General features: G+C 31.1%; 2 protein-coding genes across 11 annotated transcripts in view; both read left to right on the plus strand.

The window, feature by feature from the left end:
* The first annotated feature begins 2450 nt into the window (after positions 1 to 2450).
* LOC148229090 (long-chain-fatty-acid--CoA ligase 6) lies at positions 2451 to 53649 on the plus strand. 10 transcript variants are annotated; one of them, XM_088198865.1, is made up of 15 exons: positions 2661 to 2742; positions 6837 to 7077; positions 24946 to 25104; positions 25199 to 25356; positions 47525 to 47648; positions 47718 to 47987; positions 49267 to 49466; positions 49535 to 49735; positions 49799 to 50016; positions 50085 to 50235; positions 50309 to 50419; positions 50493 to 50660; positions 52151 to 52294; positions 52364 to 52537; positions 52614 to 53649. In XM_088198865.1, the coding sequence occupies exons 3-15, from the start codon at positions 25056 to 25058 to the stop codon at positions 52749 to 52751; spliced, it is 2106 nt and encodes a 701-aa protein (XP_088054991.1). In that variant the 5' UTR covers positions 2661 to 2742; positions 6837 to 7077; positions 24946 to 25055; the 3' UTR covers positions 52752 to 53649. The 10 variants fall into 10 exon arrangements, with proteins under 10 accessions (XP_088054997.1, XP_088054991.1, XP_088054996.1 ...); XM_088198871.1 differs by lacking the exons at positions 2661 to 2742; positions 24946 to 25104 and adding an exon at positions 2451 to 2513; XM_088198870.1 differs by lacking the exon at positions 24946 to 25104 and having other exon boundaries at positions 2661 to 3011.
* Positions 53650 to 58554: 4905 nt separating this feature from the next.
* Positions 58555 to 72089, plus strand: part of for (cGMP-dependent protein kinase for) — a 164100-nt gene continuing 150565 nt past the window's right edge. Inside the window, exon 1 of the mRNA XM_088197144.1 lies at positions 58555 to 58742. The gene's annotated coding sequence lies outside the window, so the exon portion shown is untranslated. The remainder of the gene's footprint in view (positions 58743 to 72089) is intronic.

Raw genomic sequence — 72089 nt, forward strand, 5'->3', positions numbered from 1 at the left:
AGACGCTCGGCTTCGTTGTGCGGAGCGCGTATCATTTTAATAATTAATTAGTGATTCGTGTTTTGTACTATACCTTAGTTCGTAGCGTCTTCGAATATGGCTCCATTATCTAGAATCGTACCATGGCGATATACTTCTTGTCGTTATAAAGGTTTCAGAGGAAGAGTATTATTGAATACGCACAATTCAGTGCATTGTCCATGTTGAGTTGTTGAGATCTGGCAGTCAGTGGGAATTGGCGTATCACAGATGTATACATTAAATAGGTAAGGTCAAATTATGCTCTTGTAAGATATTTCCATGGAGATTTATTAACAGTAACAGCGTATTGCCTGTTTCTCGTACACTATGTTCGTAGTCAAGGTGACAAAAGATACAGTGAAAAGTCTTCCTAAGCAAAAGCCAGAAAACTAGACGATGATGGCGCTTCTTATATTCCGGAGTGAAAGGTATTCACTTTAAAGGCAGAAAATTATAAAACTGCCCTGATTTTTTTTTAATTTTCAACCCCTGTTTTTGCATAATTCCTACATACAAACCGTTGGATCTTCAAGTGTTTTTAAAAATAGCCGTTAAATTGCCAATGCATCAGTCTTTATTATGTTAGGCTTTCGTCCAGTGGTGTAGTGATAAAAATATAAGTACCGGAATGCTACACCCCTAAAACTCTTTCATTTGTCATTGAAAGTCAATTAATCTATCGATTAATTGACTTTCAATGACAAATGAATTTTAACGCGCCGTGAAACTGTAGATGCCGAAAGGGCAAGACATGAAAATTGCTGTGTTAAAGAAGGTTCGCCAAAGCCGTCTAAAATTAAAGGTTTTACTAAATTTAATCCCATTCGGTATGCTACTTGACATTTAGCAATTCTGTTCGAAAGAATATATGATAGTTTAATCATATGAGATTCGCTTATATTTAAATTATTCCTAATTGAAATAGTTGTTGCTTAAAGAAATCGGTGTCTTCGTTTGCCAATCCAGGATGAAATGTTAACATGTGTTTTTTTTAAATAATGAAGGTTTCATCAAATTATTTGACGCATTTAGGAAGTAATACTCCATCACATATGATATTGCCAAATCCATCTTAATGTGAATAAAAAACAAATTTTAGCGAATAAAAAGAAAATATTCCAAACAAATATATTATTATAATATAATGTCAAACAAACCTCATTTGGTCAGTTTTCTTTAGTTTAGTTCCAACAAGACTATCACTTTCTAATGATGTAGAAAAAGAAGATTGCTAGTTCATTTTCAATTTTTAAAAAGTCATTATGAAAAATTGTGAGAATAACGAATACAAAGAGAGTTTGCTGTTAACTGATACATTACAAATTCGCATTGAAATAGTGCATCGGCATTCTTTTTGTGAATGCATTGTTTACGTATACAGATGTATGCGAGGGAGAAGCGATACATGCGTTAAGAATATTCGTTGTCTCGCTTGTTCTTGTTGAAGTGGCAATGCTCATTTCAAGGGTTTTCGTCTGGGTTACATCCGGATATAAAAATAAATATTGCGGCCAATTTATAAATAAAAAAATAATAAATGGATGTAATATCACATTAACTGGTTGTTAATCCTAGTATGATTGTGTTAGTTCAGCGTGCGTGTGTTTCGGATAAAAAGTGGAAGCTGTGGCGTACACTATATATGTTCAATATACTTATCATTATCCTGTTTATATTTTAAACAAATTTGTTGATATTAAAATCAATTCTATTTTTTTTGTAAATATTAATCAATCGGAGTAATTAATATATATAGCTTGCTTTTTCTCAATTATGAATATTGATGAAATGGGTAGCTTTAGAACTGAATGTTAATGCAAATAGAATATAGTTAATAATCAACGGAAAATAATAGAACTGGATTTGGAACTTTTACCATATCCGCCTTATTTTTCTGAGATAGCAACGATGGACTCATTTATTTAGGTCTATGGAACATTTGCTTCGAAAAGAAAGTTTCAATTCAACAGATGATGTCCAAAAACATCTAGATTCCTTTTTTAATTTAACACCGCAAGAAATTACATGAATTGTGGAATATCAAAAATATCATAAATGTCAATGGAAATTATCTTTCGGAATAAATATTGTACATTTTTTTCTCACTAAAAAATTTTACACTTTTTTCGCTTTACTAAGGTGACTAAGTTTAAATCAAATTTTTTTGTCCTCCTTTTTTCCATCTCAATTCTATTCAATCAAAAATGTTCGAGGTGACATTTTTTTTAGTGTTTTCAAAATCGGGTAACCTTAACTTTATCAATATATGAAAACGGATAGTTCCCATAGTCGTTTTAAACAGCTCGAGTTTAGGAAATTACGAGCTACCTAAGCTTCGAAGGGCTCGCGCGTCAACGGTTGGAGAGGCGGGGCGAATCGTACGATGGGGTGGCCCCCCTGTTACGTCATAGCGACGTATGCGCCACTATGGATTTTGACGCAATCAGTTGCCCCTCGCGCTCGAGCCGGCGAGCCGCGAGCTCACTGTTCCGGTAATTGAATTTGAAATTGGAAATTAGACCACGTGACTACTCCAAGTCGAAAGTTAGCGATCGTCGCGTTAGCGCTTCGAGAAGCTAACCCCGCCGGTGCAATAGGCAGAGTCGTTGCACCTGCAGCGCATTCGCGAATCCTTCCTCACTCGCGAAAAAATAACGCACCGCTACAGTCGCGCTTCGTCCGCCGGTTTGCGAGGTTCGAATGACTGTACGCGCCACCGCCGTAAGCGACTAATTATCCGATTCTAGAATCGCTCCGAAAATAAATTGCGACCCGGGCTATTTTAGCGCCGCCGCGAGTGAAGTGCGTGCGAATCGATTTTCGCCAAACTGCGCCGTCCCGATCGAAACCGCCGAATATGACTCAAAACAACGTCCTTTGTGCATACGTGTCGCTATCGAGGCGCACTTTTAGCGCTTTCGTCGCAGATGCGCGGCGCCGCCGCCATTGAGGTTATGTTCCGCCGGGGGATCGATACTCGCCGGGGACGGGTTTGGCTTGTTTCAACCTTCGGATAATTCATTTATCGATTGCGCCGTTTAAACGCAGATAAACCCGCTTTGATGCGTTTTCGAGATTTGTGTTCGCAACGCCGGCGCTTGCATGTCAATTTTGACAGCCGTTCGGCGGCGCGCTGCCAACCTAACAAAATTTGGGCATAATATGCTAATCGGCGGCCATTGATCGATTCAAAAATCAATTATATTCAAATACTTGGTACTTGTCAATTTTATCACTGAACACATCAACTTCACCGGAACAACAATATTACACAGATTTTCAGAAATCGCAATTAAAAATTTCTTATTTTTTTTATGCTTTTGGTCCTAATGTTTTAAAATTTAAAACTTTTTCTTGTTCCTCAAACATCGATTAAAAATCGAAATTAACCATTTATCAATGTCGTGGTGTGCTAGTTATTCAGTGTTATCGACGACACTGATGAACGGTTAATTGCGATTTTTACCTATGTCGGGGAATAATAGAAAAAAATTTGAATTTTAAAACCAAATGTTCATGATGACGCCGATAAAATTGACATGTGCCGAGTATTTTTATATGTTTACACTCGAGATCGATTTAAAGATAAACAAAAATAGTAATTTAGAACATTTAACTTGATATTTACTAGTTTTTAAACATTCTGCATTTATCATGTTCTTGCTCATTTAAGTACAATTGACAGAGTCTCTTTATTTTATGTATAGTTTTATTGAAAGAGTATAAATTCTATATACATTTTAATTGATCAGGCTTAAAGTAGTAATAGCATCCTCTCCGACTGTTTTATTTGAGCCCTAATCTCAAACGTTTTTTTCATTTTGCCAAGGACGTCGAAACTAAAATGAGAAGGGAGGGGGGAGTGGGCCATTCTATGGTCGTATTTATATTTCCACTAGATTTACGGGTATAAATCCGTTAAAAATAGGTATAATATATAGTGACCAGATTCCGAAAAAAATAGGGTTAATATATTTACATTGTTAAAATATAAAATGTCTTGGAAAACCCATCTTGGAGATTGAAAGTAAATAAATATTTTTAACTTTATTCTTCCCTTATCATTAGTATTATCTAATAAATATGTCTGATTTCAATAAGATAGCAATAAATATAAACAATTTAGTTCACTCCGTAATAAACGCCTGTCATGTTACAACATAAGCTAAAATAAAATTATTATCGTCACTATTATTTAAAAAAAATTGTTTAATAATATATAATGACTTTCACTTTATTTACTCTAAACAATACCAATTAAAAATATGTCATAAAAATTATTATATTGAGCCAGGACACTGTTTTTTTACACATTTTATTATATTAATCGCGAAACAAAATTTGAACACTTGACGTAAATTCAAAAACACAATTCTAGAAAAAAAAGTTACCAACTCATAAATCACTAATTTAACCTGAAAGCAATTATAAACGAAAGCAAAATCGAAATAAATTAATTTTCGCTTATATGATACGGGTTAAATTAGTATTTTTTGATGAGACATTGGTATTAAAATTTGTATCTATAATATAGGGTTAAATTGATATTTATTCGTAAAAATAAATTTAAAAATAGTTATATTTTTGAAAAAAAAAGAAAATGTTTTATTTTTTTTAACGATGTTGCCATTTTATGAAATACTATTAGCCTAGTAAATTCAGCATTCATTATACGTGACACTGTTTACAAAACATATGTTAAGTTATGCGCTAATAAGATCATCGCGTCGAGATTGGTCGTAAACGTACATATACATACGTATATTTATATATTTTATTTTTTTAATGTTTCATCATAGGTAAATGGTGACATAGATATGCAGTAGGAAGTTCAAAATTTTATCATATTTGACCCATTTTTTTAACGACCAAAGACGCACGGGTGCGTATCCTGCTTCTACATATAAACACGCATATATGCGTCAACCGACTCGAAAGTGCTTTTATTTATTTCATTGCTTATTATTTTTAAAAAATGTGTATATATTTATTTTTACGTAGATTCATATTTGGCAATAAATTTAATTGTCTGTTTTTTAAGAATAAATGATGCTAAGTAATTTTTAAAGTAAATGAAATAGCAATTTTATTTGGATAACCAAAAATTTTGAGTTTCGCTGCTAAATATTTTTTTCCTTGTATATTATGTGAAACGTATTTTGAATTCTAAAACAATAGTGTTAATATTTTTTTCATGACAGGTGCAAATTTATTAAAATATCTTGGTTTTTGTAAACACTATATAAGCCAATATTACTCCATTTTTAACCGAATTTCGTTAAAAATTCCATTGAACCATTTAACTGACATGCTAACTTATAAACGTAGATGTATTAAAAGTTGATTTATGAATTGTAGAAGCATTTAAAAGCTTTCTTAAATTAAAAAAAATATATGTATGTTTTTAAGAATGGCATTTATGTTCTTATATCATAAATACCATAAAACGCCAACAAAATCTTGCCGAATATTATGTTTTACATTCCCATGTAAAACAATATAAACAAACAAACATAAATTTGATATACATATATATTTTCATCATTGATACATATTTTTATTTGTTTACAGAATTAGCTAACATAACCTCAAATGTATTTTTTTTTCATATTACTTCTGTAAAATAAAATTTTTATGAAATATTTTTTAATATAGAAAGACACAAAAACACGGAGAGTCACAAGAGTCAAAACACACTTATGACAAGAACTTGTATCCGTATTTGACATTTGTATGATAAAGCTTGGCAAGTTTAGGGTGGCTAACTTAGCTGTGATATTTACAAGGTCAATTTTCAGAAGTACATAAGTTATATTGTACATACAAATTGTTCAAGACTTGTCTGTTCATTTTATAGACAAAATTTTCATCAGTCTATTTACATACACTTCCTTTTTTATATAATAGTTCCATGTAGAAAATAAAGAAATTACCTTTATATGTATCAGAATTTTGGAATTAATAAGCAATTTACACTAAGGCCATCATAATTACAACTACATTTTTTAACGGAGGGTAGTTTTGGGATCTCTTGGTTATTTTTTTAAAGTTGCGACTTAAAACTTTCTTTATATCAAAATCTGCCTAGAAAGTTTATTTTTAAGTATTGACATTTTGATACCTGAAGTGTCAAGATGTTATTATAAAACCTCTATTTTAATTATTGTAAATTATTATCTTCTATAAGAACAAAATTTCTGTCACTAAAGGATATATATTTTGCGACGCAAATAAACCTCTATCTTTAAAAATATTTCACTGTATATTTTTCAATCATGAATATTCATCTTTGAATTTTTGCTATTTATATATCTATTTTAACTTATGTACCCACCGGCCATTTTGAAGCATTAAAAATGTTTAATGTTGCCAATTGAAATAAAAAGTGTAATACAGTTGTAGAATAATCTTGTGTACTCCGTTTTATTTTATATGTATTTTGCCAGTCAATGCAAAAATGCTACGGTATAAACATAATAAAAAGCGCGCATAAACAATAACACCAATTTAAAAATCGATTAAAGTATAAAGCAGTTCATACACATACACATATATTGTTCCATCTTATATATAATTGGACGTGAATTGCTTTAGTCCATTCGAGATGAGTAATTTTAAATATCGATAATCGTAGTCCGATTTTTTATTTTGCTTTGATGTTAAGAAACAGTTTTAATGTTTTACAACGGTAGACTATAATTGTCCTATACAAACTATTGGTAAAGACTCAAAACACAAAACGGTGTCAATATATATTTTATTTTTGGCCCTGTTTTAAAATTAATAAAAAAAATAATTTCTCCTTTTGTTTTCAGTGATCAAGTGTCAACAGAACGCGAATGAAGTTTATAAATAAAAATATCGTCGCATACAGGAGACTTTGCTCCGTTTTAAAAAATCTTAGATAGTATATAAAGTGATACGCTGTGATATAAATTAATAATAATAATAATAAATAAAAATAACCTAAATAGTCAATTCGTTTTAGTAAATAATTATTTATAACTGTAATGAATTCTTCGTCGATATCTACGTCTACGTTGCTGAGCAGATGCAGTGAGTATTATTTATCTCATATGAATTATTAACGTGTCAACTATTATTTTCGTCCTATGTAGAAATGTCCCCCCTAAAGAGTCGTTAATGGATGATTATAATTGAACATCGCGTGATGTGCTTTTAGCTTAATATTATTGTATTGATTTTATCAATTTGAAACGTCGCATTTGACGGCCATTTTTAATTTCAATACAGAGACATCTCGCGTCCATTGGCAAAATTAAAATGTATTTATTGAACGTATATGATAACTTGGTTCGCAACATCGATAAAAATCAGTATCACGCGTTTCAATCTCGTTTATTTATTATTATTTTTTATTGTTATCTTTTACCGTACAATAGTTTGTTATTGTTTTTTTCGAACGAAAAATTCCATGGTCGGTATCGCGCGTGTTTGATCATCATTACATAAACGACAATAATGTACGTGTGTGTTCCATAGTCGAATCGGCAAATAACTCGTTATCAAAATATAAATATGAGTGGACATTCGCGTGGCTGTTCTGTTTTGTATAAAGCGCGAGGAGCGAATGTGCTCTTTGCTAATTTTTATATTATAAAACTAATTTTTGTGCCTAAAGAACGAGCGTGAAAAACATGGATACGTTTTGGAAATATGGTATGTTTGCACTGAAAATATTTTAAGATATGAATGACATTTATTAAATTAAATTAGTTGTGGATAGCTCTTATTCTTTGTTTAAACTCAATTCAATCAATACATATAATTTATTTATAGGATGATACTTAATAATTCTGACTATAGATCATGTCGTTTCCCCTAAAAGATAAAAAGATAGCGTTCTTAGTATGCATTATTTTTCTTTAAGTAAACAGATTGAGAGTAAATTTTGTGAAAATAACTTTGCACCTTTTTAATACATATGCTTTGAATATGTTTCTCCTTATCTCTCATAAATATTGACATCTTCATTATCATAAAAGCAACAATGAAAACAGGCTAAAAATAGATTCGAGAATATTTCAGAAAATTGTGAACTAATTCAAATTTTGTTAAAAACATTTTAATTTAATCAATGAACTAGGTAATTTAGTTTGCCCAGCAAGAACATTTTATGATTTTCGAACCCAAACATTTTTTTTTTTAAATATTTATTGGGTACACTGTGAAGGTTTATTTATTTTGATGTATAATTAATAACATAATAGTCCTGATTATATTAAACAAGAAAACATATTTTTTCTTATTTAATATTACCTAATTTCTGCACAAATTCATAAAACACATTTTTTATGTATTTGCTATAATATAAAACATAAAATACGCGTGTTCTCCTGTCCCTCACAATAACTCCTCCTAAACGTTGAACAGTAGCGACGTGACATTTGCATATGTCATTCTGGATGCCATTTCTGAGTCAACTTTTAATATTATTGTTCATTTATGGACTACATTTTGTGGGTGTTACATTAGGTGATATTTTCTGTGAGTTTTTCGATGAGTTTAAATCTATCCCGGGCTTCTTCAAGTAAAATATATCAAAGCAATAATACGTTGATAATCACTGTTTTTTCTATAATTTATTATAAATGCAATATAAAATAAAAAAAACAACAGAAATAATTATGTAAAAATACGTAGAATTAACTCACACCTACGTGTGTACTAACAAATGTGTATAAATTAGCTCACTACTATCAAATCGATTTCTTCTTATTTAATGAACAAACGGGTTCAGTTTTTTAGTAGAATTATTTGAAAATTTACCACTTAATGTGGTTTTCTTGTGTTTAAAGCAAACAATTAGAGATAAATTCAAGTCGATCGACTGTATCGAAGTGGAGAAGTAGATTACTGCTATAAATAGTAAATATTCACTACAACAGATGGACGTAAATCAACAAAATCCCAAAAATATGTTTTTGTCTCCCGCTTTTTACCTATAAGCGTTGTAAAGCAAAGATTCACGCCTCGCTTAAAAAGTTTAAAAACTGTATTTTAAATTTTATGGATATGATTATAAAATCTTATTTTAAAATATAAATTAAATGAATAAAATTAAATTTATTAAAAAAACATATAAATATATTCCGTTGAGACCATCATACACGACTCATATTTTTTAGTAGTGATTTTTATTATTTTGTAAATAAAGAAAAACTTATTTTAAATAAAATTATTGTTTGCATATCAATAAAAAAATGTATTTTTTTTAAACACAGTGATGTACTAAATTGTATGTGAATATTTTAAGTATAAAACAATATTGATTTTAAAAAAAAATTATTAAAAAACGTGAATCGTGATCGAATATTTTATGTAAATGCACCTTTCAAATGGACCTAGACAAAAATGAGACAATACAAGTGCCGAAAAAGTCTTTGGATTGTGTCTACCCAAATTACAACCTGTTTAAATTATGACAGCTACGCAAAATAATTCTTATTAGAAAAGTAAAAAATATAGAGAATAACAATAAGTCTGTTTCCCCCCAGATGCATTGCATTGCCCTAAGGTCAAGAGCAGGAAAACGCAACGCACCTCACTTGACGAACATGGCGTACAATAAACAGTTTATTAATTCTGAGTTTTGGGACATTTGTTCAATTGCTTTAATTTTTTTACTTAATTTTAGTAAAATTGATATTTTGGGCTATATGAAAACCATTAAGTGTAAATAACATATGTTTAATTTTATTAGAGCATTGGACATAATGCGTATTGATACAAGTATTTGTATTGTAAACACTTAAATCTAACTCATTTTAAATCAAATATCGACAAAATGCGTTTTGTAGAGACACTTCTTATTGCAAAAAGTTATTTATCATTAATGCAAAAAAATTATGACGTTTTTAAAAGCATATATGTACATCACATTTTTTGTATGGTTTGAATCATGTATCTCATTTTTATAATATTTAAATCGGATCATTAGCTATCTCATCATCTCCATAAATGTTTTTTTTCCACTCACACAAATGAGCAAATAAATGCTCTTTGTGCACATTTAGAACCACTGCCATCGATCATGACAATTGTTTGACAAAAAACGACATAATGATACAATAATAGCTTGAGTTGTAATTATTGGAATCATGTTTTGGGTTCCGATGCAAAAATATAATTGCCTCCATCCGATGGCCGTTTACGTGGGTACTATTTTTCAATGTATTTTTTTAACATTACAGTTTCCTCCGTTGGCAACCGTAAAAAAAACACACTGGTTTCAAAACCGTTACGAGAGTTGGTTCGATTTTTTTTTCATTTTCAAAACGTGACCACTCGCCCGATCGGTGGTGGTTCGTTGAACCCGCAATTGGTGTTTTTTTTTGTTCATGAAGTACTATTTTTTTATTCTTTTCTTTGGTTGTAAACGGAGTATGTTATCCGAGGCTCGATCTCATTTTTGGGAGCGATGGCTAATGAATAAATTTATGGCGCGATCGCTTTACAGTTAGCTTATCTCTCTGGCTGTGTGACGATTTGCACTATCGGTTATCTCAGCTGTTGCTTCGTTGGTCGAGACCTTTGGTACTTGCGATAACATTGTTGTGGGGGCACTTTGCAAATAATCAATTGATAAAACGTTTTTTAATTTAATTTTTTTAATATATATTTTATAAAAATAATTATGTCCAATTTGAAACGAAATGAATCGGACCAGCTCCTCATAGCTACCACAGAACATTCTAGCGTTTTAAAAAGCTGGATGGTGAGTTGGCAAATTCTCTGTAATCCAGTTGGATTGTTCATAGCACTCTTTGGTAATTTGAAAAAATTAAGTTCCTAATAATAAAGGAAATTGCTCAAGTATTAAAAAATACGCAAATCATTGATGAATTATTAAAGTGAAAAACGTTACTTATATCGAAGGAAGGAAGGCAGCATATTCTTTGGCGGACCTCGACGGGAATTTGACGACCGGCGGCGCCTCGTCCGCCGATCACTCACGTCATTATAGCGTGTAATTGAATTGCCACTCGTCACCACCCGTCCGTCAAATAACAAAACTGAACATCTTGATATGTAGATAGAATTTTCACTATCTCATGGTTTTTCATGAAAATATTTCTAGACAGTTCATTTTAATGTTGTCCGTGGGTGAGCAGTGTCTGTCGGTGTCTGACAGGCGGGGCGAATCTGTCGAGCCTCCATTGGAGACCAGCTTAAAGTATTAAGGGTTGCAAAATTCGCTGACGAATCTCAATCATGTAGCGATCATCCAGCCAATCGCTTCTTAGAACAACGAAATATGTATACGACTTTAGAAAGTGACATTTGCTTAATGGACATCTCCGAGGTTGAATTGTGCAACGGGAATGTTGTGGCCTTACGGTGATATATTGTTTCCCGTGACCGTTTCGTAACAAATAAATATTAATTCAATGCCCCGGAGAATCTTTATTGTAAAACCCTTTTTTCCAGTCGTAACGTGGGACTTTGTGTGGTCACATCCTTTACATTATTGTCAAGTTTATCCTTATTGATGAATGATCACTTTTGCTCACAGCCATTAACGCGAGTTTTAAAAATATTATATTAAATATTTATTAAATTAATTGAAGTAGGGAAATATAATACTACTATTATAGATGATTTTTTTATATTATTGTCTAACATATCTTTATAATTATTAAACATACATTATTTTTTAACAATCTTTCTATTATACTTAATTCGTTATTTATGTTATCTTCAACTTCTATGCAATAAATTAAAGTGTCGTCTGCAAACATATGTATTTTACATTTTTCTATTTAATTAAATATATCATGGATTTTAATTATAAATAACAATGGTTGTAATTTGGACCTCTGTGGTACACGTGAGATATTATTTTCTCTTTGGAATTAGCACAATTATCAAACCAATTTAAAACTATTTCACTTACACTTATAATTTATTGTTTCTTTAACACTACTTCTTTCTGTCTATTGTTTCGAAAGCTCTCTTGAAATAAAATATGATTTTTAAAATCAACCATGACCAACACAACACAAAATTTCTTATATATTATGGGTTGCTTTTTAACAGTAATCATTTTAATCGAATACATATACTCATCAGAAGACGTTAAAAATTCGAAGAAATTTACAGTTGTGTGTTCCGTTACTTTTAAAATTTGCCGATATATTGATTCTGTTGAATAAAATCCACTGCGGGTTACCGTTCTTTACTAGATAATCTTGAACTTGCATCTGGTGCATTTGACAAAATGAGTCACGCTCTCCTGTGTCTCGAGTATTATAGAAAGGCGTTATTGAAAAGCTACTTTTATCTGAAGAAACCCGTTGTGAAAGCTCGTCTATAGTGCATTTATATACCTATAACTCGCGCGGTAGAATAATTTGGTTTTCGGATAGGCGATGCCGTTGCATAACCAGGATGACGGCAGTGGACCCAGGAGCCGGTCTTTTCTCTCTCGGAGAGCTGTGACCGTTATTCGGTACGGTTACCTCATTTCTGTTAAGGCCGTTCTCTGCTCTGAACGTATAACCTTTCGGTTTGGTCAAGCGAGCAACATTTCGGCGTGTCGTTAATCCGAGTGCATTGTTAAAAATACAGCGTTGCACTGGAAGACTTTTATTTATTATTAATACCACGAAAACCTTCTTTATTAATAATATGATCTCATGATGCACATGTTTATCGTATATAATATGTTAAGCTGGGACCTTGTCGATTTTATCTGGGACCTCGTTTTCGAATACTTCGATAGTGCGACACCGATCCGCAACAATGGTGCCGCCCTTGGATCGATTGCGTCCCTTCGACGCCACTGGCCTTCGATACTGCATTTCGGTGCAACGAATATGTTTTAAAAATGACGAAATGACGCTTGAAACCTTGCGAAATGCGTTGATGCAAACTGCAAGGCCAGCGTGGCGTGGTTTTGATTTTAATTTATTTTATCTTTACCAACAAAAATCATAGTATTCGGTACGCAAAGGGAAACCGTTTTGTTCTAATCCGCCAATTGGCCAATTATTTATCGCACAAAAAAATTGCGGCCCTCTCGAGATTTTCGTTACATGTCGTTACCGTTACGCATTGCGTCCGAGATAAATCACTCGGTCCGGCCCGGATAATAATAACGACGGATACCGTTTTAGGTAAGGTCCGTTAACGATGACATTGTCTTCCGTGAATATTTTTTAACAAATAAAATGTTGAGAGTCGTAGGAGCGCTGATGAAGATAGTGAATATTTTAAGTTTACTGAGTGGGAATAAATCTATATAACAAAACAGACTGTCGAATAAGCCAAATAGTTTCAAGATATGAACTGTTTTTAATTAACAGTTTTGAAATTCGCCTTGCTATTGACGCATGTAGTAGTGTTCGAAGATTAGGTTGAACTCTTGGTATTACAGTGACGGCTTTGCTGGACCTGGTCTGACGTGGAAGTGAAAAGCGGCTGCTTTCTCATGTTTTAAAGCTCGTCTCGATCGTGACTCTTGGTGTGAGTTAGCTAATTCCTGATTCAAGTGCTTAAAAAAATATTCGGTACGGCTTATTTACTCTACAGATTTGGGGGAACGCTTACAGCTCCCGGTCGTCTGACAATCTATGATTTTGGGTGGAATCAGACTATTTGTTATTGTCTTATAAATATATTGTATGACTATATCTGCGTAAAAGTGATTTAAAAATTTGTACAATTTGCCAACGTTGTCATTCTATGAAATTCGGAAATATTAAACACCTGTTTTAGTGGAATTGTTCCGTGGATTTGAAATGAGTTCAATACGACCGTAGTCGTGTTTATATACCCTTTAAGAATTAAGGGAAAAACAGCGCTATAATAGTGTCTGGCCAATGCGATGATTCGGGGAGGAAACAAAATATTTGTTATTGTCTAATAAATATATTGTTCGAATATATTCACGCAACTGTGATTCAAAATTCTGCAAAATTTAGCAACATTTGTTCGGTGGAGATACAAGTTAATTACTAATAGAAACGAGCTCAATACAGCCGTGGTCGAGCTTATATTCTATTCGAGAATTAAGGGAAGAACAGCGCTGTTCTATTCTTGACAGTCTGGCCAATGTTATAAATCAAGGCAGAAACAGAATATTTGCTATTGTCTGGAAAATATTCAGTTAAACTATCTGCGTAATTAGCAATGATTTAAATTCTATGGAATTCAGGTACTTGTTACCGGAGATATGCAACACATTCCTTTGTATTTGACACTGATCTTTTTGAAAGTTCCTTTGGGTTTTCAGGCCGAATTGGTGTGACTGTGTATTCAAAATAGACGACGGAAACTTGGTAACAGTTTATTCAGTTAAATTGTACAATTTATCTAAATGAAATATTATCGAGTTGTAAATATGTTGTAGATATGATGTACTCTCGTTTTTGCTATATGACAAAGCGTCAGACCTTTTATTTTCTTGATTCGAGACGACTCGGTGAATCACAAAAATGCATAAATCGGTTGACCAATTGCATCGCTTGTATGTTCCACCAGCGAATTTTCTAAAAGAATGACGTTAATGCAAAGGGGTATATCACAATGGTGGTTTTTATGCTTAGAGACGCATTGTCTATTGCATTATTTTGCTTAAAAGGGTGGTTTTTATCGATGGAATTTCTGTTCTGTAGTATTTCATATTGTTTTATTGTTGGTTAGTCCTTTTGTCAAAACAAGTTGTTATTTTTTTTATTATATATTATATTGTGGGGGGCGTATACATACAAACATACATATATATTTTATTTGATATAAAAATTCATAGAAACAAAATTAGATTAAAAAACTAAATATTGTGAATTTTTAATGTTTTGAATATCCATAATTTTAAAACAAAATGGTGGATCAGACTAACTAACAAACATTGCTGAGATATTTACGAAATCTATTTTTAGAATCAGTTTCATGTCGATACGCTTAAAATTACTGCAGTTATATCCTTAAAAATGTTTTTAATGAAGTAATTTTATTTTATTTTTATCCATTTTGAAATTAAGTTTATGTAAAAATGACATAAACTGCGTTTATCTTTCAAAAATTAACTTATATACCATATATAGTGTAATCGATGATACTGCATGGGATTTTTTTTAAGTCATGAGTATCATTTTTAAAAAAAATTCCACTGTGTAACGAATGCTCATATACATTTTCTTAAAAAAATATTTTTAAATTACTCTCGATCGAATAACTCTTAGTGTTTTTATCGATCTATGGGCGTATTGTAATTTATAGATTAGGGATATCTTTAATGTTACACTGTAATTATGCCAAAGCTGTTTTATTCAATATTATATCAATGAAATAGCCCATTAATATTATTTACTATTTTATAGCTGCACAATAAAAGTCATGCCAATAAATAAACCATAAATTAATAATTGAAGTTAAAGGTCCGTCTCGGTTCTTATTCATAAATCTGCTAAATCAATATAAACAGACGTTAATACATAATGAATAATTGCAACTGACCTTTGTATGTTACTACAATGGATAATATAGTGTGATCTTCGAAGACCTCGGTTATTTATTTACCATGCAATCCACACTGGCATCGCGCGACGTCAGTCAAATGTCTTATTGCATATGATATTTTTATTGATTTTGGTTCAATATTTTGCATTGTTTTAGAACCGCTATTTGTGGGTAGAAATCTATTTAGAAACGATGTCGCTGCAGCAAGAGAGATAGAGAAGAAAGCGACCTTTTACTGAGATCATTGTGATATAGTGACGCAATCGCGGAAGCGCAATTATTCGATTATTGTCTTAGGTTATGAAGCGAACGGTATGTGGGTAATACTATACCGCGCGTTTGTGAAAATGTTAGTATTTTGTGCATTGTAAAATGTAGTCCGTTAGTAAAATTTTGGGTTGCGTATTTGGCGCTTGACCGCTCGTTCGAGTCTCCGCGACTTTTTTCACAGAGCATCGGCAACTGCTTCACGCCGACGCAGTGCTTCTAAACATGTTTTTTGTTAATAAAACTATATCATTTATATCGTTTGTTACGCCTGGTATTATGATACGTACAATTTGCATCGTATGACAAGCATGAACTTGGTTTAAAGCAAAACCAAGCGCTCGTTTTAACCGTTACTTAACGTATCATAGAAATGTTCAAGTATCGCGTCTCATAAGTTACGACTAGTAATAATTGCATTAACGCATTGCTGTTCTATAAATAATATAAAAACAAACAACGTGTATGATTGTGTTATTCAATCGATTCAATCGCCATTGTGCAACTTTTCAAATATCTGTTGCTTATATACAATAAAGGTTCGTTAACAGTTGTTTGTACATGATTCAAATAGCTCTTTAGTTCAGGGAACAGAGTCTGGATTTTATTTATGTACATACTTAAAGCCGTTAATTTCGCGTTGGCGAATTTCAATACTGGTACTCCGGCTCTGCTGATGGATTGCGACGCGTGCGAAACCGTATCTGAAGAATGGCACCCAGCAATTAACGAGACCGAACTTGCGGGACACGCTTTATGGTGGTTGTAAGTCGCGAAAACCGAGCAGCAACGTCGCGGGTCGACGACCGCTACAGCTCGCAATACAAGAGCAAATCTGTGTATAAATAAATGCATATTTATTGGTATTGTATGATTCTTGAACCAACGTTGAGTTACTTTAATTTTGTAAGTCTGGTTCAACCCTTTAAACATATTCAAACAAAGTTAAGTTCTCTTTCTGGATAATCTGTATATTTCTGGCTCTATCTCTCATCATAAGTATCAAAAAATGTTTGCACTTAACAAAAAATTATATATAAGTAACAGTAGCGAAGACATTTTAGGTAATAGCTTAGTTTTCTCTAAGCAGAAATGAAGATTTTCTTGGTATTTCAACCCCATGTTTTATTGATGATCTTAAGGATCTGAAAGTCTGACGGTAAGATTTGTTCTTTCGATCATTTCGAAGCATCGCTGGAATAGTGATTTTTTAAGTAAAGCTTTTAAAGTTCGATTTGGGCTGGAGTAATGGAGTGGTGTTGAGAGAAAGAATTAATGCACTCGAATTCTTTCTGGAGGATTAGCAGGAGCATTATCCATAACCAACGAGACTGAGTGTTAAATTCTTTTCCTTAATAAGAATAATTGAATGATAAGAAAGTGACGCAATACGATCTGTTGGTATCGCTCGTTTTAAAGTCACTTTTTTAAGTCCAGCGTTCTGTATCCAATCTCAAATTTTCATGGCGGAAACACTTGTTTTGTCTAACAAATAACTTGTTAAACTGTATCTGAGTAACGGTTAATTTGCCAACCTTGTCGCTCTATAGAATTCTGAATAAATGGCACATGTTTTAGTGCATTTTGGATACTCGGTTTTGAAACTGTTAATGGATACTGTTTAATGAATTTCTATTTTACCCCAATGATAAAACAACTTCGCTATTAAAAAAAATCAAAGGACATAAATTAATCAATTAGTTTTACGATAATTTCTCTATGAATCTAAATATTCGAATAACGAATATATTCGCCAGTTTTACTATTTGTTATTTGCGTATCTGTAGCGGCATATTTAATTTAAAAAAAAATGTCAAAACGGCGTTTTCTTTGGAAAGGAAATAACAGTTTATGCTTAAAATATACCAAAGAACAGTTGAGAATTACTTCTTGTGTCATTGTGTATTACAACAACGTATGTATTTTTTCTTTAAAGTACAGTTTGTGCTCTTTTTTGTTTTGCAACATTAAGCTATTTAAACAGCCATAGTCATATCTACTTTAGCCGATAAATAAATATAATATATTAAAAACGATTTGTAATTGCCGAAATTCCAGAAAATACTCACATTTGCAAGTTAAATATTGTGCAGCTGTGGACATTTTCAATTGCTGGTATTATTTTTTTATGTATTTTAAATCAATACAAATAAGTTTTAAGTCTGTTTATTATGGTAATATTTATTTGGGCATATTAAGTATTTTCCGCAGCAGGTATAATTAATTGCCGAAATTCCAAAAATTACTCACATTTGCAAGCTATTTTTTTTTTTTATATATATATTTATTTTTTTATGTATTTTAAATCATTGCGAATAATTCTTTAGACTGTCTATTATGGTAATATTTATCAGGGCATACCAAATTGTAGTATTTTCCGCTGCAGGTGTTAATAAAAATTAAACTCAAAGTCTCTCTAACCAATTTATTCGAATAGTTGAAAATAATTATTATGTAGAAAATCTTATTCACGATTTCATAAATTATTAACGTTTTATATTTGTGCACTGTAATTAGTCGGTCACCCTGAAGGGTGGTACCAGTATGTGTAAGTACACAGGGCTGTATTATTTTTTTGTTGTTTTCAAACGATTTTTTACTATAAAAATTGCCTTGCTCTACGTGTATTTCATAGTTTTATCAAATGTATAAAAATTAATACTGTTTTATTAATTTAAAAAAAAATATTTCTATCGATTACATAAATTTTGTGTTAATGTATTTATTTTTTGGCACTTATTAAACATCTATAAACAAAGATTTACATTTTCTTAAAAAAATAGAGAGTTATAGTGATTTGTATTTATAATATTCCTGAAAAATAAGATAATTAATTATACAAATATTTAACGACAACATATTCTATTAAGGAATAGCAGTTTTTGATGAAAATATACGAAAACTCACGCTGTACCATTTAATATATAGTCCGTTCAAAAATTACAGCAAAACAGTATTTGATTAATCCGTTTTCGTTTTGCTTTTTCTGATACAAATCACATATATAGAGTTCTTAAAAGTTGCATATTTGATATTGCTGTGTTTAAAACTGTTTCTTGGTTGATTTTTGGCGTAGCTCCGCCTGTAATAGTGTAATTTCTGATATCAGTTCCTGGCGAAAGCGAATTCAATACGCCGTGCTCGAGTTTATATACTCATTGAAGATTGTACTAAGTCTATCGTTCTTCCAGATCTTGACCGTATGGCCAATGCTATGATTCGGGGTGGAAACAGAATATTTGTTATTGTAGTTTGTAATGATACTGGCTATGAATATATATTTTTTAACCGATAAACTGGAAATATATATGTTCATAAGAAGTTATACAAGGTGCATATTTGAATCGTATATTGGTTAGAATATTTTTTTTCAATATTTACATATGAAAATGTGAAGGAATACAGTGAGAATAGCGTCCTTTTTTCCGATTTAGAATCTATTGTTTTACATATGTATATATGCCAAACATTAAATAAAAAAAGATTACTTATTATAATCAATCCATGAATTATGATAACCATATTAATAATATAATGGCACTCTTTCCATATCTGGTTGTATAAAGATAAGTGATAATGAGTATTGTAGTAATTAAACCATTAAAGCCATATATGATCAAGTTTTAAATGGAGGTGAAGCTTCTGCAACTCCATAACTTATTCTTTATAGATCTATGATCCAAGTTTTCTACCAGCGGATAGATCAATGAATAAGGTCGTTGACTCTAGTTTGCGAATTCGCACAGCAGAGATCGTTGATCTCTAAAATTGTTTTGAAATCGAAATTAATATCCGATCTCAGGTTATTGCACCTATAGAAGAACTAACTCTTCTCGCGCTGTTCTAGAACAGTTTTAATATAACTATATAAATGCACAGGTATATAATTGTTATGTCCTATGAATAAATAAATTGCTGTCGTTAAGCAAACTGCTGTTTGAGTGTCAAGAAACGTTCGTTTATGTCTGTAATATAACTCGGTAGTAATAAAATAAATATATTGACAACCTTCTATATTGTTAAAGAAGAGATTTTGTGAGACGTTAAGGCAACGATCTCATGTTCAATGAGGTTTAGTTCACGTTTATATAATTTAGTGATATTTTTAAGATTTTGCATTTATTATTTGGGTCTTTATGAACTACTTTGTAATAAAACTTTGCATAACCAAGATCATTTCGAACGCCTCTGGTCAGTCGTTCCCAATCTTTTCTTTTATCGGTCAACATAGACACGACGCGCTCGAGCTTATAACTGTGATCCGATAATGACCGAGAATCATAAGTAATTGCCTCCGTTGTTGGGTTTTCACGTGGTGGGTGCCCGCACGCCACAGTTTGGAAACCGGCGTGTCCCCCAGGTGTGTATGCCTTCTTCTCGCAGGTTTGGTGGGGCGGTCCGGCAACCTCTCGCTTGTTTCTCTTCTTCATTTCAGTTCGTCCCCTTTCGAGAAACCATCTAGACCTGGTTGGTACCATTCCACTCCACTCCACTCCGCAAGTACCCACTCTCAGTTCTTGGTCACGACCGTAACAATGGGAAAACTGACACACTTAATGGACGCGTGCGCCAAGGTCTAGTTCGCCAATGTGCTTCCCGGTTAGATTATGACTATCTTCGCGAGGAGATAAAGATACTTTGTGATGGAATTGTGATATTAGTGCTAGTGTCATACCTGGAAAAGTTAGCATGGTGCACTATTTAGTGTCGGATATGTTGGGCGGTTGCAAGTTTAGGAGAAAGCCAAAGAAGGAGTGTAGGGATGGGGATAAACGAATCAAGGAGAAGAGGGTATCCAAGCAGAAGAAGATTTGGTGGCAACGTGAGTTTTGAGTTTGATTTTTGAGAAAGAAAGAGCAGCAGCAACACATCTAAATGATCATAAAAAATGAGGTTAATAATAAGTGTTGAACTAGATTTTTTGTTCGGAAACATTCTTGTTTAAATTACCGTGAATCCAATATGTGGTGTTAACTATCTAAACGTGTTTCAAGATCCCCTTTGAAGTATTTAATTTATTTATAAATATTTTAGAAAATGTTTTAATACTGTAATAATACGCGAATGAAATGTTTCAATTCTCTTCTGTTAAGTGCAGTTTTTGCGTAACGGTGCTTCTCAAAGTTTTAATTACTTTTCGACACATATCAAGTGTGCTGGTGTCAAATATATATCTAATTATATTAAAGAGTATATCAATCTTAGTTTATATTAATATTATTTTAAATGTAATCAAAGATATAAGTGATAAAAATGTAAAAATAAAGCAGTATTATATAGTGACATTTATATGTCGGTACATGTGCGTCCTGTGCCGTTCCACTCCAGTAAGGTACATTTTTTAATAAATACCATTCATTGGTAAACTATTAAAAAACATATTTCAACGATGTATGTAAATAATTAGTAATTAAAAAATAATTATTTAACCGCTTCACCGCGGATGGCTTCTATAAAAGTATCTCATATATTATCAAATTTTGAAATAGCGCGCAAAATAGCATTTAAATCTAATGAAAATTAGAGGTGGATATTAAAAATATTTTTGCAAAAAAAAGTGTTTATTTATATTATATTTTTGCCAAAAATAGTTGTATTTTAATCAAATTTAAAATTTATAGCATAAACTGTTATGATGTACAGTAAATAATGAATACGAATTTAAATCTGATGTAAATCGGAGGCGCCGAAAATAGTCTTGTTAAATACTATTTTTTTTATCTTTGTGGCAAAAAACATTGCATTATAAAAAAATAAGTAACATGTTATGATGTCATATGAGGAAAATATCACATATTATATTTAAATTTAACCCTTTACTTGCCGCGCTTTTTAGACACAGTATCTAAATGTCGATTTATCACATAATAAAAATATGTATTTACCTCTTAATCACATTAAAAATGTATACGAAACTTTATTTAATGATGACATTGACAAATTAGTAAAAGCCTTTGTATCGGATTTTGGTAGCAAAAGGGTTAGATAGTGGTATGGTAAAATATGTATTGACGAGGAAAAAATCTGTGAATATAGTGCAATAAAAAAAAACATATCTGTCTCTTAAACAAATATTCTAATCCCAATAAAAATGTATTCAATTCTTTATTTAATGTTGACATTAGATTATTAAATTCTTGATAAATTAGCCAAAGATTTTGTATCGGATTTTGCCAACAAAAGGGTTAGGTAGTCTAGTTAAATATTTCTCACTGATAAAATAATACGTGAATATAATCCATTAAAAGATAATGAATTTGCTCCTCAAGCAAATACATTTATCCCATTATAAATGTATTTGATCCTTTATTTAATGATGACATTAAAAGTAGAAGTTCTTGATAAATTAGCAAAAGTCTTTGTATGGGATTTTGGCAACGAAAAGGTTAGGCATTAAATATAACGCATTAAAAGAGAATGTATTCGCTCCTTAAGCAAATACATTAACCCCATTAAAATGTATTTGATCCTTTATTTAATGATGACATTAAATCTGGAAGTTCTTGACAAATTGGCAAAAGCCTTTGTATTGTTTTTTGAAAAAAAAACCGTAAATATGGGGTTAATCTATGAATCTAGAAGCCTTAAAAAGATAATTTAAACAAAAAACTTTGTATGGTTTGTGTAAGATCATTTATTAGTATATTATTATTTACGTTTCCTATATGTTTGGAATGAATACTCAATTATATACGACTCTAAAAGATCGAACTATAAACACATTTTTCATGCATGATTCACATTTTTGCATGCATGATTCAAGTAAAAATGATATTTTTTTGATAAGATATGCTTCTTGAAACTCTTGTCTACAACACTGCAAAAACGCCATTCAAAACATGCACAGGAAATACCCAAAAATCGACGTTATATTTCATTAATTGAAATGGTGCGCCTGACGCACCTTACGAGTAATATAGAGCCAATCGCTGGTGCTTCTCACGCACCTTACGAGCGGAAAGGGTTAAATGTATTTAATAGAATTTCTAATTAAATATATTTGTGTACGAAACACGATATCTTACATTGTGGTAAAATCGCATTGCAAAGAATAATCTGAAAAAAATACTGCTAATATTTATAAAATATTTTTATTTTCATGTTGGATCTTTTATTACGTTATTTGTTAAATTGCTTTATTTTTTATTCAGAGCAAATTATCGCGCTTATTATTAATTTTTTTACAAAAATACACAAACCAAAAAAGCGACTCACCAATTAGTTACTGGCGTTTTTAGGGTTAAGATTTTTAAATACGTTAAACATAAACATATTATTTATAATTTTTTATATGATTTATACTAATAAAATTTTAAAACACGGTGTCTTACATTGCACAAATGCAAAGAGTGGTATTAGATTGACAATTTTGGTTATTCTGGTTTAATAGCCGCGTGAAATCGGCAAAATATAAAAAAATGTGATTGTGAAATTATGAGCATGTAGCATGAGATTATGTGTGCTAAGCACGAATTTTCGAGTCATGGCGCAAATATGTCTTCTACATATATGATAACAGAAGTACGATCAACAAATGAAGCGAAGCGCGAATTTCTGAGCTCAGAGTGCGTGATTATGAGTTCAAAGTGTAAGATTATATGCGCTAAGAGCGGATAAAAGTCGTTCATATGCATATATTCTAGTAATATATAAATATTCTTATAAAATTATAAATGCATTAAGTAGAATATTTGCTTCATTGCCTAAAATCATAAATAATTAATTATTAGTTGGTATGTCAGTTTTTTTAAATATATATTTTTTAATTTTTTTTATTATTGTTTTTTGATTTGCGGGATTTTTAATATTTATGTATGGATTTTTAAACTCAACATATATTAACCCTTTGGTTGCCAAGCCTTATGATACAAAATATAATAAAAAAAATATTCTGATAAAGTGCTATTTGCTATTGAAGCAAATACCATATATAATACAACCCATTAAAAATGTATCTGATTCTCTCTTCAAATATGATCCTGTAATTTTTGTAAATGTATCAAAAGCTGATTTACCAGAGTTTGGCAATTAAAGAGTTACTAGTAATTTGCACCAATAATATCAAAAGTTGATTTTTATCTTGTATACTTTGTTTTACGTCCAACTTTTTCTTATGATTAAAATGAATTTTTTAGTTATATCGATTCTGAAAAATGTTTATACGTTTAATCTCGCTTAAGCTCGGCTTTGTCCGAAGAGTGGAGGGGTAGGGCAGAGATGATTTATTAGATCAGAAAATCTGACCAGTGTGGTTTAAAAAATATTATTTATATTATATATAAAAACATACATCGTGAACCGCAGTCGTGCCGAATTTTATCACTGGCGTAAAAGGAGCACACCTGTCGCGCTTCTCAAACTTGTGTCACACACATTGAACCCGTCGCGGTTTTCCTGCCTTTATCATTACAATATTTGTTATCAAAAGTGCGTCACCGACCGTCATCCGAAGTGCATGTATCATGGTTGTATTTATAAAAGGCGATAGTCTGTGGCGATTCGCCCACATTCGAACGTTCGCCGACCGAGAGTAAGGACACAGTTAAATTTAATAGATTATAATTTGCGAATCGCAGTTTTAGAACCGGTTGATATCGACCTCTCGCTTGTTCGGAGACGCGAGAGCGCTTCTGTAAATCAATTTGTAAATTATTTCGCGGATAATCTTCACTCAGCCTCTATGTAACACAACTGTCAATCACTTCTGTAAATAAACCGGTCGTTGGTTTTTGACCAGCGGCTGTCAAACGTTTCTTAGTTGATAAACTAAACCTTGTGCAAAAGAAATGCAGCTTTACAATAAATTGTTTATTTTTTTATTTACATAATGAGTGGCATTCAATATAATATACATTTAAATTGAGGAAGGCGGTGGAGTTTAACGCGTGCCTATTTTTTTTAAGTAGGGTCTTAAAGTGTAACTATGCAAAAATAGATTTAATCTGTGGAATGGTGTATGTTGATACATTTTGCGTAAATATTAAAGGTTTATATGCTTAGTCTAAATACAAATTTATGATGTTTAATTTTGAAACAGCTCATAAACTATTCAAATTTAGATTAGATTACTTGTATAGGTGTCCAAATATGTGCAATATCTGAGAATATTGAGTTGTTCTAGTTATTTTTATATATTAGTCGGTTTTGTCGTGCTCATACTTTAAACCGTTTTAGCACACGTAATAGACCAACAGTCACACCGGCGCAGTTACCGCCATCGGTAGCGCAACTCGCTCTGAGCAAAAGCAAAACGTTGGCCACCGCTTACCAACGGAGTAATTATTATGATCTTCGGCACTTTGGCCGTCGCTCAAGACTATTTCCGTCGTGTAGGTAAGACACCGCTGGTCAACGAGTCCCATGATATTGTTTGTAAAAATCACGCGACAATGCTTCGAGATTAAAGATTTATGTGTTTTTTTTGCAGTGGAAGAACTAGACCAATATCTGAACTATGTCGGAGGTCCCGCCGGGGCTCTGGCCCTTACGGGGGTCGCCGCCGCGTCCGCCTTCTACTTGGCATCGAGGCCTTCGCCGGAGGCTCCGCTGGTGACCCTGGAGGAGCAGAGTATCCTGCTGGAAGAGGTATGTTACTTAATAATAAGAATAGATATATTTTAAATAGGATTTTGCCCAAATGTTTTTATTGTTTTTAATGAGCAAACATCAAACACGCATCTTATATTGACGGTACAAATATAGAGCAATTGGGAAAAAATGCAAAGTTTTTTTTAAAATTGAATTTATCAAGAGTTATATATATTGTACCATGTATTGTTGTAATCCTGTGGCTGTGAAGGTTTCGAGGAAGGTCTGAATTTTTCGATGAAACTCGCTTCCAAGTTTTCCGCGTAGAATTCAAGGATGGTTTGAGGTCTTCTAATTAAACTCTTGGTAATTAAAAGCTTCCCGATTGATAAACTAATTCACATTACATAAAATAATTGTTGTCGCTATGAGCTATCGATATTATCAGTGTCCTGTTGGACCGTATGGTACAGAGCAAAAAAAACTAGGGTTGTGTGTCTATGTAAATATTAAAATAATTGATCAATTATTCGCTTATACTATCTCGCATAAAATTTAAAAAAATATGAAAATGAAACAATATACCAAAGTGCCGCTCAAAAATCCATGGTCCTTTTTATGTGTCTTTATTTTGTTTCAAAATTTGAGACAATGAGACGCTTCTTTTCAACAAAAATTACTTTAACGCATTAAAAAAATTGTTTATCGACGTGTCGACTATGACTGAAATTCGCAGAATTCGTTAAACGAAACAAAATGTTGGAAAGGCCCACCTTTTATTATCGTTTAACGCTTATCTCAAAAACAGGCGTGCGTCGCAATTTTTTGTGAAATTCGTGTTATGTTTTTGTATTGTTACAAGAAGCAAATATTATATTTCAATCAGTTCAATAATTCGATCGCGATTAATTTATTTCTAGTTATTTAATTTATATGCAAATGATCTTTATTTATGTGTATAAAATTCATATATACAATAAATTATATAAAATTATGTATTAAAAGTGTTTTATCAATTTTACTGAATAATGCAATCGCAGCTAATTTTAATTCCGATGATTTGAAAAAGTTGATAAAAAAGTGTATAAAATAATAAACTAAACATTTTCCTTTTGACGTCCTCACTGCTCAGTAATACGCACAGCGTTTGTGTTATGCGTATTTAATAAAATTCTAAAAGTTTAACGATTGATTATCGTTATTAACCAATTATTATTTTTATTAAATAATTTGCACTAATTAGTTAAATAAATATCAGTAAAAACTATGATTTTTTATGGATATATTCGAATAGAGTTTTTATTCAACATTCGAATAATTAGTCTAGACTCTAGACTTATAATCCAGAGACGGTGGGTTCGAGCCACATCGGCGGACTCTTTTAATTTTTTTAAATATTTAAATAAAACATATTGAACAAATATTTAATTAAAACCAATGGGCTTAAAATATTAAACAGTAGCATTTATAAATCATCAATTTAGTTTTTTCTGATAATACAATAGAGATCTGCAGAACACCCAGAAGTGTACAATAGCCACGCATAATTTAAGTAAAACTTATTAAACCCTTTTCTTCATAAGCTTCCAAACTAGTCTTAAAAACATTGTATAACTATTGTTTGATTTGGTTTTTATTTAGTTAAAATGGAAACAATAAAAATATTACGTAGTTTGTCAACAAAAAAAATTATATATAAAACAATTTTTAAAAGCTCTATAATAATTGTTCATTTAGTATCTTCAGCACTTATTATATTTCAATGTTTTAAAAGTAACTCAACCAGTAAATAACAATAAAATATGCACTGTAGTGTAACTTTTCATCCAATTTATACTCTACAATCTACACAATGGTTTGAATATTTAATTTTAACAAATTAATACTAAAACAAGATTAAATACATTTCTATCCCAAAAAGTTGAGGGTCCTGTATATATGTATACACATATCTGTTAGTTCTTTGTAATTATCGGTCGGTCGCTCAACATAAATTTTCCAAAGAGGAATGATTTAGAGGTGGAGTTAGACCATAAAGTGAACGGTTATCAATTGGAACAATATATTGGTGAAATTTAACGGATTTATTACAGATACTAATACGCTATGCTTAATAACATAATAAACTACAGCATCTTTTTGTTATTGTTTAAGTATATATTCTGTTATAATATGGTTTTTTAAGTTATAAAATAATAATTAAAATTTGAAGGTAATAATCTGCCTTTTCGAGCTGAATTTGAGCTATTGAATTATTTTCATTACCCATAAATATCTTATATTACATTTATAAGGCGCCATTCAAAACAAGTTGTTTGAGAAAAATCGTATTGAGTCATTTGATTAACAGTAATGATTTTTGACTTACTTTAATTTCATAATAAAAGCACTCAGAGCCGTTCTATTGCATAAGTTTAGTGGATTTAAGTTACTCAGCAGCATAATAAAGCTACCTTAATAGTAAGATTTTTTTGTTGTTAAGCACTTAACTTGCTTGTTAATCAATGTTTTAAAGTTAATTTCGAAATTCACTTTTAATAGTATTCGAAATGTAAAATCAGTAAACATTAAACGGTGGATTATGTATCAATAAAATAAAAATAAATTTAAGACCATTTCAAGAACAAATATTAGCGCTAACACAAGATTTTTAAAATAGGTTAGGGATTGATGAATGTGCGTAGGCCGACAAAGGCTGACGCACAAATTTGTGCATAATATATAAAATTAACGTGCTGCAACTGGCATTATCTAATATCGAGATTTAGTATGGCTGAACAATATATGATATCGATAAACCAACATTGACAATTGTGAAATGACATTGAAACCAATATCGATTATCATTCAGGCATCTATTTAATATTACTTTAATATCGATGCTCATTTTATTATCCCTGATAATTGATTCCGATAAGTAAAGCTATCGATAAGTTCTCAATATCACATATTTCAGATAAAATTTAATGCGCGATAAGGGCGATAATATATATTTATATTCATATCATAATATGTATTTAAGATGATAAAAGGGTTATTTAATTGAGTAACCTACTTTTTTTATATACGTTTTAAAACACATTTGTTTACTGCCCTAACCCTGTGCCAAATAGTTTTAAGATCAAGAAAAACAGGAATAATCGCTTCTGTCCCGCCGGTCATATTTTATCCCGTGGGAGTTTTATTAATTAATTGACTTGCTAAATAATATAATCAAAGATAAATTTAAACGCATTTTTTTTGTTAAAAACCATCGATCAGATTGATTCATTGATTACACTTATGAGCATAAATTTTGTTTTTTTAATTATCGTATCTTAAGATCGTTGATAAGTATTTGAGATTTTATCAATCATATTTCAACACAATAGAATAACAAAGTATGGAAATAATTTGCAATCTTATTTGTTTAGTTTTAAAGACCTTTGGCAGTATAATATTTTTATAATCTTCTTCCAATGTCATTTATTATTTTTTCCTGTTATTCATATGGTGATAAATGTGTGTTAGTTTTTAGTTTATCGCAAAAGTCGCAATATTTCTTGATTTACGCACTTACAAAAACATTTGTAATACTCTAAAACAAACATATTAAGTTCCACACGTGTAGCGCGGTGATGTACAAATTGCACTTGACCTACATCTGGAACCTCTTTCACTGCCCATGCAGCGTGTCGCTAAAAATTTTACTCGCTTAATAATTAAAACGTATCTACCGCGTAATACGAGGGATGAGTGTTTTATATTTTAATATATTTTGAGTATTTATTTAATTAACACCAGACATGTAGAACAAAGCTTTTAGTGAGACGCTGTCAAGCATGATTTATGACATCTGTGTATTTTTACACATGTGCGTCGTTCAAAAGTAGCCCCGTACTATTTTTATTAGCCCATTCACCCGATTATGTGGCACTGAAACTTTGCATCATTAAAAATATTATAAATCACTCTTTCAAGTGCCACGAGTATCAAAAATCGATTTAGTCGAGAATAAACACAATTTCTATAATAAGTTTAGGCTCAGACACGTGAAAAATAATGGATCTGTGAAAACGTAGAAAAGCGTGGGTACCGTTTTTTGTGTGCGCCAAAAAAATCGTTTCATCTCACACAAATCATTGATATAAAAAGTATGTGCGTAAATGGAGCCAGGAATAATTGCAACATTTGCTGAAATACCCTATGTATCATATGTTAAGTCGCAATGAGATTTGTTTATTATTGTAGAAAGCGGCTCTGTCTTCAACGACTACGTGTTTACAAGAGCGTTAATATGTTGTAAATCACCAACTCTACGATTATAGTCAAACGCTCGTTGTGTCCGAATTTATAACGACTGATTTATAGCTGAACAGTTGTCGCTTTTTATAAATATAAAAAATAAAACTAGACGTGTGATTTTTGTTTGTTGTAAAATAAATGGTTATTTAATTTGTGATTTTAATTTAATTATCTAATTATTCAACGTTATATTGTTGTTTATACGATATTTTCTGAAATTATGTTCAGAAAATATTCACAGGAAACGAGAGACTTCTGCAAACTTTCAAGGAAAGTTACGCGAGACTTTGCCTAATTGCTTTTAAGACCTTGCAGCGCAAACTTTATTTAATTAAAAACACACTGGGGATTTTATTATATTATATATTATAACGCCTGTCAATTTAAATAATATATAAATTATAAACGAAGATCCATAATTTTAATTAAAAATAATAAATAAACTTGTGTTCAAAAAAATATTGAAACCCACTCACCTACCTAAAAACAAGTCAAGACCACTTTAGGGTTAAAAAATAACCGTAAAAATTTCAGATAAGTTAGGGATTGATGAATGTGCGCATGAGTGCCGATATATGGTGACAGGATGTGAGTAATAAAAATGGTACTCGACATATGTATTATTTCGCGTTTGTCTCTGCAGCCGAATTAGATTCCGCAAAAGCTCGTAATAATTTATTTTATAAACATATAAAGAGGAACTCCTGTGACTCCGTCTCGTCTCCCTTCTGTGTGTCATTAAATGTCGCATTTTTTTATTATGCCGGTTCTAAACATCTCTGGTAAATCGCAGATGAGGATGTTTGTAGGTCAGTTGCATCGCTTCTTGGACACACTAACAATTATTACACATTAAATGAGAATCGGTCCAGATGACCACTCCAACGATTCGCAACCAAAGGGTAGAAAAACAGTAGTATTATGCGCAGGGTAGAATGTATTGTATTATCCTTTCCAAACAATGCGTAGTTTTTTTGCGGTACTTATGGGCGATATGGGCGAGAAATATGCTATTAGGTGGTCCGTGCAATATTCTAATTATTAACGCAATTGTTTGGTCGCGATATCTCTCTTTTAGTTTGTTTAAATGGTCGAATCTTTTAGTTTACTTAAACTCACAAATTAAATATCGATTATTTTTAAATCTTTACAGTATATATGATATTAGTTACATATTTAATTAAAGGGTTAAATAATTTTTTTAAATTTTTTTGTGTAAAAATAAATTTTAATGCAATTTTTAAGGTGTGCTACTTTTAGATAATTTGTAGTAGAATTAATTATTTATTGCGAATGATTTTAGGAGAACCTTTATTAACATGTTTTTTTCCTTTCGGCTATCAAACGAGTTCAATAGTTTTCGTAATTTTTTTTGTAACGTCATAATTAAAACAGCTGGAGAATTTCAAACGCTGTAATGGGAAACATCCCATCGTTTGTCGGCACTTATATTTATATAATAATTTATTGTTCTTTGCTTAGTTTAATTTGCAAGTGATCTTAATCCGTCTTAATCTCCGATCGTCACGTACGCTTGAGTAATGTCATAATGACGAGAATAATAAACTTGTTTTAAGTCACAAATTTCCATAACAATTAATTTTTTAATGCTCTTAACAAACAATTGCGACAAATTTCATTATGTTTTTTAGTCTGCACGACATTTCTGGTCTTTACTATAATACAATACACTGACAATAAACTGTTTCCATAAACAAAATTAAGAGCCTAAAATTGTTTTATTTATTTTCTCAAATAGTATATATGCAAATAAAACGAATATAATTTGCTCAATATTCACACAAATATATTTCAGTGTCTCATTTTTATATATTTTTTTCTTAATCTATGTGTTAATATTAATAAAAGGCAAAATAAATAGTTATGAATTATTATTATTAAACAACAGTTTTGGGTGCTGGCGGAAACGAATTCTGAATGGAAAAAAGTATTTGCTCTATTTATGCGTTTATATACGTAGGTTTCTTATTCGCCGGATTTTGTGGTGTAATTGGATTTGTTTATTTGTCAGTTTTTTTTTATCAGAATATTTTCGAAGAGATTCAGCATCAAAAATTTAATTCAATAACATTTGGTTCATAAAATTTGCCTCTGAGTCACTGTTAGCAATGTTTTTAGCTAATCCCGAAGATAACCACACTTCATGTGTAAACAAAAAAATTTTAATTTATTGAGAATTTTTGTAGTAAATTTATACGAATATTTTATAATGTTATACAACCGTTGCATAAAAAAGAGTGGGTCTGTGCCAGATGTTAGATGCTTTTAATAGAGGTCGGGAGTATTTGAATGGCAAAATATTGTTTACGGTCTTCCCAACTACTGTAATCTAAAAACTACATTAATAATCAGATAAAAAACGGCTCTGCGCGATAGTCGGCAGATTTCAAAAATATGTGGGGGTGATACGAAATAACATTTGCTTGTCAGTGTTTATAAATCGTATTTTTTCAATAATACAAAAGGGTTTTCTATCTTTATCTTGTTCGAAATATTAAAAATATAAATTAGCAACAGCTCTTTCTCCTAAAATTTATGGATCCACATATACATATATATGATGATTTTCCTAATGATTTATGCATTTTAAAATTATCAAAAAAAAATGTTGGGCCTCACGATTTTCTTGACAAACATCATCGCTGTTGACAAAACCGTCTGAGAATCTCTGATCGAAGCATCCCGGGATTGCGCCAAGATTTTCGGGCTGCTTACCAAATAGTCCATCGGAACAACTCAGTATCGCCATAGACTTCATTTAACGCGGATCCCACTGCGCATACGTGCCATTAAAACTTCGTTATCCACTCGCCAATCGATCTTTGTAAACAAATTGAAATCCAAGACTATATCTGGGACTTTTGGGAATTTAGGGAACTTTAGATCTTGGCAGACTCTCCGCTTGTTATGTCCGCCTCGCACGTCGTCGACGCTGTTATATCAGTAGCGATGCGGCAGCTGGTGCTAGTGAAGTGACCCAGGATTTCAGGGACTTTTGCAGTGTTTTTTTTTTTTGTGAAATTTTGTGATCTGCACCAATAATCTTCCGGAAATGCCTTGTTGCGCCTGTTGCGTTTCGACGCCGCCGCTTTTGCCGCCGATCGACATTAATTTACAATCGGACGTCTTGAACGTAAGCCAACCAAGTATTATCTCGTCATTTAGTCGTCAGATTGCGTAATAGTGATTTTTTAAAATAAAAAAAATGTAAAAAGTAGAGTTTTTACTGGGCGGCTATTTTGAAATGCGCCGAAAATAAAAATAGTTGAAGAGCTTTGAATAGTTTGATGTGATAATGTTATTTTTTTAATTAAAAATCATAAATAATAATAATGTGATTAATATAATAAAATATCAATCGACCGAATTCAATTTAAGAAGTGCGGAATAGTGTAGTCTGTATGGTCTAGACTGGTGACCTAGAGGTCGCGGGTTCGATCCATGGCAGCAGACTCAAATTTTTCTTTATGAAAATGCAATAATAATAAAAACATTAGTGACATATATTGATAATCTATTATAATTGAAATTATATAGATGTCACCGATTCTCAGACGGAAAAGTAGGTCTGATTGACTTACCCAGTTAGTACAGATTTACCCTGCTGTAATTTAAAAAAATATATAGTAAAGCTTGATTAAATCTATTCATAAATTGATTTTATATTAGATAGACTTCGATTTAAATACTATTTTTTTATTAGAAAATAATCTTATTTACAATAAACCCTAATGTTTTTCAATATCTATCGTATATGGAAGATTTTAAATAGTGATAATTATATAAATAAATTAGCGACCAATAATCACAGATTCGGTTTTCCAAGATTTTTCAATCTTACGGATGAATATCGTGATTATTAAATGAAATGAAATCGAGGTAGCTTGTGCCTAGAAAATAATTGTAAATTGTAATAATAGTTTATAATTATTAAAATATATGTTACTGATTCAGTCTTTAATTTTAGTCTGATATCTCACTGCTTATTTAGTGGTTATTGATTGTGCTAACCTCGTTGTAACGCATTGCGTTAAAATATCATATTACATAAATCACACATAAACATGAATGGTCTATATCAGACATTAACTTGAACGTTTTATTTCAACCATTCATATGTATTGCTGCTATAAATATTTTTAGGAACACCTCTTTTTTAATAGAATCAGTACACGAACATAATAACTTTGGCTATTGATTCAGTTATTCTACCTTTAGTTTATCATTAGAACATCATTTCGATAAGAACAGGAGTCATTTAATATTAACATATTTTTATACTGTGATTTTATGGGTGTCACAATTCAAAGACTAGAATTTCTTTGCGTTCACGGCTTCATAAAATAGTTTTTTGACGTATATAACATTTTTAAATGCTTTGCTATTTTTTAAGAAATATCACATCCACTTATCCACATAAAATGCTCTGCTTCTATTCTCAAATATATTATTTTTATAGCATCAGTAAATATACACGTCTCTTCTTTCATTTTATAGCCTAATAATTTAAAACTAGATATCTTAAAATAAGCAATATGAATAAAATATTAATTTTTGACTTCCTTGTTTATGCATTGCTTGGCGATGACTTGCTTAACAATTACAAAATATCACTACCACTTATATATATATGAAATGCGCTGTTCCACTAAAACTATCTTCCTAAATATATAATCAGTAAATAAAAGCTATATTTTTATACATTTAGATTTTTTTTGACAACTTCGTTTATGTCTGGCAATAACTTACATAAAAATTACAAAAATATTTCTACCACTTATCCTTATAAGATCAGTAAATATACACATTCTCTTTAATTTTACGGTTTAATAATTAAAAACTAGATATCTCAAAATATATAATATGTTATAGATAAAGGTAAATTTTTGACTTCATCGTTATGTATTACCTGGCGATGACTGATAAGACGAAAAATCCATGGAGTGACTCGTGTCACTAGTCTTAATTGGTGTATCTCCTTAAAAAAACAATATACATATATTTACTATAGCAATATAAACTGTTAATTTATTTAGGCAAACTAAACTAATACGCGGGCGATTGCAAATAACTTCGCGGTCGACTGGTCGATCACCATTAACACACTTGTACATACTATTTGACTGTATGTATCTGTTTAATTTAGTAGTAAATCTGACGCAAAAACAGCCCATAAATAAAAACGTTTAATTAAAAAATCATTTCTCAAAAAAATGCTATCATGGCATTCCCTACAAACAAATGTGACTTTTTAAGAAAACGCATAAAAAGTATTTTTTTACTACAAAATAAATAAAAAAATGCGCCTATTTTATTATTGCATGTTAAAAAAAATATATAATACATGTATTTATTTTCACAAAATACCGTTTTACTAAAATTTAATTTTGATTATACCGTAAGTACATATTTATTTAATTAAAAGTAGGGTTTTTGGTTACATATTAAATATTTTTATAGTGAATTTTTATGTACAAATATCAGTAAAAAATTGTTGTTTTTATTGACATATCTTACTATCAACATTTAAAATTGATGTTTATATATTTGATTTACCAATAAATTCCAATATAATTATTGTGTATCTTCACAACTCAGGTCAATTTTCGGAATGTATACTCATATTTAGTTATTTAGAACTAAAAGCAAATTAAAAACACATAGTTGGACTTTCTCAATGCGGTTAATGTTTAACTTTTAGTCTGTCTCAAGTAATTTATTCTAGTAATATTTTTTAGCATTCATAGATACAACAAGAATAATTAAAATGAAACTTCGTACTTATGTAATGTTTATTTAATGTTTATAATATTATAATCAATAATAAAAATGTAAGAAGGTGAATATACAATATCAAAAAAGAGTTATTTGACATATACATATATTTAGTTATTTTATCATGGTAATAAAATGGTTGTATAGTATTATTATAAAATTAAACCAAAATTGAAATATTTATAGTAATTAAATTCAATCAAAAATTACGAATGCAGTATTTTTTAATAAGCTTGTGAATAATATAATAGTATACATAAATATATATATTCAAAAAGTGTTACGAATATTTTGATAATAGTATTTCAAACATAATGCTGACATAAATTCGAGGAAGATTGACCCACATACTTAACTGAAAACATCCAATAATTTACATACGGCCGTAGGATGTAAACATCGTCAACTTATTTCTGCTCAATGTGTAGTTTTGCATAACTTAAGATTTATAATGAAATAATATTAAATAAAAAAAAATTGTTTCGACATTGATACTTGACATGTTAGCAAGTAACAACACTTTTATTAAATTAATGCTTATGTAACGTGTGCGTTTCCGATAATGAATAATCTCGAGGTTAAATGGAATCTGTTTTTTCGCAGTACTGCGATCATGCAAATCATATTTTTCAAGAAAGATAGTATTGAATTGATCAATCTTGACTTTGAGATTGCATCTTGAGGTGTATCTATTCACCTATTTTTGATTACATTTTGAGCCGATTTAGTTGACAAGTGTATAATATTTATGTATTATTTTACTGCAGCTCGATAGTTCGTTGGCCGTTAACCTACACTGTTGGCCTTAAACGCCACACATCCTACTTGGTCTTAACAAAAGGAATATTGTGGTTATAATAATATTAAATAATAAATCATTTTACATTGGTTGATGCGAATATACGTTCAGTCAATTGAGTCACAGATGTATTTATGTAATTCTAATGTCGATGCATGTGTACACATTGTATCTTCTATATTTGACAGCACACATGGCCGCGTGATGCACACGCGACGAACAATTAGACGAAATGTCACATGCCATGTCGTTCTACTTTGCATTGAGAAAGGCGTCGCGTCGTTCGATAAACTTGGATCGGGCACTGACATTGCACCAATGATTTATGACGAACAACTTGTCTATATACTGAAAATATATTTTGTGTCTTTGCTTATCTAGTAAATAAATATATCTAGCTCAATGGCTGCGCAGAGAAATTTCATGATATAATTATAATATTTAGAGAAAGATTTGTTTATGTATTATTTATATTCACAAAGCCCCTTGTAAGATTGTTTGTTTAATTATTTATTTTTTTACTTAATGTCGCGCATTAGCGCGACAACAGTGGAATGTTTTCTTGGTTCTATTTTGACGCTTTCGCACATGACTGACTATTAATTTCCGCCGGGAATTCGAGAGCGACGACAGACATAGCGATAGCCGCAAGTGTTGTTTAAGCAGCTCGATTTTGATATTCCCTGTTATGTTTTGATTTCAGTCAGATTATTAGTTAGTCTTTAATTGATTTTTTATAAGGTTGTGCTTTGTGAAGTTACAGTCTTATAATCCACCGCATTTACTGTTCCGTCGATGAAGTGGATACCCTCCATTCCGGAATATAAGAAGCACCCCCCAGATCATTCACACAGTTACGTCTAGAAATAAATTTATTTTATATTTAATATTTATACTGACATGATGCAGAGACATCCATGTAGCTACAGTCAAAATTTGAGCCCAAATGTTTTTCAAATAAAGATTTCAAGACAGTTTTATAATTCACCGAATTCACTGTTTTATCGATGAAGTGGATACCTTCCATTACGGAATATAAGAAGCACCCCTACATCGATTTCGCACAGTAGTCGGAAGAATTTTTTCAAAGTATAATTAATTTATTTTACTCTTATCATAGCTCGTCGTTTTTCCTCAGTCCATATTTTGGCATTTCTCCGGTAAATAACAGTTTTTTTGGCAGGTATACAACTGCATACACCTTCACTAAGTCGTATATGAGGGTTGTCCACATGTATTTCTTCGTTCTTAGTATCACTCGATTTTTTTGCCATGTTTAAAAAAAATATTTAAATTGAAGATTGGTTATAACTGACATGCCTTATCGATAACCTAATTGATGAATATATTATACGTATCCCTCGATATACGCGCTTAATTTTTTTAAATAAATCAAAATCATACATTTTTTATTCTATACGTGTAAAGCGGCGATGTACAAACGCATGTGTTAAAATCGCTTACTTCCACTTCCTGCACTTGACCTACATACGGAACCTCTGCCCTTGCAGCGTGTTGATTTTTGAAGTGCACGCGTGTCGTTGAATATTTTGTATAATATTCGATCGTTTTATTACAAATCTCGTTCTATGCCTCCTTCGACTTCTTTGACTTTGCAGCCAACATAGACGTTGGAAAGCTATTAACAATTTATTCAGTAAAGTTGTACAATTTACCAAAGCGAAATATTGTCGAGATATAATGATTTTGTAGACTGAACGCTGGTATAGAAGTGACGTCTGCTTTCGATGCACATTACTGTCTCTGACCCTCTCGCCTCGAGTCACTCTATGTAGCAAAATGTAAGATCGTTTATATTTTTTTGAGTCGTCTCTGGCGAATCAGAGATGCAGAAATTGGTTGGCCAAGTGCATCGCTTGTATAACCAACGAAATCGACCAACGAAATATGTTCAATTCTTGAATTAATAAATGTTTTATTATTAAATCATCCGTTGAAACCTGACGTATGCCCAATGCGTTACAACGGGGTAAATCTGTACCAACTGAATAAGTCATTCAGACATTATGAATACAAGTATTAACAGACTGAATATTTGGGAATCGGTGACATCTGTATTATTAATTATAATTTATTATGTGCTATACAATTTTTAATCAATAAATGTCACTACAACTCGAATCTGCAACCTCAGAGTTGTTAGTCTAAGACGTTATGGACTACACTATTTCGTCTTTAAAAATAAACACATTCCGAAGGTCGTTAATGTAAGAGGTAAAATATAATAGCGGTTTTTACGCCGGTAGACGTATTGTATATTGTATATTTTATGCACAAAAGGGTTGTTTTTATGGTACTTAACACGCTGATGTTGTTCAGTTTATGCAATCGTGGTATTTAGGATTATCCTATTGTTAGTTGGGCCTTTTGTCTAAACTAGTTGTTATTCAAAAGTGTTGTTTAAATTAAATTAAATGGTGATATTTTCTGGAACGTATCTACCACGTAAATCCAGGGATAAGTGTACGCAATAATATAGAATTTCTTCGACGATTTAGATTTTTAGTAATATTTAAGTAATGACATATAAATAAGTGATAAAAATCTTGAGAAATCTAATTTAAGTGTTAACTTATGTAATAATAATCCATTTCTATTCAGAAAAAATAACAACGCAACTAGCACACCGATAGCTACTTTTCTATCCATTATCTTGTCAACTGAGCGAAATAAACATGCTGCAACTGACATAATTTTTTTAATCGATAGTTTGATTTGTCGATAGATAAATGAATAAACTTGTTCGTCTATCATTTATGGTATATACAAAATGTCCATTTTGTCGCTCGTGCCGTACATACGTATGTTTAACCTGTTGAATGAGGAGTGAGTCCGATTGATGAAATGGCACGCTGTTCGGTCGTTCCAATTTCGGTCGTGTGACTCAGTCGTCTGCTATCTATTGTGTCTGAGTATGTTTTATTTTGGCTATTGTCGTTTAACTGTGAGACCGGTGAGAATTTGACCTTTTCCCAGCGCACCTCTATTACTGCCCACTGACTAAAGAAAGCACATGCGGTTATATACATATTTACATGCATAAATCAGAAGACGGTTCTTCAGAAAGAGTAGATAAATATAGTTTTTATATGCTATGTAAATTTCAATAATACATATATTCAACATGAAATAACTATTAATTAAAAATTATATATTCGTGCTAATGTTTTTAAGCAGGGTCCTTAAGTTCAACTATATAATATAATACAAATACACGCCGATTATTCTAACCTCAATTTATTTATGTGCTAGGTCAGCTATTTGTGATTTTAAATATCTAATAATAAATGTCTCTCTTAAATGTCGACATAGCTTAGTTTGGGTCATCGGTTTAATATTCGGACTGACATTTGCATAACATATATGTATTTAAATTTACTCTATTTATTATAATATCTAATTTCAACTATGTCATGCAATTTATACAAGTTGACTTGTGAATGACATATGTTTGAACGCATTTAGTATTAAATATAATGTATCGTATTCAGAAAGGCGTTTCATTGGTGACAGGTTCCATTTAATTTCTTAACCACTATCGATCGTCAGCTTTGTAGCTACTGTTATTATTTATTATTACTTCTCAGCACAGTTTACGTTTGTCAATTCAATATCTATGACAACTGGTTATCACAACATAATGAATTAATCACTCACAACTGTCGTTTCAGTTCCGAAACTTGACCGAGTGACAATCGCGTCTACCAGTTTTATCAAGTATCGATAGGGGGTCAAGTCTGATATAGTTTTAATTAATTCGAAAATATACGGTTGAATATATGATTATTATACTAAGTGGCTACAATTTCCCATTACACGTTTATATACATTTATGGTATTAGTACATTTAATGAATAATAATATAATAGATAGTATATTATTTAGTGAAATTTTTGTTCCATATGCAGTCAAAGTGTCACGTCTTTAAATACATATTTCCAAACCTTCCAGATTTTTTAACGCATCTTTGGACACTCAACAATGAGAAACTAGTCTTGTTATCTATTTTTTTAACCAGCATCTCTGGATTAGTCGCTATTTCAACGCTACTTTGATTTACATTGAAAACTTGAAGGTTTTTACAATGAGGCTTATCTTCTTTATCTCCTGATTTTAATTGCTTGCATAGACGAGCATGTAATATATCGCCATAAACTGAACAAACGTATCTGGTTGCTGTAGTGGCCGAATGGTTTTGGTGAAATAAATTCTTTTACTTTAAAGTGAGTGAGTTTTCAGGAATCTTCAAGATTTATTCGCTAATGCGTTTGATATATTTTTTGAGATTGAATTTTGGGCCAGGTCCAAATTATGAACGCCGTTTCGTTAACGATAAAATTTTAACGACCCGAAAAACACGCTCGAGTGTCGGTAGATCGGTCACCTCTGGCCAACATGGTGCACATAGATAATAACCGTATTTTGTAAATTCGTCACTTTCGCCCCAGATGTCACAAAATTAAGCTGTATCATTAAATATTGCATAGTACGTGAAATCATAGCGTACCATAAATTTACCGATGATTTTAAATGTCAGTCTAAATCGTCTGTTGCATATTTTAACAACTGTGATTCACATTTATTTTGATAGCACTCTTAACTATTTTTGCTTATTTATAAATTTGGTTATCGTGTAATGCACCATAATAGTCGAAAATAAAAATAACATACTTGTATTGAAGAAAGCTTGAAAAGTACCAGCGTATTAAGAAGCTGGATGACGACTATACTGGTATAGTTTTACTTTTTTTACCGATATTTATCTTAAGCATGTTTCTTGAGGATGTTTTGAAAAGAGAATAAAATTTTTAACTCTTGACAATATATAACTATTTACGAGAACACAGCAAAGGCTCTAAAATAGTAGAAAGAATAATAACCCATCACTCTCATATAGAGGTATCAGACTGTTATTCTGAATTTTCTCAATCATGAGAAAATATTTTTTGAATTAAAAATCTTATTTTTGGATTGCTATGGAGTCAAGTGTTAAAAAGACGCAAATCACTGATGGATTATCAAAGTAAAACGCGTTCCTTACAGGAAGGCCGAAAATCTCAAGAGATTTAGCATCAATTTTATTGAATTGTAGAGAGAATTTCCTCTTCCTTTCAAACGTAATTCCGAGGTCTTCAGTTGAAAAATCTCTGATCAGTTCATTTTTATCCTGAAAACCACACGATATGCTACTTTCCGAGGCTGCTAGCAGCATCTCAAAAAGGAATCTAGATCTATCTGTAAAGACAACGAATCAGAAGTCGTTCAAACGCTTTTGCACATATCAAAAAATAGTTTCTAATGACAATGTCTATGTCGCATATGAATAATAGGAACAACAATGGTCCTAGGTTGCAACCTTGCGGAGCTCCATTGACGTGTATCCATCATAACTTTTTAATATAGTGTACCAGTTTTAGTTTATAAACAGTCATAGTTGCAAGAGTTATTTTAAAGTGATTGGCATGTGATTAAGTGTCACATTTTTTATATTGGTTACATCTCTTCGTAAAAGCTTAACTTTTAAGGTGACCCCACGCTTGGGTGACAGTCAAATAATTAGTTGCCAATATAAAATTAATTATTTGCGATGTTATAAAATGTTACATTGTTTATTCTGATCCTTTGTTCGCTTTTTCGTTGTTATTTTGCCACAGTTCTGATTCAACATGTTCTGTTGCGTCCCATTACCTTACAAAGGATACGTACAACAAATCCATAAGTATTTGATTAAATTTTCTGTTTAAAACATACATTAGAGACAGATGAAACAGTCGTGTCGTAATTGACGAGTAATTGGCGGTGTGATCAAGTGTCATATTGTGTTTACTAGTCATTCAAGGAAGCTTGGACGAATGAGGGAATAGACAAATTTGGAGCTAATCGCGTTAGTGTCTAGCTTTTCATAAAAGTTTAACCTTTAAGGTGGTCCCACATTTGGGCGACAGTTCAATAATTACAAAACATATTTACAATAAGGCCATTCGTTTTTGATCGAATTTTCTGTTATTAAAAATTACACCAAGGACAGATAAAACAGTATTTATTTGAGTTAGCCCGTATCGTTATTGTCGAGTTTTGGCGATGCAATCAAGTGTCGTGTTGTTTTTACTGGTCGTTCAAGGAAGCTTAGACGAATTTGGAGCCAATTGCGTTAATGTTAAGCTCTTTGTAAAAGCTTAACTTTTAAGGTGGATAGTCCGATAATTACAAAACATATGTATAACAAGGCCATTAGTATTAAATTTAATTTTCTGTTTGTTTGAAATTACATCAGGGACAGATGAAACAGTATTTAGTTGAACTCAGTTCGTGCTGTAATTACAAGAGTTATTGACAATGTGATCAAGTGTCACATTACTGGTTCTTCGAGAAAACTTGGACGAACGAGGGTGAAGGCAAATTTGTAATTGCGAAGTTTATCGAAAGTCCGATAATTACAAAGAATATGTTTAACAAAACAATAGTGTATTTTTATAGACGTCTCGTAGGTTATGAATAAAAGTAATTGGGTAATTGATGGCTTTCGAAAGTTATGTTGCTGTTACATAAGTTCACTACAGTTTTGTTAAGCCATTTTTGTTTGCAGATTTTTTTAATTGGTATTGTAACTTATATGAGCGCTGAGATAAAAAACTTTTTAGATACCAAAAAAATATTATCCTTTTTTCAAATATCAAAGCTCATTTCAATATTTACGAAAATATTTTATAATTAACTTATCTATCCTTAAATAATCTGTACAGTGATGTTTCTTTATTTACGTAATTATTTTTTTTATATACGTAATTCCGCATGAGTAAGAAATAACTCATTCTGCGGTTGCAATTTTATTCATTTAAATTATAAATATACGTTTAGAAAAATATAATAAGTGCACTTAAAATATTTATTATTAAATTTTAAAAGAATTTATAATAAAAATAAGAATTAAAAGGTAAAACTAACAATTATGTAATAATATGATATATGTATTATTTATTTGATTAAATTATTAAACAAATATTTTTTAAGTTCTTTGCTATTATCCCTAGCTGATTTTGGTAAATCATTAAAGGTTTTAAATGCAATATATTTTAAAGAATCTGTGCAAAACTTTACAGAAAATGGTTGAGGAATATGTAATTATCAATAGATATAATTTCTTAATTATTTAGCTGTTTTATGAATTTAAATTTAGTATTTATAATCGATTTGCTTTCTAGAATTTTTTTGGTTACGATTATTAGTTAATATTTTAGTAGAATAGTTATAGGAAAAAATGTAGTTATTATATATGTCATTCGTGTGAGCAACGAAAGAGCAAATTTAACCATTTTTTTAATAGAACTATTTTGAGTAACTGATTTTAATTTAAATTTACTTGTAAATCTCCAAACGCAAGACATATGTTATATGACTATGAATATGTGCATAATACAAGTTTAAAATCTAGTTTTATACGATAATATAATTTGTATCTAATAGTAGACCTAAGTATTTTATATTATTTACAGTGATATCATAATTATCATTAAATATCATGTAGCTAGTTTGTTTAATCTCATCCATTCACTAATATGGATCAAATCACTCTGCATGTTTCTTTGCATATCTTTGTTTGTTTTAGTTATATATTAGCACTGTGTCATCAGCATAATCATTTATGTATAGATTAAATAATAATGGTCCCAAAATTAAACCCTGTGGAATTCCACACTTCACCACCTCACATTCTCTTTGTGTACCATTTATTACATCTACATGTTGTCTATTATTTAAATAGATTTTTAATAAATTTAGCGTTGGTTTTAATTTCTCTAATAATATGTTATGGTGTCTACTGTGTCAAAAGGCTTTTCTAAGTATATAAATAATGCTGAAGTTCTATCGTTTAAGTTTTGTTGTGTTTCATTATTTAAATCAAATGCCGAATATTTTGTATTGTTTTCTTATTTTATTATAAAAGTTTACATTTAAATTAATTTAAATTTAAAACAAACACACAGCACTATGAAAATTCATCACCAAATGACCTTCGTCCATCCTGACGATCAGCTGACGCCCATCCACGACCTCGTACTCCTTGGCTCCGATCCAAACCAGGCTCCAGATAAAAATCACAAACTAAAACAAAAATCTCCTCAAATTATCTCATCTGCGCTAATGCGATTACTTAATCTGTTCTTTCTTTAAAAAAACACGTTACTCAAAAATAACGATTCGCGGTTTATTTTTGGCGACAACTAACATTTAAGGTCTTCCCGATACATAAATAGTTATACACACATCCGAGAATTATTATTATATGCGAGGTCTTCTAGAGCCGGGCTATTTATATCAAGTAACATTTCACAATTAATCGGTATTTGTATTTATGATTATGGACGATCTTGATATCGAAACTTTCTTCGCGAGAGAATTTTTATAGTTCATAAATCACTTTATCGAACCGATATAGATAGGGTGGTCGATCTCTGGGCATTAATCATCGAGAATTATCCAAGAAATTTGTCTCGCCGGACGAGAGCTGCCAAGATTCAAGAACTGATCACAATGCCAGATGTTCCATCGTCGTTGCTGACCTTACGCCTTGTCGCTAATGACTGGCTCCATTTAACATCCACTGAAGGTGGACAATGTCAGTGTACAAATATGACGCATTGTACAAAGGACCATCTTCAGTTTTAGTACGACCTCTTTGAACGCCAAGAAACAGGAATTATGAATCGGAACATTGTTATAATTAGTATGGTCTCTCAAGTCTCAACCCCAGTTTAGAACCTTACGGCTTAGTCGGTTCAATGACACGATTACTGTTAGCATTCGAATCGATAAGGTTTCTCTATTTTAATACAATAATAATACTAAAATCACATTATTAGGTTTACTATAAGTTTAGAAAATTCTAGAAGCTTGCTATGGATCGTAAAACTAAACTTAATTGTGGTGTTCGCTACGTGACACAAGGCGACAGATGGTTGTGTCGTCTGAAAATAGACCATAAGACGTGTGTATTATCTGAAATTTCGCGTATTTCGCCACCGAACTGCTAGACTCGCAAGAGTGTTCTAGTCCTTTTAGAATGTTAACATTCCTTTTGATTTATAAATAGATATTTAATAAAAAAATATATTTAATATGGTACTCGCTCATTCTGGAGTACCGCAGGGAATCAATTTGAGTCCCCTGGTCTGCCTTCTCTTTATAAACGACATATATGTGGCAATTGTAAACTCAGAATATGTTTTATATGTTCACGAACTAAAAGTGTTTCAGAGTATTACTCACAAATGCGGATTCGTTGTCTTCGTAAAAATAGCTAGAGGTAATTGATCGACCTTTCATTATTGCTACATTTTCCAGATCTCCTGTTGATGTTCATTGCATGACAACGTTTTATTAACGGTAATAAAATAAGCTTCAACTGTCTCATTTTTGGGTAATATGTAGAAGTCAAAATCTAGACATTTAAATAAACAAAAAAGCTTATTCAAAACAAAATTTAGTACTAAGCTGATTTTAAAATCTAGATAAATTGAAAGAAATCGGTCTAAAAAAATAATATGCGCTCTAAGCATTTCCATTGCTTTTGTCGTTAATGTTTGACTTCCGAGAAGTGGATTTTTTCGCGCATTGTTCACATGTTCTGTTGTTTCTGACTATTATCACTATAGCCCATACTATTATTTTGGGAAAAATAATTCGGATTGTGTCCATTTTCTTATAGGTTGAAATTTAGTTATTTACTACATATTTATTTGTAATCATATATAAACGAACTTCGTTTCAAAATATATTATCGTATAAAACTAGATTAAACATTTATTATGCACATATTCATAGTCAGCTAACATATACAATACAATAGAGCCCCCCAATAACACGGACGTGCCATTTGGGTGCCCGTTTCTTTATGTGTGGGTGAGCCACACATAAAGCCTGATTCGTACGTGCGTGTTGCAAAAAATTATAAGAGTATTTTTTAGTCCCCCGACTACACGCACCCAAATAGCACGTTCCCAATTTACCGCGTTATTGCGGGGTCTACTGTATGTATGTGTTTGGGGTTTTGAAGTAAATTTAAAATAAATATAAACTAATAATGGTAACCAAAAAATTCAAAGAGGAAAAATCGATTATAAATACTTAATTTAAATTTAGAAAACAGCTACATAATTATAAAATTAGATCTGCCGATGATTTACACATCAAGCATTTTCTGTGAAGTGTAGCACAAATTCTTATTAATATATTGCATTGCATTGCAAAATATATTGCATTTAAAACCTCTAATGATTTACCAAAATCAACTAGGAATAATTGTCAATTATTTTGCTCAGTGATTTTCAGTAGATTTCTCTAAAGAGTCGCGATTGTATCCTTTATTCTTGCACGTTGCGGTCAGGACGTCATCGTTCGAGAACACTCTCTTTACTCAAAACATCCAACTTCTCAATGAGCTTGTCAGACATAAAAATGTTTTCGGCGATATCTACGAGGAGCTGGAACAATTAATCTTGGACGGTGTACATATTTTTTGGATGTACGCGCCACTATAATTTTTTTCGTTATATGCAATAAAAATACGTGTGAAATAAAATATGTATGTATGTAAATTAAATGGACAAAAACTAAGCGTTTTTTTGAAATTGTAATTTTATATCTTATCTTTGTCGCAAAAATCTTGCACAGAAACCAATTAGTGATTTTTTAATAACACGAATTTTAATTGAATTCGATTTTTTTGCCAAAAAATATGAGAACCTACAAGGAAAATATGAAATTTTCTACTAATAATACTAATTTTAATAATAAAATGTTATTTACCCCTAAAGAAAAAATTCTACAGCCCATTAAAAATGTATCCGACTCTTTCTTCAATAATAACGTAGTATCTTATAATTTTTATTAAAGTACAAAAGCCGATATATCAAATTTTGGCAAACAAAGGGTTAAAAATCCATTATAAAATCTTAAATAATTTTAAGTCAATCATACTCAATCATAAAAAAATGGGTTTACAAAGCAAGTGTTAAATAGAATCATAATATATATGTAAGTATTCATAAAATAGTATTACCACGTAAACAACAAGCACTGTAGTCGTTCGAGCCACGGTCGCCATAAAACACAATTAATCTGTGTGGCGTTTAAAAGGTTAACGACACTCTTACTCTGCTGTTTCTCTCTAAAATGTATGCATTTACATGTTAATGAGTCTCAATTTATAGCGAGTTGAACCGCTTAACCGTTAAGCGTGATACATAAACGTGGAGAAAGTTGCTTAGACCTTACACACAGCCTTAATACTAAAATCTAACGATTATCCTTCTTTCATTGTTTCAGGGCGCCGACGTCATTAGAGTGTCGAAGTTCTACAAGGAGGCGAAAAACGGAAAGTTCCTCAGCTATTTCCATGAAGATACCAGAACTTTGTTCGAGGGCTTCAGAAGGGGTGCAAAGGAATCGAGTGAGTAATATGGTTCGACTGGATATTTGACAACATCCGAGCAAATTTTGATTGTGTCTTATATTACAGATAACGGACCATGCATCGGCTGGAGAGAGGGCCCGAACAAGCCATATACATGGGCGAACTACAACGAAACTCTGCTCAGAGCCAAGAACTTCGGTTCTGGACTGCTCGCTCATGGTCTCACGCCCGGAACGAACACATTCGTGGGAATCTATGCTCAGAACTGCCCGGAATGGATCATAACCGAGCAGGCAGTCTATTGCTATTCCATGGTACTGGTGCCGTTGTACGACACATTGGGACCTGACGCTTGTTCGTTCATCATAACGCAAGGTACTGTGCAATACAAAATTTTGTTCCCACTTATATTGTATCATCGGACATCAAAAATTTCTTTCGGTATATATTCCACGCATTTATTATTTATTTTTGCGGCATTCAAAAACATTCGGCAACCAAATTTGTTCAGTTTAAGCGATTAAAATCGGGTGATTTATGTGTTGAAGGCAAACTTTGAAGTGAAACGCCTAAAATTGTGATGAATAAATGCTAAAGATAATAATTCAAATAACAGCTAACAAGACTAGTTTCTTATGGTTGAGTGTCCAAAGATGCATCTAAAAATCTGGAAGGTTTGGAAATATAGGATATACTCGTATGAATGTGTGACTTTGCCTGTACAAAAAACAAATACGCCTAACTAAAAAATAAAAATTGATATTGTATGATAACAAAAAAACGTCAAATGCAATGGTTATTAAAGAAGCAGAAAGCAAAAACATCTCCAAAACCGTTATTATATAAAAATTGAACATTCATTGGAATAATTAGGCTTGAATTGCTTAAATAATCAAGATGGTAACGACAGAGAAATACTGTGGATCAATCATAAAAAACAAAGACTTGATACAATATGGAAAAATCTTATTCAGATTTTAATTAATGTTATTGAAATAAAAACGAAAGTACGTTGTAGAATGATACTATTAATGTAAATATATAAAAACGACCTTTTTTCTGGGTATTTAGTATAAAATTCGTATCAAGGGTGGAATTTAACTTGTATTCTAATTAAGGTACAAGAAAATCCTTCGTTCTCTTTGTACATTCTCTTTAAAAACTGCCTATCATTGCTTGTAACAATAATCATGAGTTGATTCTGTATTGTCACAGTGACAATTAAATTCATGATCTTTCATTTCCTTTCACTCAGGAAAAATTATCGTGTATCCTTGAGGTGTTGAAAGGATGAGAATGCGAGGCCATTCTCTAGAAATACGGATATAATAATTCTTATTGAATATCTTATAATGTCTGTTGATGAGAATGTTCTTAACATAAAATTGACTATTCATATAATTTATATTGTGATGATAAAGAAAAAGAAGGCGTAAAGATAAATCATTTATCATTGCTTCAATCAAAGTGCTCTACAACAAAATTGCTCAGAAATATAATAAGGCTACCAATCTTTTGAGTAATTATCATGTAAATTTCATAATAAGGTCTTAATTTTATTAGATTGATTGAAGAAAACATAATAAAATAGTTTAAAATATTAGTAATAAAGATTGAAAGACAAACTGCAATTAATAATCTTGTCATTTTTCAGCTGATATATCGATTGTGATATGCGAGGATGACCGAAAGGCCAATCTTCTCTTGGATAAGTCGCCGAGGAGTCTCCGCAAGTTGGTCGTAGTGAAAGAAATTCGCCCGGCTACTTTGCAAAGAGCGAGGAATCGCGGCGTCGAAGTATTGAGATTCTCCGACGTAGAAGTCAGTGGTTCTCAGAGAGACGCTCCGCTAGTCGTACGTGAAACATAACTTTTATGATCTTATTATATAGATTGATTACTAATAGTTTATATTTATTTTAGCCGCCTAAACCGCACGATTTGTGCACAGTGTGCTACACTTCCGGAACCACCGGCAATCCGAAAGGCGTGATGCTGACGCACGAGAATGTGATGGCGGCACTCTGCAGCGTCATGAATCAATTGGGTGTCCATAAGCCTAATAAGAACGACGTTCTGCTGTCGTTCTTGCCATTGGCTCACATGCTCGAGAGGTGTTGTGAGGTAAGATTTTTAATTCTTATTGCTGTTAGTAAACAACTAACGTGTTATTATCTTATCTTTCAGAATGCCATTTATATGGTCGGAGGTTCCGTCGGATTTTACAGCGGCGATATTAAACATCTAGCCGATGACATGAAAGCCCTGCGTCCGACTACGTTTGCGGCGGTTCCGAGACTCTTGAACCGTCTTTACGATAGGGCTCAAGCCGAGATCTCAAATTCGTGCATCAAAAAGACTATTTTCAACATGGCTCTTGCAGCTAAAGAATCCGAAATTAAAAGGTAAATAAACAAGAGCTATAATAACATACTAAAAAGAAATAGTAGCAATAACACAATATAATTTTCAGGGGAATCGTTCGCAACAATTCAATCTGGGATAAGCTGGTCTTTAGAAAGATTCAAGAAGGAATGGGCGGACGTATGAGGCTCATGGTCGTCGGAAGCGCTCCTTTGGCTGGAAACGTTTTAACTTTCGCGCGGTGCGCCCTTGGGTGTCTGGTAAATATATTTAAATATTAACAATTAACCTTTTACGAGTCGTTTATGCATTGTTGTGTATCTTTTTTTTTAGATTGTGGAAGGTTACGGTCAAACCGAGTGCACGGCGCCTATCACTTTGACTGTTCAAGGAGATCACTTCCCTGAGCACGTCGGACCGCCAGTGTCATGCAATCACGTTAAAGTAAATATTGTTTTTATGTACATATATAAAATGATTTATTGTAGAATGTGTATTATATGAATGAATTTTATAGCTCGTCGACGTACCTGAAATGGAATACTACGCTTCACAAGGACAGGGAGAAATTTGCGTCAAAGGCACTAATGTGTTCAAAGGATACTATAAAGATCCCGAGAAGACTCGCGAGGTGATAGACGATCAGGGCTGGCATCATACCGGTGATGTTGGACAGTGGCTACCAGTAAGTTGAATATTTTATTATTAACATTTATCTGCGGGTTGAGGACATTTGTCGGCACATTACGTCCTGTGCCGTTCTCCTCCACAAAGGTACCTGTTTAAAAAAAAATTATGTTCTCTTAAAATATTTTTTGTGTGCTAAAAATTATAATAAAAATTAGGGATTACAATACCGGTATTGTGACAAAAATCAACCTTCAGTATTACAGAATGATATATCGGGAGTACTGAAAAAAAATTTTTTTCTTTAATTCGTACATTTTATTTGTTGTAAAAGATATTTTCATGGCTTAGAACTATAAAAACTAGAACTATAATGCTCATTGTAAGTGATCAATCTAAGTAGTGTTATCGGCATAGAATATCTGTAAAAAAATATTATGCAGTGTTTCTTATTCACGTATTTACATAAACATTTATAGCTAAAATATATTCTATGTTACTTTTAACATGAATAGAGATAAGTATACGAGAGATATATCTTTCGAAAATAATAATTATTGAGATATTCTGAAATAAATAATAAATGAGCAATATTTAAAATAAATCACATAAATCTGTTTTTAGAAAAAAATATGTAGCATTTTAAACAAACAGATTTACAATTTTCTATGCAGTCCTTTATCATAACGTTCTTTTGAAAAATCGTAACTGAAAAAATACAGAATAATAAATTGGCTAGTGATGCTCTGGCTCCTGATATAATTATTTAGGATATTATAAATTCAGAAGCGGTCGATCAAAGATGATAATTTTCTAGACTTATTGTTATAAAAGAAAAAAGATCTAGCGCAGTGTTTACAAATTATTTTTTCTGACAATATAGTAAATGTATGAAAATAAAAACATAAATGCGACAAAATGGTTTTATTAGTACAGTCATATTATTGATTTTTTTTAGTACTACTATACAATTAAGGATCAGCGTATCAAGTATTTTTAGAAGTACCTGAATGTAAGGAAGATTGTTTAAAAGCTTCTTCTTCTTTGTAACACGAAAAATGCATATTTCTATTTTATTCGATATTTTAATGAATGAATGATTTTGTACACATTCATCTTATTGATTTTTATTTGTACATGTAGATAACAGAAAAAAGGATCAGCGTAAAAAATATTTTTAGAAGTACCAGAATGTAAGGAAGATTTCTTAAAAGCTTCTTATTCTTTGAAACACGAAATAGTCAGACGAATAATTGGTCATACATGTCGGCAACTTAAATCGAAAATTGACTTGCTTGTTTATTATATTTAGAAAAAATGTTCTACTAAGTAAAAATTCGCAAACATCTATTAACATTCAATCATATATTACACTATAAACTAAGCATTAAACCATTCAGTTCGACTTTGAATGAATGACCATATTTCTTCAGGTCTTTTTTTATTATCAATTAATAATAATGTCAATACCAAATTGCCAATACTATTATTTTGAATAATAAATTGAAAGCGCTATTAATTTATTTTAATTATATTATTTTCTTTTAGAATGGAACACTAAAAATTATCGACAGGAGAAAACATATCTTCAAATTGTCACAAGGTGAATACATTGTTCCCGAAAAGATTGAAAACATATACATCAGAAGTCAGTATATCGAACAAGTTTTTGTTCATGGTGAATCGTTGAAGGTGTGTATCTATCTAGTAGTGTTTTAAATATTATTTAAATGTATAAATATTAATTTAACAAATTTTTAGTCATGCATTGTTGCTATCGTCGTGCCGGACGTTGATGTTGTGAAATGCTGGGCTTTAGAAAACAAGATTCCTGGTACTTTGTCGGTATTATGTAATAATCCGGAGGTTAAACAATTGATCATGCAGGACATGCTCGCTTGGGGCAAAGAAGGTGGACTCAAGAGCTTCGAACAAGTAATTTATTTATTTATTATTTAATATTTATATTATGAATTATAAATATTTAATATTTTTTTACGTGTTTTTTAAGGTAAAGGATATCTATTTGCATCCCGATCCATTCTCCGTCCAGAATGGACTTTTAACGCCCACTTTCAAGTCAAAGAGGCCTCAGATTAAATCGTACTTTAAACCTCAGATAGAAGACATGTATAAAAACCTCATGTAAAACTATCACATGCACTTGGAAAATAATAGAAAAATTATGGTATAATAAATTAGAGATTAAATGAATGTGGACGATGTATGATTCGAAAGTTCCTCTCGACGCATCTATGAAAATATATTTTTTAAATTGAAGATTGTTACCGGGCTTTTGAATGATTTTGAGTACAATTTTGTAAAATGCTATTCGGTGACCAATTAGGTATTTGTTATAAAACAATCGACAAATCGGCTTCAACAATCAACGAGTGAATGTATGTTTGTACATAACAACTATTGTTGAATGTGTAAATAATGATGTGTAGTTAGAGAGTTGTATTTTTTTTTTATTATTTTGATAACTTTTGTTACGATTTGTAAAATCATTTTTTTATGTTAATTTGATTTACTTAAATGTTGGGTTGTTTTTTTTTAATTTCAAATTTCAGTCATTTACGAAATTGTATAGTAATTAATATACATTTGTTGTTATTGTTACTTAATTTAACGTATTGAATAATAAATAATGTAAATTGAACTCATTCAATGGTTGCTAGTAGTATCGTTAATTATTTTTTTATGTGTACTTAAAGGAACCATTTTAATCGGTAAGCTCATTGCATATCTAATGCAATACTTGACTTCAGAAGGTTGTTAAAAAACGCATGGCGGTAAGATCACTTAATGATATTAATACAACTAAGTCAATTCAATGAAAGTTTGTCTCTATATAAATTAATTAGAAAACGTACTTCAAATAGATTTTGTATGATTTTGATCAAAAGTAACACTTTCAACGACTCTTAATGAAAAAATATATATATCCCATTTGTGTAATATATTTAACAATATGAAGTGTGCTTGTAATCTGCATTTACAGTTGTTATAGGATAAGTTCTAAATAAAAAATATATATTATGTGGGATACTGGTTTATTTGGTATGCTTTTGAAAGTGCCTTACGTTATCAATTCCAATGCTGTGTGCTTATTTGCAATAAGAGATTCTTAAAAATTACATTGAAAATCAAGATTTTTGTAAATAATAGATGAAATAAGTAGGTTAAATTTCAGACTTCAATACAATATTAAGACAACAGTGATTGGAAGCTGATGAAACAATTTGGATACTCGGATACGAAATTTGAAAGGCAGCTGTGGAAAAATCTGAATCGATCGATGTTTTATTAGGATGTGTGTCGCTCTCTTAAGTTTTACAAACATTTATACATTATGTTAATGTTTACATTGCTTCACTCGATAAGCATAAACTTCCTCTTAAACTTTAATGTACAAAACACGGAAGAGCGAATTATATGTAAAATATGTAATAAGTTTTACAAAACGTCTAAATTTGTATCAAAACATAATCTATATATATACAATATATTCTCAAACCAATAGAATTTCCAAACATTCTAATTTAATAAATTCGACTGTAAATTTTTTTGTAAATATTGGCTAAATATCTACAAACTTAAATTTAAACTAAGACGAAATATTTATATAGTATCAATAATATATGTATATATATATAAATAAAATGTTTATATATACACATAAATCTTCTAGTTTGATAAATTTTTAGTGTAGCGCAATGTGTTTAACACACGTAGTCACTTTTTATTAAGAAAAAGTGTAGGACGACGTTAGTTTTTGGTGCATCCATTTTGTTATATCACACATCAATCTTAGTTATCTTGAATTGTTTTATAATATAAAAATAAATAATAAAACAAATAGAAAATCAATAATATTTTGAACAAATATAACTGGTTTCATTTCAATCCTGGAGCGTGAAAAATATTTTTTAATCCTTGTGTGTTTAATTTTATCTCATTTTTTATCTAAACACTGATAACGCAGCATGCGAGAAGTCTCGGCGATTAAGTCTTAATTTATACATTTTAATATAACTCTTAACCTCTCCACTCGATTTCATAATATAAGCTATCTCTAATTGATGTAACAATATATACACAATTAAGTAAGAAATAATACATCATCAAAGGATTATTAAGAAAAACTTAATACGTTAAATAAAATATTAATGGCACACACAAAAAAGATTTGCATCTTCTCACATTAATTGTACCAGCTCCTCGTAGCTATTACACTCAACACTGTCCTTCAGCAACTTTAAAAAGTGTTTCATTGAAAATACGCTATGTCGAAAGTAAACTGATATTTTTGGATAGTTCGTGTCAAATGAGCTTTTTTGAGCGCTGACATTTAGACGGAGACTTACAGCTACAAGGGACGTGATTACGACTTTTCATATGTCGTAATAGCGCAGTAACACCAAGGTTGCAGACTTGAGCCCCGGCGACAGCAGACACGAATTTTTATTTATAAAAATACACTATTATTAAAACCGGCCCCAGCTACATAGTGGGATCTATTACTTATAAATTATATTATACAATGAAGAATATAGATGTCACCAATACATATACTTTCTTTCTGGTGGTTAATAATACTTACTTCTAAGTATTCATTATGTCTGGTTGATTTACCTTAGTTGGTACAGATTTACCCAGTTGTAACGTATTAGGTTTTACTTGTTTACTTGTTTTACTAAAAATGTCTGACTTAAGATTTTGAACCACATATACATTTAAAATTTCCAATCATTATAAACATATTTATTTATTTAGATTAAGACCATCGTGACCTGACGGGTTACCCCAATGCGTCACGATGGTCGAGAAAAATAATTGTATTATCTAATACACACAAAAAAGGTATACATAATTAGAATAAAGTAATAAAAAAATCATAAAATATCAAAATTAAATAATATGAACTGGACCAGCTCCTCATAGCTAGCATTAAACAGCGTATAAAATATGTTAACCACCATCTAACGGTCCAAAACATAGCGTGTTCCTGCGATGTACATATTTATTTTTATAAAATACATTGACCTTTTCACCGCGGCTGATATTTTTACGTGCCATTTCGAAATTTGTTAATATGTGGGGGGTACTTATTCATGCCATATTCTTTTAAATATGGTTCAATAAAGTCAAGTGATTTACAGCCTTAAATTATATTAAATATTCATATTATTTGGCTCAAAGGTGTATGGCACCTTTATGTACTCATTGAGTACTAGCGATTTTTTTAATGACTTTTATAAAACCCATCCGCGGTGAAAGGGTTTTAAGTATAAAGGTATTATTATAAATTCTCATTGTGTACAGTAGACTCTCAGAAAACACGCTCCCACTCCCCGAGAGCACGATCTACTATTGCAAATATTTATATGAGTTAGTGTTTTTATTTTTTTTTCCGCAAAAAACTTTATAAGCCTTTATTGATTTTCTACATATTCAAGAAAAACGTAAGTATCCCATTTTGTATTTTCAAATCAGAGTGTACATGCTTCCACTTTTCACGCTCCCTATCTACCGTGTTATCTGGGAGTCTATTGTACTGGTTATATACTGGTTTGAGTGGCCACTGACATAGAAGTGTATATAATATTTATTCTCCTGTCAGATAATGAACCAACGAACGAATTACTGGTCTATCGCAGAAAAAACAATCAGCTGATTGTTTCTTCTTGTGTTGTATTTTTTATGTGGACGTTAAAGTTGCATCCAGCTCCAAGGAGTCGAAATTGGCGGTTTTTCGACTAGAGCAAGGATTATACGTAAGCGTTGACGTATCAATACATCTAAGGTGGTTCAATTTTAAAGCCTTACTCTGAAATCGGTGAGTCACCGTAGCAGCTATTACCGAAACAAGAAATGTGTTCATGACTTAAAAGAGATACGATCCAGATAATCACTTCGGCGATCGGTACCCGAAAGGTAAAAAAACAATAGTTTTAGGCGCAGGTTATGTATTGTCACAGTGTAGTTTTTCGACAGTATTTATGGATGCAAAACGACTCAGGACGGACGTGTTATTAGGTGGCTCGTGCAATATTTACTATTAAATAAATATAATGCAATTCTTCACGGGATCTCCATCCCATTGATGTGTTAATATATTGTGTGAGACTTGACTTTTGAGACAAATTGTGCAGATGGTTGAAACCCATGTAATTTATTAGAGGCAGAAACATGCTATCGAAAAGTCAGCTGTAATCTATATTTGTATGCTGTATCTAATGAATTTTCTCTTCACATATACATAAAATGAACTGTAGGTGGCCAAACGTTCATCCACTGCTATATTGAACTTGCAAAGTAAATCGACATGCAGCAATTTAAAAATTTATAAGATACATTATTTATAGCTTTTAATTTATCCCTAGAAGCATTAAGTTTTTCATTTTTTATTCATCTGTTATTAAACTGGATATTACTGATATACCTCCAAATTTCATAATATAGTTGTAGTAAAAAATGCTTCGATTTTGATTGAATGAATCTATCAAATTATACAATAAAAATTGATTTGCCCTTCTTCTACGATAAACAACATAATTAATAAAATGTGTGATTTTGTGTTTTTTCTTTTATAAATTAAGATAATATTTCCTTAATAATAATTGTTGTTCTAGAACGAATTAATAGTTCCAAATTTTATTTGTAGATCTATTTGTTCGACGTCTGTATTAAATTACATTCAAACATAGACATTCATACATATATGTACATTAGGTGTACAACACAGGACCGCAAAGGTTTACTACGTTTTTGTGTTATTAAAAGACGCCACAATAAATAGTTGGAATGGAAATGAGGAATTGGATTGCTTAGCCACAGTCGATTAAAATTAGTATTATAATATTCAAACTTCATTTATAGATTGTTTTTTCGATTCAGAACTTCAATCAACGCTTCCTGTCATTCGCTTGCCAAATGCTTTATTTTTAAAGCGATCATTTGCTAAAACAATATTATAAGTAAATATGTCATGTTGGAAGCGTTCAAAATAACAGTAAATTCTTCGACGTTTATTAGCTTTAAAGTTGATTATGATTAGAATATATCAAATATAAATATAAATCGCAAAACTCGTTTTTGTAGCGGTGCGCGTTTATTAATAGTGTAATTATCTATTTAGATGTTTTAAGGAAAGTCGTTACGAGGTTACATAAACTGTTAACGACGGCCAAAAATATCGCGGCGAACAGGTTACGTATTGAATCGAATTTAATTTTACTTCTAAAAATAAAGAAATACATTACATTACACTTAAAGACGCATTAGAAGAAATACAAATAGCACTTAAAGACGCGTTAGTGAAAATATTATACGGTAAGTAAAACAACCATTTTAATATAGGAATTCGTTTGTAAATTAGAATAATAAAAAACATCAATTTTTATAAATTAAAAATATACAGTATATGACATTCATTATTTATTATTAATTGTTGTCTTTATTGTTTATATGTTTTATATACTTATGGTCATCCGGGGCGCTACTTACTTAAAAGGGGGCGCCATTTGTTTACATTCAACACGGTGTCGATATTTCCTCAAAAAAAAAATCGGAGATAGTATTTAAACAAAAGTCTCGAAATGACATTTTTATCTCTCTCAGTAATTTGTCTTCCTCAAACAAAACAATCGCAAATTGCCTTCTTTTTAAACTCGGGGCGTTGAATATTCCCAGGAAGTTCCTGTATATCAATGGGATTCTAACTAGATAATACGCATTGCTTAGGTTACGAAAGGCATACAGCAAATCTACAGCTTTTTAAAGATTCCAATATGATTCTTATTAGATTCCAAACAGTACAGAAGTAAAATGTAAGCATCTGATTCGATTCCGAAGCGCGTTCAAAATTGAAAAGTGCGACATGGCAACCCCGGAACTGTCAAATCGCGAGATGGTCGCTTAGCAGCTCTCTTTCTTCCACACTGCTCAGTGCTGCGGCGGCCGGCGGCGCGGCGGTCGCCGTTTGCTACGTTCGTTATTCGGTTCGTTTCATATTTCCGATTGCAAAACAATTGATTCGCGATGTTCGCACGCGCCCCTGACGAGTTTTTGTTTCCGGACCTTTGAAAAATGAAAAAATGGCTCCGCGAAAGCTTCCGACGATCGGCCGATAGGGGTGAGTGTAAACGTCAAAAGTTGTATTACGTGAATACGCACGTTGCGATGTGTGCAAGTCGTTGTTTACGTCGCTGTATATGCGGGGTGCGCAATTTTACGATTTGAATATTATCACTCGAGGTGGACGTCGAGCCGTCGCTTACGGCCAAAGTTGTCAAAGTCGGGTCAAAGTGTCGACGCGTTCGCGATCGTCCGCCGTGTGTTCTCGCGCGTTCGCGGGCTAAAAATAGAAGCGCGTGGGCGCACACGACCGCGACTTAGCGTGTTATGGCCAAAACGGAAAATCCGCTACTCGCGGGAAATTTGTTTGTTTATGCGAAAGAAAATCTAATTTGATATTAGCAATTATTTAACGACGCATAAGCATAATCGAATGTATGTACATGTATTGGCTTTGATATGCAACTTATGAATTAATTACGTATAATTTAATTTGTAGTCGTGTCATTGATATAAATAAATTAAAAGGCGTGTCTTTGGATAATCAATACTATTCTGTTAGGGATACAATAATCTAAATAAATCAATATATATGTAATACAAGGACCGACCTTATGTTTTGCAAATATAAATTCCCCCCCCCCCCTTTAGTATTAATATCCTTGGTAAAAACAATTTAAGCTACCAATAAATTTAATAAATTCATAAGCTCTAAAATAAATATAGTTATAGATCCTAATATGAGCTAGGGAAATTTTTTCCCACTAGAAGGGTATTTCACTTGGAAAATATGCATATAAAAAGTAATAATAACGATTTGGGTATTTTATAATAATCGTATAGATCTAAGCATTCGAGACATTTTAAGAAATCTTCGTTATTATTTTGATAAAATAAGTGTTGATATTTTGAAAACATCACACTAATGTCGATTTTTATATTGCAAAACGCGATCATAATATGCATCAATGGTTTTATTTAGAATTTTTCTTCAAGAAGTTCTGATCAAATTAAATGATTTAATGTGGAACAAAATAGGAAACTTTAGAACGGATGGTCTTAGATTCTAGTGCTGCATAGAAATTACTTCTTTATTAAGAATTATATAGGTTATTTTTATTTTATATTTTGCATTAAAATTGTTACAAAATAAGGCCGCGAGGGTGGTCATCGAACGCTCCCACGATTAAATCGCCACAGGCGGGCGCCTGTCCTGCCTGTGCGTAACGTAACTTTAAATACTATTTTGTTCAACCGTATTTTTATTGTAACTTATTCACTATTGAATAAGGAGCGTTACAATTGTTATTTGGATTTTGAATATACTTAATTTATTTTTATAAGGATTCATGATATATTTATTTCTACCGCGCAGAGAGCAATTTGATTCAGAACTTGCTTCTCTATACATAATGTAAAAATATCACGAGAATTAGCATATTATCATGACATAAGGCCAAACTTGAAAATTTATAAAAATAAACGGTATTTCATTGCATGTGGGACGATCGGACGTGATCAGGAAACGTACGCGGGTAGATGCGTTTCGCGTCCGATTAATTAATTCGATCGTGTCCCATTTGCAATAATTACACGGGACAAAGTATTGCTCGTTGGTAATAAGCATTGTTCCAGTTGCAATGCAAATAAGTGTTTTGCCATGACAGTTTTGCCACAAAAATAAAATAACTTTTTTCTCATAAATGTGCCATCATGCTTAAAATAGTCGTCATTTGAAAAATAAATAAATGAGGCATTAACCCCAGATTAAACAGGTTTCCGAGAGAAGCATTCAATTATCAAAATAAATGGATTTTTTTTCATTATTTAAAAAAAGCATTTGATACAATATGTAGAAATAGGCGGTTAAAAATGTTAGGTGTATATGGATTAAAATGGTTTAAAAACTATTCGAATTTTAATCTGCTTTATAATTATTCATAATTTAAAAAAAGTAAAGTTCAGGTATTTCATTGAATACTGTAGGGATATAAGTTTGGTTCACTATTGTTTGTGATACGTATGTAGTATTTCTGGATGTCGGAATCAAGGCCTGTCGGTGTCTTTTAGCGCTTCGCGCCCGTAAACTTGCGCCTGACGCTCATGATTTCACGCTTTGCACTCGTAACCTCGCATTTCATTTGTTTTGGTAGTGTAACTCACAACTTATTATATAATAAAGTGATTTTTATTAATTGCTATTTTATTAGTGAACTATAAGTGTGACCCCTTCAATACCTGACGATTTTTCCTAGTATATGTGAACACTAGAAAGCATTGTTTTATACAAAAATATCGATTTGTAGATAAAATTAGCTTTTATCTATAAATTGATTTTATATATTAAATAATGCAAACTTTATGTGTGTGTTTTTTTGATGTATTGAATCAATAGAGAGGATAATATCAATATCTAAAAAAATTATGATAAAACTCGGTTTAACGTACTAAATATGTCTTTACACGCTGTATTTATTTCGAAATTTTAATCATACTAACTCATATAATTTAATATTAAAAAATATTACGAAGCAGTATTTTGGTAGTTACTACAGATTTTAGACATTCGTTCCCGTTGTTTTGTAGTCATATTTAAAAAAAATATTTTCTTGCCTTATAAAACTTTTTTTAGATTTGTGTTTTATTTCCCATACATTTAGTATTTAGTAAAAAAATTAAAATATAGTATGAGATATAATAGTTTGCACTAGATATAATACTCCTCCAAAAGATGCCGAAAGATATTTTCGACGAAACATCGTAGATTACAAAGAAAAAATATTAAGTAAAAAATACTATTTTATAAATTAATTATGTTTTTATTATAAAAATAGAAAATTTAGATCAACAAAATATATTAGTCTATATTGCAAGATTTTTGAGCTTTTAAAAAATTGCTAATTTTTTTAGAAACGAGAAAATACTCTAATTATATAACACTATTGCTTATTAATGCACTAAAATTATTATTCATTTCTATAGATAGCTTTTTGTTAGTAAATAGCAACATTGTTTTGATAGCTTTTTGTTAGTAAATAACAAGTTTTGAGAATAAGTCTCTTTCAAACGTGGGTATCTGTGTATGGTCTTCACAATATCATTGCAGCTGGGTCGGCTTTTAATAAAAATGCCTTTTCAAATTAAAAAATTGAGTGCCACTTTGAACTCGCAACCTCTGAGTTACTAGTCTGAGACGTTACGAACTGCACTGTTTCATCATTAAAGTTATCTTATTTCTGTGTCAAAAATCTCATATAGTTAGTTACTAAAAGTCTTAAAAATTCTATGGTGGACTAAAATGTAGCTATTGCTAAAAGCTGAATTGGTAAAATTTATAGTTAAATAAAAAATATTTCATGTACCTTTATATCTTATTAATAGATATTTATAGTTTATTTATTTATCTAACTAATAGCACAATTAATTTATTTGTCATTATAATGATCATTTCGAAAAACTGAAAATAAATAGTTACTTGTTTCGAAAGTTAAGCAATTGAAGTAATAATTGTTATTATTTCATGGACCACATAATACGCATCCGTTTTTAGATGTTATTCACTCGTAATCACCCATAAGTACCGTAAAACTACTCTTTGTTTGGAAAGGATGCGCGATATGCGTTCTATCTTGCGAAACATACTGTTATTTTTACCCTTTTATTAACGATCGTTGAAATGGGTTTACTTTTTTATAAGTTTACTTTTAAGACGTACACGTATTTCGTGAGTGCAAAAAGCGATGCAATTGGCCCGCCACCATCCTCATCTGCAATTTGTCAGAGTTACCTCTAACCAGCAATATAAAATATCAGAAGAGCAGACGCTCTAAAGACTTAATTCTAAAGAGTCACAGCATGAGACATATCAGCGCATAGTCCAGTATGATTCAACTCGACACCCTAGCGATGACTCTCCAACTTTCGAGATCAGCTATTTCGACTTTCCTGATACATTTCCATATATATATGGTATTTCATATATGCTTAGTAAAATAAATTGTTACCAGCTTTTCGGTTCGGCCTTCAGCCTCCAAACCCGAAAAAATAGTAGACAAATCAATTTCGATATTTTTGACATAAAACTCAAGGAAGCATGATATAATGATTTCTAATTCTCAAGGTGAAGATCATGCCATGAAAGCGATTTAAATTTTAGACCGTGTCAATAGATACATAAATGCCAAAAGCGCCTAAATTATGCGCATACGTAAGTTTTGCGCTATAAATATGATTTTTATAACAATTTTGCAACTTTGGCAGAATTGGGTTAATGAGTCGCATATGTTTGGGAAGCCTTGACAGCTGAGTGTGAAGCTAAAATTGTTCAAGAGTTAAAGTGAAGAGCTATCTTCTTGAAAAATACTAGGGAAAATTATTATCGTATAATGTTTGGATAATACACTTAAAGATAAAGTAAAATTTCAGGCGGCCTTGACTATGGCAGATATCAAATCATCCTTATTTGTATACAAAGAAAAACTAGCTTATCAAACGAACTGCATAACTGAGTTAAAAATGTATACAAGTGTTATGTTATCGTTGATATGAAATCGATTATAAACATTATGATTCATCAGTATTTTTTTATTAATAAATAGTTTTTCTAACGGTCACGTCAGAAGTGACGATTTCTTTATGTTACTAAATGCGTGTTATGTTCTCGTGAACTACAATAGAACTAACGTTTTCGATGTTTGTCTTGGCTGATCTTATATTTTGACATACCTAATTATTATTATTGGTATGATATGTAAATAACTAAAATTTAATATTGTGATTTTAAGTCAGAAATGTATTTACATACAAAGACCAAAAGGGGGTTTCTCAGATAGGGTAAAAAAAATTAAAAAGACATAATGCTTTCCATTTTTTTATCTATATATTTATAGATATAATGTATTTTTAAGTACTAAAACAATGTTATTTAATATCTACTCTATAATAAATAAAAAAACAATGGTCTTAGACTAAGAAATCATTTAAAAACAGTATTTCACTCAGACTAAAGTAAGCCATAATTAACCACAAATTACCACGAAAACTCTAATGAACTTTTATTCCTAAGTTTTGTGACATGCATAAAAAAATCACTGATGTTTTCGCATCCAATAAGCATTATATGCACTTTCATTTGTAATTATCGGACGGCCGTATTAAATCTTTCACATAAGAATGGATTGGAGGTTGTGCTGAACACTAACATAATTGACTATCAATTTGTCTTATACCCTATTCGTCTGAGCTTAGTAATTTGTATGTACACTGTTAATTAGTATGTTCAATAAGCTGTTATGAAAAATAGCTGCAAAAATCATATCACTCAGATACTTATCCCAAAATAATCTTTTAGTATACTTCGCTATTTAGCACATTTTAAAAAATTCAATTTTTAGAAATTTTTTGTTGATAATGCAAAAATTGTTCGCTTCCATGCATATATATATATATATATATATATATATATATATATATATATTTAAAAGTTTGATTTAACAGGGATATTAAAAGATATGTGCAATTAAATAATTACTTTGTTGCATAAATTGAATTATTTGTGCATTTATGTAAGATAAATATTTAAATTTTTCTTCGGAAAAAGATTCGTTGCAGAGAGTTATTCATGGGGTGTTCACTTTTCTGATCAATGCTCCAACGGTAATTTTTTTCATTTATTTTTTTAGAAACAATTTGTTTTATGTAACAATTATTTGATGTATTGCTCATTTAAATTACTTTCTATATTTAATAAGTCAATTCTAATTTAATACAAGCAGGGACGTCATTTCAGATTTTTCCAGGGTAGGGGCGCAAAAGTTGGCCAGTCAGTGATCGATATTTTAATATTTCGATTTCATTTAATGACGATTGCATTTTCTGGCCAAATATTGAGTTAAAATCATCTGTCGGCAATGCATTGACAAATAAAAGCACATAAAGTGCGATAAATTAACCGTTGTAGCGAAAAGTGGGCGAGCACTAAACCTCTATCAGGATCATGTATATAAAACTGGATGCACAGCGACTAAATCAATATTACGTATTATTATTAAGCATATCTAAACCAAATTTTGAGCAATAGGAGAGCGCCAAAAACAATTATCCCTTCTCAGAAGTCAAAAAAGTTTGAGTTAGAACTGCAAATGGGCGTTTTGCAACTGTCAAATTGAGTTTCATAGTCATTTTATAGCAGCATATAATTTCACCAGCGCTTATCAGTTAAATTTTATTTTCGTTGGTAGAAATAAATATCTACTAGGGACTGACTAGTGAAAATATAACTTGAAAAATACATATTCCCTGTAACATTATTTTATTTTATCTCCCTGAAATGACATATTTTAAAAAATATTTTCGAGATAGATTCTAGACTATTTTTTAGATTTTCTTTAAGGGATAACCTTAGAATTTTGCTTTAAAATCAGGGACGTAATTTCAGATTTTTCCAGGAAGAGGGGCATAGTTGGCAAGTCAGTTTTTTTCAATATTTCGATTTTATTAAGATTCATAGCATATATAATTAAATGACATGCATTTTTCCGATAAAATTCAAAGGGGGGGGGGCAATTAAAAAAAATGCTCGTATTACGAAACACTAGTAAATCTAGTTACTCACAATCTAAGGTTTTACTCTGTATTACTCCTTCTGAATTGAGAGAAGTCCAGTGTCCTGTCTAACCAATCTCAAATATTTGTGGCAGAAACAGATTTTTTTTGTTTAACAAATAACTTGTTAAACTGTATTTGCATAACGATGATTCAAAGACCGGTAAAATTTGCCATTGTTGTTATTGAGTTCGGAATATGTGACGTGTTTAATGCACTTTAGACACTTGGTTTTGAAACTGTTAATGGGTACCGTTTAATGAATATTCGCTCGGAGACGCAATCGTTTGTTTTTTTTCAAACAAGAAAAATATGCTCTTAAAAAAAGTTTAAAGGACACAAATAAATAAATTATTTTAATAAAAATCGAATATTTGCCTGTTTTTTTGACTATAATATTTGTTATTTATTCGTCAATAATTAGTTGATATTTGTAGAATATTATTTTCAAATTAAAAAATTTTAAGAATACCAAAAAGTAGCCAATTTATTTAACAACAGCGTTCTTTTTGCAAAGGAAAATAACAGTTTATGATTAAAATATATCAAACCACAGTTATTAATTACTTTTTGTGTCATTGTGTATTACAACGACGCAGATTTTTTTTCTTTAATGTACCGCTGCATTATCTACAGCTCAATTGTGCCCTTTTTTGTTTTGCGAAATTTATCTTCTTATCATTATATTGTATATAATGATAAGATAGCCGACAAACAAAATAATAAAGAAAAAAAAAACACTTTGTAATTGCCGAAATTTCAGAAATTAGTAATATTTACGAGTTAATATTGTGCAGTTGTGAACTTACCCAGTGACTAGTATTTATTTTTATATCTTGTAGATCAATAGGAATAATTTTTAGGTCTGTCTAGTTATTTATAATGGTAATATTTACTTGGTCAAATTAATATTTAACTATAATAAAATAAAACTATGTACCTACTGATTAGTTTGAATAGACTTGACTATTTTTTTTGTAATCTGTATTGATTATTCTAACTGTATTTTTTTATTTTTTTTAATTTATTCGAATATTTGATTTGGTGTAAAGTTTTTAAAGTTCGAAAAGATCTGCTTCATGGGCTGGAGTAATAAATTTGATTTGAATGAACTCTCGTCTCGCTTAAGGTCTGGAGGATGTGCAGGAGCATTATCCATGACTAACAAGACTGAGTTACAAATTCTTATCTTCACTTCAAGAAGAATCATTAGCTCAGTTGGGGAGAAAGTGACGCAATACGTCCGCTCGTATTGCAAGATAAATAAGAATTTATTAAAAATTCTTGGTCCGAGGTTCCACATAACTAAAATAATCTTAGATAAGTTTTGGAGTGTCCGTTTGACTAACTTAACTTATACCAAAAGAAACTGTTCTATTTATATCGAATAATCTAAAATTTCAGTGTATAAAACCATTGAGTCAGATTACTTTTTTTCCGAAGAATATTTCTCTCTCTCTTATCACTCTTGATAAGTGGTTTATTTTTAGAACAAGCGCCTCCCAGTGTTATTTTGAGAACAATCTCATTTCAATGCTCATTGCATAGTTGCCCCACCGCATTATTTCACGGCCGGCGTTTAGCATTCAAGTCCTTAATGCCATGACAGGATCGCCATTGATGATACCCAGAACGTGATGATCCTTTTACGTCAATTTCCCCTAGCCTTTATTACTTACATTTTCAATTAAATGATAGCGATAAGCTGTTTATGACAGGATCGTCGCTATAGGTACTTCTTCAAAGAAGTGATGGTCTAATTACTTGTTTTGTCATGCTGAATTCGATTATTTGCGGTTAACTACGATGACAAAAAATACACATTTTCGCAGGTTTGACAAGGTTGCCGGCGCGAGCTGGTGACGCACTAGAAACTATTTATAGTCGTGTGTACACTGCTCACAGATATGTGTAGTGCATTGTGATGAAAGTTGAAAGACTAGATTTGTGCATTTTATTAAAAAATGAGGTTTATGAGCAAGAGATGATCTTTCTCGATTCAGTGTTTATTTCTAAGTTGAAATGAAAGCTCAAAATATCGTAGTCCATAAGGTTCCAGACTAATAACACAGAGGCCGTGGGTTCGAGCCACAGCAGCAGACTAAAAATGTGCTGTTAGCAAAATCCGACACCAGCTGCAGAGATTATAATATATATGTACGTATATAGTATTGGTGTCACCTCAATTGGTTAATACTTATTCGTAGATATTCATTATGTCTGTTGAAGTGATTGAAGAGTTGTTAATGCTGTAAGCCTACCACGAACAGAAGTGCTCAAATATGAGTTTCAGAGAGTTTTTTTCTTTTTTCATCATTGCAACTCAATTTAAACGGGTCTCGGGGGATTCAAACTCTTTCTAACTAGGTTACTACATAACGTAATAGTACATACAGTTTGCAAACTGCATGCAAAATAAGCGAAATCGATAGCTACGAATAATCAATACGGTCGTCGAACAAGTTGTACATAATAATACATTTTTTTTGATAAATAAGTGTCTTCAATAGAATGTTAAAAACATTATAAAAAAATACGTACCATTATACATATTAAGTTTGAGTTATAAACATATGTATCTGTTTTAATAATCATGATTCAAGTATATGAATAAAAAAGTACTTTCCCCTAAGAAAGATAATTTACAAACCTTCTGTTGTAGTTTTATATATCAGTGTTACAGTATTTTAAAATCTAACATAAAAATACATTAATCGCAAGAATTCAATATCACACTATTTTAAAAATATTGACTTTCAGTCTTTTTAATTAGTAGATGAGATGTAGTTAAAGATCATCAATCTTTTTAGATGTGACAGCTTATGATATTTTTTAATCAAAACCACTAATAAGTCGAAATTGCAAATGGATTTTACATCCCCCGTTCTTGGAATATTATATTAAGGCATTTACGGTGGACATACATGTAAAAAAACACTATCCTACAGGAGATTTACAATGAAAAAAATTTACATTGCAGCTAATGAATTATTTTTGCTAGATATGCTAGCAGATTATTTTTTTTAAATAATCAAAATCACTCATAAGTTTAGAATGCAAATGAATTTTGCATCCTCCGTTCTTAAAATATTATATAAAAGGCATTCTAGATATATTATCATTATTATTTCACGAGATACACAATGGAAAGAAATGTTTTACCTCACAATTTAGTAAAAAAATATAATTTCACTATACATCAAACTGTTTGCCATAAAGATAAAATGACATGCTCATTTAAACGAAGGAAATATATTTAATTATTGTATAATAAAAATAAAAATTTAATTTGCTTTGTTGGTTTCCGAGGCACCGGTTATGCGTTCTGTTGTTTCGACCAATGAAAAATAAGCATTCAAATATAAAACAAGATGGCCGATAGTATCATGACAACAGTTTTAAATAATAATTATTTAATAATAAAATTTTGAAAAATAACAAAAGAATAAAAATAATCGTATTGCAAATTAACTAGGTGTGTTATAACTATGAAAATTAAATATATACATAATGTGTTGAGGATTAGAAGAATACGTTGATTAAACTAGATAAACAATCATAAAACAATCTTCGTAATGAAATCTTTAAATTTTGAATTCTCGGCGACGGGCTCCGAGGCCGAAAAGTGAGTTTTTCCTTTTATAAATAATCGGATTGCAAATTACCTAGGTGTATTATAACCATGAAAATTAAATATATACATATTGTGTTTAGGATAAGAAGAATACATTGATTAAACTAGATAAACGATCATAAAACAATCTTCGTAATGAAATTTTCAAAATTTTGAATTCCCGTCGCCGAGATCCGAGGCCGAAAAGTGAGTTTTTCCTTTTATATTACATTAACATTATCATTGCTTCCGATTTAATGCATATATACGTTAAATTTTAAGAATTGCAAATAAACCAGATATGTTTTAAACGTGAACGTGTAGTATATCCTTAGTATGTATGAGGATTGAAATCAAATCGGTGCTGTCGCAGTGGGAACGATATATATATCAGGCAACGGACAACTTATAAATGTGTAGTTTCTTGAATGTTGTCTAATAAACGACATTTTACAATGATTATAAATATGTAATTGCATACCTGGAATAATCGATAGCAAAAATATCTAAGAGTGGGTTATTTTTAATTCCGATGTGGCAAAATATGTATACGTCATGGTTTTTATTCAATTTTTGTTCTGTGCTATCATTCCTCTTTCGGAATAGCCAAATTCAAAATATTCAGTTACATCAAACTTATGTAGTATGTTCTTTATAAAAAGATAATACTTGCTGACAGTGACTTCAATATGAGAAGATTCACTCTTTGTTTATATATACAAATTCTACGTTGTAGCCATATAGGTCATCAAATTGTTCCATCATTGCTTCTGAAAAATAATTAAAAACAATAAGGCCGTTATCAAAATTAAACATTGAAAACATTATTACTACTAATATAATCCATATATTAAATTTAAACGACAACCGCAGAACAAAATTAACAGAAGTTACTATAGAGGATTAAAAACGTATATTGGCACCTCTTCATCTTCTTCAAAATTGTCGCAATATGTCATATATTCATTATTAGCCATACGTAAATGTTATTAGATCTATCATTGCTTCTGAAAATTAACTGGAAACGATACTATAGTGGGTAAAATGTAACTTTTTGTTTACACTAATACGAGATATTTCATTATTACTAGCATTGTAATATGTTTACTTATCTTTGGTATGTATACCTGTATCACCGCTGTTTGTCTTTTAATATTAGATCATGGAAAGTCAATAGTAATTTTGTTAGAATAACCGTGATATATTATTCATTTAACCAAACACTTACTGGCACACTCATAATTTATAGTTTTGATTATTTGGTCTATAATTCCAATGCTACACCACTTTAAATCATCTTCAATTGACATTTTGTAAAAAAAAAGCTGTGATTATAACATATTTCACTGTTTTAATTGCACAGAAATGGGCGCGGCGAACGCTTGCCAGATGACAAGAACCGTCACATGTAAGAAAATTTGAAAGGGAAATCCCCGGTTTTGGGCGCGCTTGAGAACGAACTACGAAATTGATTTTAACAATTTAAATGGTAAAACACTAAAAATCATCAAATTCTAAAAAAAATATTTTTTAAAATATGTTTTGTTTATACGGGATTTAAAATAGAATATAAATTATGTGGATTTGTATTAGCTTCTCTATACAGAAAAAAATATGTACTTAAATTTTGGCGAACGTTGGCAATTTAAAGTTATATTTTTTAAAGAATTTCTAAAATTTCGCTTGAAAAAACATTTTTGACAAAAAAAGGAAAAGTTTCAAAATAAGTACTATTCAATACCAACCAACTACTAAACATAGTGTTGCAAAAATCCCTCTTACTGACGCTTTTGAAAGGAAACTACACAAAATTGTATAACACTAATTTAAATATCTTTTAAATTATAAAGACTCGTTTACTTTACTCAAAATCTTACTTTTAGTGACTAAACCCCTTAAATTTTTAGAGCAGTATCTTCTAAGGCTTCTTGAATTTCCTTCTTATATCGAGACTTTATGAGAACGCATTCATAAACTAACATTTCTGTCAAAGTTTACAACACACAAATAAACAAAACGCACATAAAAATCCCTTCGATTGTTTATTCCATATTTTAAAACATATGTAAAAATGTGCTATTTTTTCTAAAGTTCATGATGGTATAGGGTGTAGTTAATTTTCTTTAAAGAAAAAATATGATTAAAACGAAAGTGCGATCTAACAATTTTTAAGAAATTCACTTGATTTTATTTTAGCGATTTTTTCATTAGAAATAGCTTCTTGGAATTAAAAACAAATTAGAGTATCATAAGTTGAATGTCCAGATCTTAATCACTAACAGGATCTTAATTTGGTTTTTAAATCAAAATTAAGTTGCATGAATAATGCCTTGCCATTTTTCAAACACAAATCCATTCCTATGGAGATTTCGGCCACCGTTTTACCCAAAAATGGCGTCAATGTAAATTCGTCGAGTGTGCACATGTCCGAAAAGCCAATTATCATGTTATATAGAACATTCGTGTATAATTAAGTGATGGCCGTTTAGCAAGTCGGCCGGATTGGAACTGAACCAAACCTGTCTTTGAGACTAACCCCGGGGTGCCTATTTGTTTTTTTATGACCCGACTCTTATCGATTCGGACGAGAAGATCATTAATTTGGAGAGCTACCGAAGTGCCAATGGCGACAGATAGTCAATGCATTGCCAAAATATTAGCGAGACAAATATCAACGATGTGTTGTAATAGAATATGTCTTTGGCTTTACAGAGCGACCGAGTTATTCTATATAAGGTGTCAATTTAAAACTTGTTAGTGTGGAAAAACTGTCACATCGAGTTAATGGGATTCAAGAAAATGTCCATCATATCCATGGATACTTACACATATTATTATTTTTATGTTTTTCTGATTATATATAGTATAGTTGAATTGAAGTACAGCTCTTGGATCTAATTAAGATGTCAGTTAGTTAAAAAAACATGAGTACATTGCTCACCCGTGACTGATGTTATATCGAAGCATGACCAAATCGCATGCAATATGATATTAAAAAAATCAATTAATAAGTCATAAGATAGCTGTTGATCTACAGATGTGTTCATAATATTTTTCAAATCAATATTTTAATATTAATAAGCGTTTGCTAAGTGTTACATTGATAAGAAATGTTTCACGATCACAGCACATTTTAGATTCTTATTATGACTGCAGTATTTTTTACTGCAATTGCCTATCATAGAATAG

This window comes from Plectrocnemia conspersa, unplaced genomic scaffold (assembly GCF_051122295.1).
Source record: "Plectrocnemia conspersa isolate PC_06_02 unplaced genomic scaffold, ASM5112229v1 ptg000011l, whole genome shotgun sequence".
NCBI lineage: Eukaryota > Metazoa > Arthropoda > Insecta > Trichoptera > Polycentropodidae > Plectrocnemia > Plectrocnemia conspersa.

Excerpts from the sequence above, each read along its gene's own strand:
- LOC148229090 (XM_088198865.1), top strand. The coding sequence starts at position 25,056 with ATGATCTTCGGCACTTTGGCCGTCGCTCAAGACTATTTCCGTCGTGTA. Across the intron at positions 49,467-49,534 it reads AGAGAGACGCTCCGCTAGTC|CCGCCTAAACCGCACGATTT; the intron begins GTACGTGAAACA and ends TATTTATTTTAG. Across the intron at positions 50,236-50,308 it reads GGTGCGCCCTTGGGTGTCTG|ATTGTGGAAGGTTACGGTCA; the intron begins GTAAATATATTT and ends CTTTTTTTTTAG.